Raw genomic sequence first — 72,089 nt, forward strand, 5'->3', positions numbered from 1 at the left:
AAAACGCATGAAGAAGCTCCATGTTGATGGATCTTTGGGCTCACTTGTTTTGAAAGGTTTGAGACATGCGAACCATGTCTATTGGTGTATATGCATGAAGAAACTCCAAGCAAATGGACCGTTTGGACTCACTTGATTTTGAATCACTTGAGACATGAAAATCATACCACATGGGCAAGATGACTGAAAGCCTCGTTTTCAGTAAATGGAACTAGAAAGCAACTTGTTGGAAGTAATACATTTTGATGTGTGCAATCCAATGAGTGCTGAGGCATGTAGTGGATATCGTTATGGTCTTACTTCATAGATGATTTGAGTAGATGTTGAGTATATTTACTTGATGAATCGCGAGTCTGAATTATTGAAAAGGTTCAAGTAATTTCAGGGTGAAGTTGAAAGATCGTCGTGACAAGAGGATAAAATATCTATGATATGATCATAGAGATGAATATCTGAATTACGAGTTTGGCATAGAATTAAGACATTGTAGAAGTTGTTTCACAACTAATACAGCCTGGAACACCATAGTGTGATGGTGTGTCCGAACATCATAACTGCACCCTATTGGATATGATGCATACCATGATGTCTCTTATCGAATTACCACGATAGTTTATGGGTTAGGCATTAAAGACAACCACATTCACTTTAAATCGGGCACCACGTAATTCCGGTGAGATGACACCATATGAACTATGGTTTAGAGAAACCTAAGCTGTCATTTCTTAGAAGTTTGGGGCTGCGACGCTTATGTGAAAAAGTTTTAGGCTGATAAGCTCGAACCCAAAGAGGATAAATGCATCTTCATAGGACACCCAAAACAGTTGGGTATACCTCATGTCTCAGATCCGAAAGCAATAAGGGATTGTTTCTAGAATCAGGTCCTTTCTCGAGGAAAAGTTTCTCTCGAAAGAATTGAATGGGAGGATGGTGGAGACTTGATGAGGTTATTGAACCGTCTCTTCAACTAGTGTGTGGCAGAGCATAGGGAGTTGTTCCTGTTGCACCTACACCAATTGAACTGGAAGCTTATGATAGTGATCATGAAACTTCAGATCAAGTCACTACCAAACCTCGTGGGATGACAAGGATGCGTACTACTTCAGAGTGGTACGTGATCCTGTCTTGGAAGTCATGTTGCTAGACAACAATGAACCTACGAGCCATGGAGAAGCGATGGTGGGCCCGGATTCCGATAAATGGCTCGAGGCCATAAAATCCGAGATAGGATCCATGTATGAAAAAAAAGTGTAGACTTTGGAAGAACTACTTGATGGTCGTAAGGCTGTTAGGTACATATGGATTTTAAAAGGAAGACGGACAATGATGGTAAATGTCACCATTAAGAAAGCTCGACTTGTCGTTAAGATGTTTTCCGACAAGTTCAAGGAGTTGACTACGATGAGACTTTCTCACTCGTAGCGATGCTAAGAGTCTGTTGGAATTATATTAGCGATTACTGCATTATTTATGAAATATTGCAGATAGGATGTCAAAACATTGTTTCCTCGACGATTTTCTTGAGGAAAGGTTGTATGTGATACAACCGGAAGGTTTTGTTAATCCTGAAAGATGCTAATAAGTATGCAAAGCTCCAGCAATCCTTCTAAGGACTGGAGTAAGCATCTCGGAGTTGGAATGTATGCTTTGATAAGATGATCAAAGTTTTGGGTGTATACAAAGTTTATGAGAAACTTGTATTTCCGAAGAAGTGAGTGGGAGCACTATAGAATTTCTGATGAGTATATGTTGTTGACATATTGTGGATCAGAAATGACGTAGAATTTCTGGAAAGCATATAGGGTTATTTGGAAAGTATTTTTCAATGGAAAGCCTGGATTAAGCTACTTGAACATTGATCTTCAAGATCTATAAGGATAGATCAAAATTCTTAATGGTACTTTCAAATGAGCACATACCTTGACATGATCTTGAAGGTGTTCAAGATGGACCAGTCAAAGAAGGAGTTCTTGCTTGAGTTGTAAGGTATGAAGTTAAGACTTAAAGCTCGACCACGGCAGAAGAAAGAGGAAGGATGAAGGTCGTCCCCTATGCTTTTGTCATAGGCTCTATACGGTATGCCATGCTATGTACCGCACCTGAAATGTGCCTTGCCATGAGTCAGTCAAGGGGTACAAGAGTGATCCAAGAATGGATCACAAGACAGCGGTCAAAGTTATCCTTAGTAACTAGTGGACTAAGGAATTTTCTCGATTATGGAGGTGGTAAAAGAGTTCGTCGTAAAGGGTTACGCCGATGCAAACTTTGACACTAATCCAGATTATTCTGAGTAGTAAATTGGATTCGTATAGTAGAACAGTTATTTGGAATAGCTCCAAATGTAGCGTAGTAGTTGCATCTACAAGATGACATAGAAATTTGCGAAGTACATACGGATCTGAAAGATTCAGACCCGTTGACTATAACATCTCTCACTAGCATAACATGATCAAACCCAGAACTCATCGAGTGTTAATCACATATCGATGTGAACTAGATTATTGACTCTAGTAAACTCTTTGGGTGTTAGTCACATGGGGATGTGACCTTGAGTGTTAATCACATATCGATGTGAACTGGATTATTGACTCTAGTGCAAGTGGGAGACTGTTGGAAATATGCCCTAGAGGCAATAATAAATTAGTTATTATTATATTTCCTTGTTCATGATAATCGTTTATTATCCATGCTAGAATTGTATTGATAGGAAACTCAGATACATGTGTGGATACATAGACAACACCATGTCCCTAGTAAGCCTCTAGTTTACTAGCTCGTTGATCAATAGATGGTTACGGTTTCCTGACCATGGACATTGGATGTCATTGATAACGGGATCACATCATTAGGAGAATGATGTGATGGACAAGACCCAATCCTAAGCATAGCACTAGATCGTGTAGTTCGTATGCTAAAGCTTTTCTAATGTCAAGTATCATTTCCTTAGACCATGAGATTGTGCAACTCCCGGATACCGTAGGAGTGCTTTGGGTGTGCCAAACGTCACAACGTAACTGGGTGGCTATAAAGGTACACTACGGGTATCTCCGAAAGTGTCTGTTGGGTTGGCACGAATCGAGACTGGGATTTGTCACTCCATGTAAACGGAGAGGTATCTCTGGGCCCACTCGGTAGGACATCATCATAATGTGCACAATGTGATCAAGGAGTTGATCACGGGATGATGTGTTACGGAACGAGTAAAGAGACTTGCCAGTAACGAGATTGAACAAGGTATCGAGATACCGACGATCGAATCTCGGGCAAGTATCGTACCGCTAGACAAAGGGAATTGTATACGGGATTGATTAAGTCCTTGACATCGTGGTTCATCCGATGAGATCATCGTGGAAAATGTGGGAGCCAACATGGGTATCCAGATCCCGCTGTTGGTTATTGACCGGAGAACGTCTCGGTCATGTCTGCATGTCTCCCGAACCCGTAGGGTCTACACACTTAAGGTTCGGTGACGCTAGGGTTATGAAGATATTAGTATGCGGTAACCCGAATGTTGTTCGGAGTCCCGGATGAGATCCCGGACGTCACGAGGAGTTCCGGAATGGTCCGGAGGTAAAGAATTATATATAGGAAGTGCTATGTTCGGCCATCGGGACAAGTTTCGGGGTCATCGGTATTGTACCGGGACCACCGGAAGGGTCCCGGGGGTCCAAGGGGTCCACCTGCCCGGAGGGCCACATGGGCTGTAGGGGTGTGCGTCCTTGGCCTATATGGGCCAAGGGCACCAGCCCCAAGAGGCCCATGCGCCAAGAGATAGGGAAAGGAAGAGTCCTAAAGGGGGAAGGCACCTCCTAGGTGCCTTGGGGAGGATGGACTCCTCCCTGGCCGCACCCTTCCTTGGAGGAAGGGCCAAGGCTGCGCCCCCCCCCCCTCTCCCTTGGCCCTATATATAGTGGGGGGAAGGGAGGGCAGCACCACTAAGCCCTGGCGCCTCCCTCTCCCTCCCATGACACATCTCCCTCCTCCCGCAGCGCTTGGCGAAGCCCTGTTGGAATCCCGCTACTTCCACCACCACGCCGTCGTGCTGCTGGATCTCCATCAACCTCTCCTTCCCCCTTGCTGGTCAGAAAAAAAAAAAAAAAAAAAGAAAAAAAATCACAACAGAAAAATAATAAAAACCTAGTCCTAGAAGACAATAAATCCTAAAAGAAAAGAAATCCTAAAATCTGGAAAGAATGGGAGACGTCGCTGCTCCGTACGTGTGTTGAACGCGAGGTGCCGTCCGTTCGGCGCTAGGATCATCGGTGATTTGGATCACGACGAGTACGACTCCATCAACCCCGTTCTCTTGAACGCTTCCGCGCGCGATCTACAAGGGTATGTAGATCCACTCCTCCCTCGTTGCTAGATGACTCCATAGATAGATCTTGTGACACGTAGGAAAATTTTGAATTTATGCTACGTTCCCCAACATGAACCCAATCACGGCCTAGTATGATGATGTAGTTACCTTGCACCTCAGCGACAAAGAATGCATTAGCCAAAGTTTTGCTTCCGACTGTAAGCTCCACATACATTACACCTTTGGCTTCAGTTTTCTCTTTGCCTTCAAATCCGTTGAGCACCATATTGGTCTTGATCAATTCTTCATTAGGCAAACCCAATTTCTTCAAGACCGAATAGGGCATAAGATTTACCACAGCACCACCATCAACAAGCATCCGAGTGAGCGGCGACCCATTGATATGACCTCTGAGATATAATGGTTTCAGATGCGTTACTAGTTCTTTTGGCTTCTCGGATATTGCGTTTTTAGGGCCAAAATCCATCTGAGCCACCTCCCCTTCCTCATCTACAGCACGAAACTCAACAGGTAAGTTATACACCATATTGATATCCATACCTACCGGCATAGACTCATAGTCCAACATATCAGCCTCCTCCTCGAGTGCATCCATCGATTCTGAAATTTGTCCGAGTGAAGAGGAAGAAATAGGTAACATAGACGATGCAATGATTGCGTCGTCCTCTTTTGGTAGTGTAGGTGCTACAGTGATAGGTGTAGAAGCCACTGCATCTTGTATTTGTTTGGGCCTCCACACTTGTTTTATAGGTACCATAGGCCGAGTGTCATTGAACAACTTATCCCTTTGCTTCTCGGCCTCTTGGCATGATTTATTTATTGATTGTCCTCCTTATGAGTGGCGGTCGGGGACGAGTGATGGTCTTTTCCTACCAATCTATCCCCCTAGGAGCATGCGCGTAGTACTTTGTTTCGATAACTAATAGATTTTTGCAATAAGTATGTGAGTTCTTGTTGGGTTTCGTAGTAATTTCAAAAAAATTCCTACGCACACGCAAGATCATGTGATGCATCGCAACGAGAGGGGAGAGTGTTGTCTACGTACCCACGCAGACCGACTGCGGAAGCGATGACACAACGTAGAGGAAGTAGTCGTACGTCTTCACGATCCAACCGATCAAGCACCGAAACTACGGCACCTCCGAGTTCGAGCACACGTTCAGCTCGATGACGATCCCCGGACTCTGATCCAGCAAAGCGTCGGGGAAGAGTTCCGTCAGCACGACGGCGTGGTGACGATCTTGATGCACTACAGCAGCAGGGCTTCGCCTAAACTCCGCTACAGTATTATCGAGGACTATGGTGGCAGGGGGCACCGCACACGGCTAAGGAATAGATCACGTGGATCAACTTGTGTGTTCTAGGGTGCCTCTGCCTCAGTATATAAAGGACTAGAGGGGGGGAGGCTGGCCGGCCAAGGTGTGGAGTGCCAGGAGAATCCTACTCCCTCTGGGAGTAGGATTCCCCCCCCCCCCAATCCTAGTTGGAATAGGATTCGCGGAGGGGGAAAAGAGAGAGAGGGGGCCGGCCACCTCTCCTAGTCCTAATAGGACTAGGGGAAGGAGGAGGCGCGCAGCCCATGTAGGGCTGCCTCTTCTCTTTTCCACTAAGGCCCAACATGGCCCATTTAGCTCCCGGGGGGTTCCGGTAACCTTCCCGGTACTCCGATAAAATCCCGATTTCACCCGGAACACTTCCGATATCCAAACATAGGCTTCCAATATATCAATCTTTATGTCTCGACCATTTCGAGACTCCTCGTCATGTCCGTGATCACATCCGGGACTCTGAACAACCTTCGGTACATCAAAATGCATAAACTCATAATATAACTGTCATCGTAACCTTAAGCGTGCGGACCCTACGGGTTCGAGAACAATGTAGACATGACCGAGACACATCTCCGGTCAATAACCAATAGCGGGACCTAGATGCCCATATTGGCTCCTACATATTCTACGAAGATCTTTATCGGTCAGACCGCATAACAACATACGTTGTTCCCTTTGTCATCGGTATGTTACTTGCCCGAGATTCGATCGTCGGTATTCCAATACCTAGTTCAATCTCGTTACCGGCAAGTCTCTTTACTCGTTCTGTAATGCATCATCCCGCAACTAACTCATTTAGTTGCAATGCTTGCAAGGCTTAAGTGATGTGCATTACCGAGAGGGCCCAGAGATACCTCTCCGACAATCGGAGTGACAAATCCTAATCTTGAAATACGCCAACCCAACATCTACCTTTGGAGACACCTGTAATGCTCCTTTATAATCACCCAGTTACGTTGTGACGTTTGGTAGCACCCAAAGTGTTCCTCCGGCAAACGGGAGTTGCATAATCTCATAGTCATAGGAACATGTATAAGTCATGAAGAAAGCAATAGCAACATACTAAACGATCGGGTGCTAAGCTAATGGAATGGGTCATGTCAATCAGATCATTCAACTAATGATGTGACCTCGTTAATCAAATAACAACTATTTGTTCATGGTTAGGAAACATAACCATCTTTGATTAACGAGCTAGTCAAGTAGAGGCATACTAGTGACACTCTGTTTGTCTATGTATTCACACATGTATTATGTTTCCGGTTAATACAATTCTAGCATGAATAATAAACATTTATCATGATATAAGGAAATAAATAATAACTTTATTATTGCCTCTAGGGCATATTTCCTTCAGTCTCCCACTTGCACTAGAGTCAATAATCTAGATTACACTGTAATGATTCTAACACCCATGGAGCCTTGGTGCTGATCATGTTTTGCTCGTGGAAGAGGCTTAGTCAATGGGTCTACAACATTCAGATCCGTATGTATCTTGCAAATCTCTATGTCTCCCACCTGGACTAGATCCCGGATGGAATTGAAGCGTCTCTTGATGTGCTTGGTTCTCTTGTGAAATCTGGATTCCTTTTCCAAGGCAATTGCACCAGTATTGTCACAAAAGATTTTCATTGGACCCGATGCACTAGGTATGACACCTAGATCGGATATGATCTCCTTCATCCAGACTCCTTCGTTCGCTGCTTCCGAAGCAGCTATGTACTCCGCTTCACATGTAGATCCCGCTATGACGCTTTGTTTAGAACTGCACCAACTGACAGCTCCACCGTTTAATGTAAACACGTATCCGGTTTGCGATTTAGAATCCTCCGGATCAGTGTCAAAGCTTGCATCAACGTAACCTTTTACGACGAGCTCTTTGTCACCTCCATATACGAGAAGCATATCCTTAGTCCTTTTCAGGTATTTTAGGATGTTCTTGACCGATGTCCAGTGATCCACTCCTGGATTACTTTGGTACCTCCCTGCTAGACTTATAGCAAGGCACACATCAGGTCTGGTACACAGCATTGCATACATGATAGATCCTATTGCTGATGCATAGGGAACATCTTTCATATTCTCTCTATCTTCTGCAGTGGTCGGGCATTGAGTCTTACTCAATTTCACACCTTGTAACACAGGCAAGAATCCTTTCTTTGCTTGATCCATTTTGAACTTCTTCAAAATTTTGTCAAGGTATGTTGTTTGTGAAAGTCCAATTAAGCGTCTTGATCTATCTCTATAGATCTTAATGCATAATATGTAAGCAGCTTCACCGAGGTCTTTCATTGAAAAACTCTTATTCAAGTATCCTTTTATGCTATCCAGAAATTCTATATCATTTCCAATCAACAATATGTCATCCACATATAATATCAGAAATGCTACAGAGCTCCCACTCACTTTCTTGTAAATACAGGCTTCTCCAAAAGTCTGTATAAAACCAAATGCTTTGATCACACTATCAAAACATTTATTTCAACTCCGAGAGGCTTGCACCAGTCCATAAATGGATCGCTGGAGCTTGCACACTTTGTTAGCTCCCTTTGGATCGACAAAACCTTCTGGTTGCATCATATACAACTCTTCTTCCAGAAATCCATTCAGGAATGCAGTTTTGACATCCATCTGCCAAATTTCATAATCATAAAATGCGGCAATTGCTAACATGATTCGGACAGACTTAAGCATCGCTACGGGTGAGAAGGTCTCATCGTAGTCAATCCCTTGAACTTGCCGAAAACCTTTTGTGACAAGTTGAGCTTTGTAGACAGTAATATTACCGTCAGCGTCAGTCTTCTTCTTGAAGATCCATTTATTCTCAATTGCTTGCCGATCATTGGGCAAGTCAACCAAAGTCCACACTTTGTTCTCATACATGGATCCCATCTCAGATTTCATGGCTTCAAGCCACTTTGCGGAATCTAGGCTCACCATCGCTTCTTCATAGTTCGTAGGTTCATCATGATCTAGTAGCATGACTTCCAGAACGGGATTACCGTACCACTCTGGTGCGGATCTTACTTTGGTTGATCTACGAGGTTCAGTAGTATCTTGTTCTGAAGTTTCATGATCATCATCATTAGCTTCCTCACTAACTGGTGTAGGTGTCATAGAAACAGTTTTCTGTGATGTACTACTTTCCAATAAGGGAGTAGGTACAGTTACCTCGTCAAGTTCTACTTTCCTCCCACTCACTTCTTTCGAGAGAAACTCCTTCTCCAGAAAGTTTCCGAATTTAGCAACAAAAGTCTTGCCTTCGGATCTGTGATAGAAGGTGTATCCAATAGTTTCCTTTGGATATCCTATGAAGACACATTTCTCCGATTTGGGTTCGAGCTTATCAGGTTGAAGCTTTTTCACATAAGCATCGCAGCCCCAAACTTTTAGAAATGACAACTTTGGTTTCTTGCCAAACCACAGTTCATAAGGCGTCGTCTCAACGGATTTTGATGGTGCCCTATTTAACGTGAGTGCGGCCGTCTCTAGAGCGTATCCCCAAAACGATAGCGGTAAATCAGTAAGAGACATCATAGATCGCACCATATCCAGTAAAGTACGATTACGACGTTCGGACACACCATTACGCTGAGGTGTTCCGGGTGGCGTGAGTTGCGAAACTATTCCACAATTTTTCAAATGTACACCAAACTCGTAACTCAAATATTCTCCTCCACGATCAGATCGTAGAAACTTTATTTTCTTGTTATGATGATTTTCAACTTCACTCTGAAATTCTTTGAACTTTTCAAATGTTTCAGACTTATGTTTCATTAAGTAGATATACCCATATCTGCTTAAATCATCTGTGAAGGTGAGAAAATAACGATATCCGCCACGAGCCTCAATATTCATTGGACCACATACATCTGTATGTATGATTTCCAACAAATCTGTTGCTCTCTCCATAGTACCGGAGAACGGCGTTTTGGTCATCTTGCCTATGAGGCACGGTTCGCAAGTACCAAGTGATTCATAATCAAGTGGTTCCAAAAGTCCATCAGAATGGAGTTTCTTCATGCGCTTTACACCGATATGACCTAAACGGCAGTGCCACAAATAAGTCGCACTATCATTATCAACTCTGCATCTTTTGGCTTCAACATTATGAATATGTGTGTTACTACTATCGAGATCCAACAAGAATAGTACCACTCTTCAAGGGTGCATGACCATAAAAGATATTACTCATATAAATAGAACAACCATTATTCTCTGATTTAAATGAATAACCGTCTCGCATCAAACAAGATCCAGATATAATGTTCATGCTTAACGCTGGCACCAAATAACAATTATTTAGGTCTAATACTAATCCCGAAGGTAGATGTAGAGGTAGCGTGCCGACTGCGATCACATCGACTTTGGAACCGTTTCCCACGCGCATCGTCACCTCGTCCTTAACCAATCTTCGCTTGATCCGTAGTCCCTGTTTCGAGTTGCAAATATTAGCAACAGAACCAGTATCAAATACCCAGGTGCTACTGCGAGCATTAGTAAGGTACACATCAATAACATGTATATCACATATACCTTTGTTCACCTTGCCATCCTTCTTATCCGCCAAATACTTGGGGCAGTTCCGCTTCCAGTGACCAGTCTGCTTGCAGTAGAAGCACTCAGTTTCAGGCTTAGGTCCAGGTTTGGGTTTCTTCTCTTGAGTAGCAACTTGCTTGCCGCTCTTTTTGAAGTTCCCCTTCTTCTTCCCTTTGCCCTTTTTCTTGAAACTAGTGGTCTTGTTGACCATCAACACTTGATGCTCCTTCTTGATTTCTACCTCCGCAGCTTTCAGCATCGCGAAGAGCTCGGGAATAGTCTTGTTCATCCCTTGCATATTATAGTTCATCACGAAGCTCTTGTAGCTTGGTGGCAGTGATTGAAGAATTCTGTCAATGACGCTATCATCTGGAAGATTAACTCCCAATTGAATCAAGTGATTATTATACCCAGACATTTTGAGTATATGCTCACTGACAGAACTGTTCTCCTCCATCTTGCAGCTATAGAACTTATTGGAGACTTCATATCTCTCAATCCGGGCATTTGCTTGAAATATTAACTTCAACTCCTGAAACATCTCATATGCTCCATGACGTTCAAAACGTCGTTGAAGTCCCGATTCTAAGCCGTAAAGCATGGCACACTGAACTATCGAGTAGTCATCAGCTTTGCTCTGCCAGACGTTCATAAGACATCCGGCGTTGCTCCTGCAGCAGGCCTGGCACCCAGCGGTGCTTCCAGGACGTAATTCTTCTGTGCAGCAATGAGGATAATCCTCAAGTTACGGACCCAGTCCGTGTAATTGCTACCATCATCTTTCAACTTTGCTTTCTCAAGGAACGCATTAAAATTCAACGGAACAACAGCACGAGCCATCTATCTACAATCAAACATAAACAAGCAAGATACTAATCAGGTACTAAGTTTCATGATAAATTTAAGTTCAGTTAATCAAGTTAATTAAAGAACTTCCACTTAGATAGACATCCCTCTAATCCTCTAAGTGATTACGTGATCCAAATCAACTAAACCATAACCGATCATCACGTGAGATGGAGTAGTTTTCAATGGTGAACATCGTTACGTTGATCATATCTACTATATGATTCACGCTCGACCTTTCGGTCTCCGTGTTCCGAGGCCATATCTGTATATGCTTGGCTCGTCAAGTATAACCTGAGTATTCCGCGTGTGCAACTGTTTTGCACCCGTTGTATTTGAACGTAGAACCTATCACACCCGATCATCACGTGGTGTCTCAACACGAAGAACTTTCGCAACGGTGCATACTCAGGAAGAACACTTCTTGATAATTTTGAGAGATCATCTTATAATGCTACCGTCAATCAAAGCAAGATAAGATGCATAAAAAGGATAAACATCACATGCAATCAATATAAGTGATATGATATGGCCATCATCACCTTGTGCTTGTGATCTCCATCTCCGAAGCACCGTCGTGATCACCATCGTCATCGGCGTGACACCTTGATCTCCATCGTAGCATCGTTGTCGTCTCGCCAAGCTTATGCTTCCACGACTATCACTACCACTTAGTAATAAAGTAAAGCATTACATCGCGATTTCATTGCATACAATAAAGCGACAACCATATGGCTCCTGCCAGTTGCCGATAACTCGGTTACAAAACATGATCATCTCATACAATAAAATTCAGCATCATGTCTTGACCATATCACATCACAACATGCCCTGCAAAAACAAGTTAGACGTCCTCTACTTTGTTGTTGCAAGTTTTACGTGGCTGCTACGGGCTTAAGCAAGAACCATTCTCACCTACGCATCAAAACCACAACGATAGTTTGTCAAATAGACTCCGTTTTAACCTTCGCAAGGACCGGGTGTAGCCATACTCGGTTCAACTAAAGTTGGAGAGACAGTCGCCCGCAAGCCACCTATGTGCAAAGCACGTCGGGGGAACCGGTCTCGCGTAAGCGTACGCGTAAGGTTGGTCCGGGTCGTCTCGTCCAACAATGCCGCCGAACCAAAGTATGACATGCTGGTAGGCAGTATGACTTATATCGCCCACAACTCACTTGTGTTCTACTCGTGCATATAACATCAACATAAATAACCTAGGCTCTAATGCCACTGTTGGGTTTCGTGGTAATTTCAAAAAATTTCCTACGCACACGCAAGATCATGTGATGCATAGCAACGAGAGGGGAGAGTGTTGTCTACGTACCCATGCAGACCGACTGTGGAAGCGATGACACAACGTAGAGGAAGTAGTCGTACGTCTTCACGATCCAACCGATCAAGCACCGAAACTACGGCACCTCCCAGTTCGAGCACACGTTCAGCTCGATGACGATCCCCGGACTCCGATCCAGCAAAGCGTCGGGGAAGAGTTCCGTCAGCACGATGGCGTGGTGACGATCTTGATGCACTACAGCAGCAGGGCTTCGCCTAAACTCCGCTACAGTATTATCGAGGACTATGGTGGCAGGGGGCACCGCACACGGCTAAGGAATAGATCACATGGATCAACTTGTGTGTTCTAGGGTGCCTCTGCCTCAGTATAACGGACTAGAGGGGGAGGCTGGCCGGCCAAGGTGTGGCGCGCCAGGAGAGTCCTACTCCCTCTGGGAGTAGGATTCCCCCCCCCCCAATCCTAGTTGGAATAGGATTCGCGGAGGGGGAAAAGAGAGAGGGGGGCCGGCCACCTCTCCTAGTCCTAATAGGACTAGGGGAAGGAGGAGGCACGCAGCCCATGTAGGGCTGCCTCTTCTCTTTTCCACTAAGGCCCAACATGGCCCATTTAGCTCCCGGGGGGGTCCGGTAACCTTCCCGGTACTCCGGTGAAATCCCGATTTCACCCGGAACACTTCCGATATCCAAACATAGGCTTCCAATTATCAATCTTTATGTCTCGACCATTTCGAGACTCCTCGTCATGTCCGTCATCACATCCGGGACTCCGAACAACCTTCGGTACATCAAAATGCATAAACTCATAATATAACTGTCATCGTAACCTTAAGCGTGCGGACCCTACGGGTTCGAGAACAATGTAGACATGACCGAGACACGTCTCCGGTCAATAACCAATAGCGGGACCTGGATGCCCATATTGGCTCCTACATATTCTACGAAGATCTTTATCGGTCAGACTGCATAACAACATACGTTGTTCCCTTTGTCATCGGTATGTTACTTGCCCGAGATTCGATCGTCGGTATTCCAATACCTAGTTCAATCTCGTTACCGGCAAGTCTCTTTACTCGTTCTGTAATGCATCATCCCGCAACTAACTCATTTAGTTGCAATGCTTGCAAGGCTTAAGTGATGTGCATTACCGAGAGGGCCCAGAGATACCTCTCCGACAATCGGAGTGACAAATCCTAATCTTGAAATACGCCAACCCAACATCTACCTTTGGAGACACCTGTAATGCTCCTTTATAATCACCCAGTTACGTTGTGACGTTTGGTAGCACCCAAAGTGTTCCTCCGGCAAACGGGAGTTGCATAATCTCATAGTCATAGGAACATGTATAAGTCATGAAGAAAGCAATAGCAACATACTAAACGATCGGGTGCTAAGCTAATGGAATGGGTCATGTCAATCAGATCATTCAACTAATGATGTGACCTCGTTAATCAAATAACAACTATTTGTTCATGGTTAGGAAACATAACCATCTTTGATTAACGAGCTAGTCAAGTAAAGGCATACTAGTGACACTCTGTTTGTCTATGTATTCACACATGTATTATGTTTCCGGTTAATACAATTCTAGCATGAATAATAAACATTTATCATGATATAAGGAAATAAATAATAACTTTATTATTGCCTCTAGGGCATATTTCCTTCAGTTCTGCCATCTCTTGACTCCTTAACCTCTATAGTTTCCTTTTTTGTGTCTTTGTTAGCCCTGGAGGACACCACTTTGGCTGAGTGTATTTAGGATCTCTCATTTTTACTTGGCTGGTGCTTGCTTCATGGTCATTAGCCGAGTGCTTTGGCGCGATAGCAAGTATCGGCTCAGTCGGATTGCTATGCACAATCGGCTACTGTATGGCGAATGTTTCGGTGCCCAAGATAAGTGAGTCGGTATCCATTTTCTCCTTGCCTTTTCCTGACTCAACCGCTGCAACACTTGGTGATTTAACACGCCATTCTTTTCGACTTTCCAAATGCATGAAATTTCCACTCGGGCGCACCTTTTTACTCTGATGGAATTCACTCGGATGGAATCCACTCTGATGGAATCTACTTGGCCACATTTTTTCACTCGGATAGCTTCCACCTGGGTGCATTCTTACACTCGGATAATTTCCATTCGGTCGCATGTTTTGACGAGCCGGCCGATAGTTACCGATGTTTAGTCGGCCATTATATGATTATTCAAGTCGGTCCCAAACAGTTTGCCTCTGCTCTTCTGCAAATAGCGCCTTTGGTCCACTCAGTTTCATATACTGACTGAACATATCATCTGATGGTGACCTTGGTCACTTCAAGTATGATGGCCGGTTAGAGCTGGAACCAGCCGACTGATTGGCATATTTGGACAGCAACATATCAAAAGTTGGTTTGATCCGCTTGCACTGTACTTTAACTTCATTCCTTTTCCACTTGCCAACTTATGGACTCTTGGGCTTGACAAATCTCACACGAGCATTTTCTTGCACTTGTAGTTGCCCCCCCCCGGAGTGTAGGATTCTTGATGGTGATTTTGATCACTTCCTTGCCATCGGGTTGCTTACCAAGCACAACCTGTCTCCCCAAGACCTTGTTGTCCTCCTTGTCTTTCCTAGACTCACCAACAATGACATTAGCTTTATTAGCAGATTCGGCTACCTCCGGATGAATGAGTAGCTTCTTCCCCTTCAAATCCATGGTATTCATTGGAAAAGGCTGTTTATCAACTTGCATCTCAAAAAAGTTCAATCGTCCGTCATTAATGGCCGATTGTATCTATCATCGAAAAACATTGCAATCGTTAGTAGCATGAGAAAAAGAATTATGATACTTGCAATAAGCACGCCGTTTTAGCTCTTCAAACGGTGGTAAAGTATGAGATATTCTAATAATCTTAGCCTGCAGCAAAGCATCAAATATTCTATCACACTTAGCAATGTTAAAAGTAAACTTCATCTCTTCATCATGATTCTTATGAATCGGTTTCAGATCATTGCAAGTAAAGGGTTTGGCCTTAGATGGCCAAACAAATTCAGTAGAAAAAACATCACCCTCATCGTCCGAGTGATCACTATCATATTCCACCATATTCATCTTTGGACGATCAGCTTTGTATCTATGCACTTCTTTGAGATCTTTGCTTCGGCTTTCCTGAGCCAAAGCCCTTTGTAAGACTTGATTGATATTTAAGAACTCATAACCTTCTAGCTTTTCTCTAATGGGAGTTCTCAAACCACTCAGCACTAGGTCCGCCAAGTCTCTCTCGGTTATCACCAAACTAAAACACCGGTTCTTTGTTTCTCTGAGTCTCTTGATGTAGTCGAAGACCGATTCATCATGCTTCTGTTTAACCGATGTTAGATGTGACAACTTGAGTTCATTGTCGCCGCTATAAAAGTGATCATGAAATTTCTGCTCTAGCTACGACCAAACTCGAATGGAACCATGTGGTAAAGAAGAAAACCATGAAAATGCGGTACCAGTTAATGATAAAGGAAATAAACGCACTTTCAACTCATTTAGTGAGCCTGCTTCACCTAATTGTGCCAAGTATTGACTAACATGCTCCCATGTGGTTTTTGTGCCCTCTCCATTGAACTTAACAAAATCTGGAATCTTATATCCCGGAGGGCACTGGATGGCATCAAAGTACTCGGGGTACGGCTTTTGGTAAATCCGATTCCGAGGTAACTCAACTCCAAAATTTTCTCGAAGCATCTTAGCCATCTCCTCTCTAAGATTAGCTAGACCATCATCCATAGTGGACGATGAAGCTTGTGGCAGTGACATAGGAGGAGTAGGGTTACTAGCTGTAGGTAGGAATTGTGGCATGTATGTCGATCCATAATTTGCTAGTGGTCGAGTGGTTGTAGCTGTAGGTAGGGTTTGGTTCGGTGTTGCCACCGAACCTGGCATGCTCATAATAGGATTAATGGGTGTAGCCACAATCTGATTTGTTTGTGTAGGATAATAAGCCATCGGCACGGGAGGCGCCGATGAAATAGGTAAAGCCAGATTAGGGTTTTGCACACTAGCAGCTACACCATCATTACCACTAGACGATTGAGATATATTCTTCTGAGCATTAGTATTTTCTATGAAAGTTTGATAGACTAGATTGTTACCATCAGCAATACGACTCTCAATCTCAGCCCACTGCTCAAGAGAAAAGGTAGTACTCACAGAAGGTTTAACCTGCTCGGCTTGAAGAGGAGGGAACTTGATTTCTTCAATCGGAGTGATGTTGCCTTGGCGATCCTTTTTGAATTTTGCAAGGAACTCCTGCAAATCCTTCTCTTCACGTGCCTCCTTGTACTCCTCATAGACTTGGCGATGATCGGCCGATATCTCATCAAGACTAGGCTTAATGATGTTATCGGCGTCTACCTCAGATGGCTTGGAAAGATCGGACATGGTGGATGATGATGATTGATCTTCGTTCCCCAGCGGAGTCGCCAAAAAGTGTGTTGATACACGAACATGTCACGTGTACCCTCGACGCCGGGGGTGATGCACCGCAGCTCACGTCAAAGGAGACCCGACCAACAGCGCGATACGCAAGACAGTCGGCGGGCGCTTTTGCAGACCCGAAAACCCCTAGGTCGATTCGCTCGCCCCTAGAGCCTTGGGATTCGCGGCTCTCAAACATCAGCGAAGAACGAGAGAGAAAATGGTGGAGAGATAAAACGTAAATTGGAAAAGTAGTATATAGATTTGTTCGATTGTGTGTTGTTCAATCGGCCATCACCCCCAACATATATAAGAGGCGGCTGGACTTCCCGTACAAGTAAAGGATTCATCTAGGCTTTCCTTACACGAAAAATTACATCAATTCACGTCCTAGAGTCCTAGTTCTATTCCAACTCGGATTCAGTCTGAATCTGGCCCAACTTCTGTCCTCCTCCTTGCGCGGGCCGTTGAGCTTGCATATGATCTCCGATCAAGACGGCCCAAATATCAGACTTGTGCGCCTCGATGATACGAACAACTCTCATGTTGATCACTTTTTCAAATAAGACCATCTTGAATACTTTTTGAGGTCATCTTTACCTTCCAGTCGGACTCGGTCCTGCAGTAGACTGGATTATCCAAATCTCGTAGTGAATTTGCAGGCCATATACTATCTCTGATGATGATGACTCCAAAACCAAAGTTTACCGTCTTGATGATACGCACAACTTCTGTATTGAACACTTCTTCATCCGAAGTCATTTTGATAAACTTTCGGGCACATGTTCAGTTTCACTCGGATTCGAGCTCATCCACTCGGATATTAGAGACTTTCACTCGGACCGTCCGACTGGACTTTTTCACTCGGAAGACAATCTTTCACTCGGATGACTATATTTCCACTCGGATGACTATATTTCCACTCGGAAGGCAATATCTTACTCGATCGGCAAGTTTTCGTTCCGATGGTAATCTTTTCACTCGAAATATTTTCACCGGGAGGACAATTTCACTCGGATGACTATATTTTTACTCGGATAATAATAAGTTCATCCAGTCAGCAAATTTTCACTCCACCGGTAAATTTTCACTCGACCGGTAAGTTTTCACTCGGATGGTAAACTTTTTCACTTGGATTTCCGACTGAAAACACAGCCTGATCCTGTCTTGCCTCCCCAGGTCGCATACTAACTCGGATCGAGACAATTTATATATGAAAATCGATCGGCTTGACGAGACGAAAAACTTTCATGTTGAAGACTTTTAGATCCGAGGTCAGCTTCAATGGATAATTGCTCACGCATTATACCAGACACCCATCAACATGTGTCTGATGTCCGGCGTAATATTTTGATTCCTAGCTGGTCCACACCATATTGACTATAACTTTTGCAACGAACTCGGATTGAGATGACTTATATATGAAAATCAATCGCCTCGATGAGACGAAGACCATTTCTTTAGAGTACTCCTTCATCTGAGGTCATATTGAGGGCGTAATCGGCCGAAAAGTACTCCGAACACTAAATTTTGTCACTCGGAGTACAGCTTCAGCCACTGAGATGAGATCGAATGGCGATAGCCTAAACATCAAAATTGTTCCACTCGACGATGTGAAACTTTCTCATGTTGAAAACCCTTTCACTCTGTATCTTGCCAAAATCAGATGTCAACACAGATCTCGTGTGTTTGACTAGTATTTGTTGACTGCCTCGCCATGTGCCGTCACTATGTTCGGACTAATTATCCTGATGATGTTGCAGCGCATGTGCTCCCCTGAAAAGTGCATGCGTTTAAGGACGCCTTGATGATAGTTTAGCTCCAACCATGTGCCGTTTGTTGATAGTATACGTGCTGGCTTAATAACGCTACAAGGCAACATAGAGCGCCACGTCCAACTCCAATCGATCGATTGCAGTATCTGAGTCGAGTGTGCAGGCGCTAGGGGTTACATATTCACTTAGTAATTTTTAAGCCGTCTGAGGTACGACGTTGATTAGGTGTGTAGCTTCTATCAGTTAGATGCTGTATAGTGTAGTGTGACGTCTAAGTGTTGGGCGCTACTCAAAAAGTTTAGTTAGGTGAAATTTTTTCGTCAGCAATTCACTTTATGAATTTTTTTCATCTACAGGTTAAATTTATCGTTTTTGCCAGCATGTCAAGCGGGAGTGTGTTGGCCGTAGCAGGCAGTGAGCAGGCCATGCTGGTCCCGCCTCCATGGAGCATCACGCAGAGGCCGCACACACGCAGGAACACACTAACACGCACACACCATATACACACACAATAGAAACAAAAAACCAGACTCTAAAAAAAAATTCCTAGATAACATGTGCGCGCACACACAACACAAAAGAAAAAAAACACAACATGCAGGCACTAGCAGTCGGTCTAAATCTTGGTGCTCGCATTTATTCCTGAATTTATTTCAGGATTTCCGGCGATGCGCATTCAGTGGAAGGAGATGTTCCCGTCGACGACGAGACGCCTACAATGACTTTGTAAATCTCAAGATGATATGTCGGCTCAGCCTTTTGAAAATACTCATAGGGGTAGGGTGTGCGCGTTCATAAGATGAGTGTATGCGCGTGTATATGAGCGCTTGTGTCTGTACTGATGTTCAAAAAAAAACCCTTATGACCACATAGCAAGGGTGATAAAAATTACAAAGACGAATTATGTCAAAATGTAGCATAGTAGTAGCTTTTTTTTTTGAGGCGATAGGATAGTAGCTTATGTATACTACTCCTTTCGTCTCAAAATAAGTGTCCCAAGTTAAGTGTCTCAATCAAAGTTAGTATAAAGTTGAGATATTTATTTTGAGATGGAGGGAGTATGAAAAAGGAATCCTCGATATAATGGATTAAAACGAGGGCGGCCTAGTTGGCTAGCGCGTGAGGTTTATTACCATGTGGCCGAGGTCGAATCCCACTCTTGCACCAATTATTTTCCTAGGTGGGACCCCATAGAGCAGGGAGACTATTTAACCAGTCAATTGAACAAAATACATAGCTCTACGGTGAGTCAGTGATTGTATAATCACCACAACTCTATTCAATGGCCGTATTAAGCGTATTCTAAAGTCCAGAGTGACCGTAGTGTGTTTTGACCTCAACTTTAATGACCATAAGTGTATTTGTCTCTAGATACTGTACTTTTGAATAGTTGGCTTTTGCCTTTCTCGATTGTTCGTACAAATATGTCTAATTTTGCACCTCCTGCTTCTTTTCATCACCTATAGATTAATTATTAGGACAGTTAGCTTTTACCATTTTAGGCTGTCCTAACAAGTCTACTTAATATTCCATCTCTTTGCTTGTGTTAGGGACACACATACAAGCTTGGTATTATCTGTGGAGTGACAACAGCTACATACCGCCGCTACCACCATTGCTTCTGCGCAACCTGCTGTCATGTCAACTTTTTGGCGGGCAGTGATATCTCAAATGATGTTACGGGGTCATTTTGCTCGTGAGAATTCTTCTTTGCCGAATTCTGGAATGGAGCTGATAAAAGAATTGAGCAACAATCAACAAATTTGCCTTTCTGCTGCCCAGTGAGGAATTTGTTACTTCGAGTAAGCACTCATCTCATCCACTAATCTTATTTTATCAGTTAAGATGGTTATGGTATAAATATATTCTTTTTGCAAGGAATGGTATAAATATATTCGCGACATAATATAATTTTGAACCGCTCACTAAACTTTTTTAGAAATTCTGATGATCGGTCTTAACTCTTAAAGCAAGTATCACATCTGTGGACAGATTGAGATTGGGTTACAATATTGTAGATTTGTTTGACATGTATTTGTCATGCTTATAGGCAGTTCCCTGTCCTATTCTTTACACAAATTATTCCCGTGTAGCCTTATGGATAGGCCAGTTGCTCCAAGAAATACAGTTTTACTGAATCTCATGGACAAATAAATAGCATATATGTGCACTGCTAATGACACTGACAAAAAGGTTTTAACTATGTAGAGCAAGTAGAGAGGAGCTGTGGAGCCTCGCCGGCAAGACGGCCCTTGTCACCGGTAGAAGGATGGTGCAGCAGCCGGTCTTCAGTGGAGGAGAGAGATCGCCCGCTCCGCACCATGCTGCTCTCGCCCTCTCCTCTTTCTTCTTTCGATACGAGAGGTTTTCTTCCACGCGGGGGAGACGTGGGTCAAAACCCGATGAAATCCCTGCAGTTTGGGGTGGGTTTAAACGAACGAAGCCTCAGGAGGGAGGCCACATTTTCTGCAAGACCAGAAACAAAGCTTCAGAAATATATACTGTAATATCTTGTTGGTCATGTTAAACAAGCGGACAAACATGCAAATCTGTAGTATGGCAGGGTACTGCTCCATGTAAAACAAACATATAAGCACCACATATTCAGTTCATAGACAAACACACCAGGAAATTCCGTGCAAGTACATTGGATACTGGCAGTCGATGAACAAAGAGAACAAGTAAAAAGTACGATGAAAAGAGGGTCTGAGGTTCAGCTTGTCTTCGCCATTCACCAGCAATGAATTATATACATAAGAACCTCAACATTTTTAATTTTGCATATTTACAAAACTCCTGCTAGAAATACTAAGCAACATACTAACATTTACTATTAGCTGGATTGTAAAAACATACCAAGAAGACAATACATAAATATTAAACAGGACAAGCAGCAGTTAAATGCAGTACAGAGGACAGCAAGAAAACTAATCAAGTTCAAAGCACTGTATGGAACATAATCTTAGGAGTCAAAAGAAAGAAAGAAGAACACATATTTTAGAATATGTTCCGCTGACATCAGTGGTCCAGGAACCATATACTGCAGAAGTACTCCACAAGGCTAAGATCTAAAAAAAAAAGACGAGCACCTTGTACTAGAAGCATTCCCGGCAGTAACGGTACCAGTGTTCTCCTTGAAACTTGGGCGGAGCTTCCTCAGTTTCGCTGGGTCAAACTAAGAGGCATAAAATGCTCATATTACATAGTAGTAGTATCACATAAAAAGGTTATACAGAACAAATGACATACTTTCCTTGTTTTAATTAACTACAAGACAAACTATCAGCAACTTTGCCAATAACAGAGTGTGTACTGCCTAATATTTCTTGAGCCTGGTACATTTTATATTTCACTACAGAATGCATGAAAACACTTGATACAGAATGGAGACAGACATAATTTGTTTTTTACAGAATAATTTGGTTGTTTCAAAAGGATTTACAGATACTGCTGACAAAAAAGCATGGGATAGCCCTATAGTTCATTGTTTCCAGCTTTTGTGTTTGAAAAAAATTACCCTGTCTAGGGCTCTAGGCTCTCGTCTTTTTCAACAAGTACCGGTGGTTTTCCTCTGCCAACAGGAACTTCAACCTGGTAGATAGGACAGAGGGCATTAAGAAAACAAATAAAGGAATGGTTGCTAATATGGCAAAGAGATAGAAAATGACCGGAATGATCTCCCATGCAAAAGCGCCACTATCACGAGCAGCAATTCAGTGTCTCTGTCCCATGTCCACCGCCCATTTCAAGAATTGACTGAATTGTTGCCTCTAGGGCGCCTCCCGCAACAAGGTTTGAAGCAGCCTGACCATAAGTTTCTGCTTCAGTGCTGTACAAATGATGGTAGTAAAGATCATGTCAAATGGGTTAAGAGGAAGTAATATAACTTCTTGAAATAGGAAATGCATTTTATGAGATTACAAATCAAAATAAGATGAAATAAAGAACATAAATCAACTCACGAGACAGCAACAGCAGGAGCTGGGGAGGCGGTGGCAGCTGGACCAGGAGCACTGACAGGTACACTACGTCAGTAAAGGTAAGGATAGGGTTACCTATCTGCCAACAACCACTAGCCATATAGCATAATAATAATAATACAAAATTACAAATCAATGATAGGAAGCTATTATTTACTAACAACCTTTTGAGACTCTCCTGCTGAAGTTAAAAAGGAACTATACCAAGATATTAAAATATCACATCTTCAGTGACTGATAAAAAAGAAAGAAATACAGACTTGTGCATCTCATGGCATGTCGTTTAAAATGGCAAAGCGGTATTTTATATACAAAAAATATCTTTAAAGAGACCAAAAAAATCTGAACACAACAGAATACACCTGAAAAAGATCAAATCAGTTTTTTTTAATAAGAGTAAAACTCACATAGGTGCTGGCGCAGCCACTGCTTGAGGTGCTGGTGTGGCTGGTGCTTGAGAGGCAGGAGTAGCAGGCACCGTCTGAGTAGGGGGTGCCTGCGTAATAAATGCAGGTCAAAAAGTAGAATCTCACCAATAGAAACACATAAGTGCAAGTCATATATATATATATATATATATATATATATATATATATTGTGAGGAAATGAGAAATTTGACTTAACCAGAAAAAAAAACACAAACAGATGACAAAAATACGTTGAGTCAGGAGCTCATAGTTGTGAACTTCGTAAAATCTGCCATTCTAATTCAACTAATATAGTTGGCTCAGAGCTTAACTATCTCTGCCAATTAAAGAAACAACGAACTTAACCAGTACCATCATAGTTTCAGTGAAAAAATATGGCAAAAGGTACTGTCCGCAAATAACTCCCAAAGAATCATGACAAAGTTTTGGATATATGGAACGGGTGAAAGATTTTTTTGCCCCAAAAGAACATAAAGAGACATTAGTGGTGAGTAACCCATATCAGTCTAATCAAGTTCCAACTCACCTGATTTGAGGGATCCTTGGATTTAGCTGGAGCTGCACTTGATGAGCCCTTATTCTGTGAAAGGTCGAGAATCAGAAGCAATAATAACAATCATCTATCTTATGATCAGTTAGTAGAAACAGTCCTGAAGCAACTCTAGGCTGTAGCCATACTAAAACGAAGTTTATACAAAAACTAGGATCAGCAATAGAAACACCTACACCTTTTAAGACAATTCCAATAGACACTGAAGTTCATTACGTTCTGACAGGTCAAGATCTTGATATCCGAAACAAATACTTCCGATGCACAAGGTATTGTTATGATTTTTTATCATTCTACGCATCGCTATGCTATTCCACAATTTTATGACATATAAACTAGTATCAAGCAGGATGCGTACCTGTCTAAGCATTAATCACAAGAAAGTTGTTTTCAACAACTTTGTTTTCCTCCAACGTAGTCTCATCGTTAAGAACTGACCCTTAGTATATGAGCATTTGTTGATCAACTGGGTACACATTCTGCCCTTGTGAACTCTCAATGAGCTTCTTTACATCAGAAACCCAAATCAATTACAAAGTTACAGCATTCTGATTGCAAAGAATCCAAAGAACCAGGAATTCACATGCTGGTAGAATCTAAAGGTTACGTAACCGCATACCATGTAACCACACTGCAAAGACCCCATAACTTTACACCTACGATTGTTTGGCAAAGACCAACCTATGATTCTACCATGCTGGTAGATTCTAAAGGCTACAGGTAACCACATTACAAAGTTCAAAACAGCAAAATCAGATGGCAACAAATGAATTTGATGAAATAGATCGATTGCAGTTTTTACTTTGTACCATAGTGTAGGAACTCAAATAGAAAGTTCCGGATAAAGGCTGATTATAACATTTTGAGCATAACAGTTGATTATAATATTTTACCAAGAGCCTGCACCCCAAAAGCTATAGCTGTGCTTCTCATTTGTCACTGCAGAGCAAAAAAACTCCACTGTAGGTAGACATTAGGATACTTGCTGGTTATTAAAATGGGAAAGGTAAATCCTCACATACGCGTGGTGATAGGAACTTTACAATGGTGACACTGCACAGCATGTACACACGAGCTTCAGAACAGTAACCAATGATAGCAGTAACGCGCAACCAGAATTAAAAACAGTAGCTACGTTCTGGAATCTATTCAAGAAAAGAGCAGCCCTCATCATCTACGAAGTACACATTGCACAGCATCTACACATGACTTGGTAAAAGAATTATGCCTCAAATATCATGGAGAAGACAATAGCATAACTTATTTCCATAACTAAAAACAAAGCCCTATCGAAAAATGAACAGAAAGCAATCACATAACCAGACCAAGTGTAGCATCTGTTAATCTTATAGACTTATAAGGACATGAACTTATGCCAGAATTAAACCACAATATTATGAAACCTACACTACTATAGGATCACAATGTTGATCACAGATCCTGCACTCATGATAACAACTATGGCCCGACCACAACCATTAGAGAGATGGTACGGAATTGATCAGGGCATAAACACATGGGAATGAATCAAGTATGACAAACTACTTGGTAAACACTTATCATCAACATAAACACTTGTTAAAAGATCAAGAATAGTGTATGTTTATCAGTCAAACTACGCTAAAGTAGAAACATATCATGATCACAGCAAGACACGATTCACAGCATGTACAAGCTCTAAAAATAAAATGAAACAAACAAGCACAGCTATACAGGATCAAATTTAACATGCTTAACTAAAGATAACCTCAATGGTAATAAATAACAAGTTTAGAGCATCTGTTCTTATCCAATCATGACAAAATAAAAACACATATAGAGGAAATATACACTCTGAAAGCAAATCCTAGCATGATGACCAAGAACCATACCTTTTGATCTACTATAGCTCATATAGTAGCAGAACCATGCTCAAATAGTTACTGTATCAGGCCTCAAGTCATGGGATGGCCACCAATGGTTTCACATAAACAATTAAAGCGAACCCCACCGCCCTCACGGCCACCACCAGCTTCTTCATCTCTCTAATGGTTGTGGTCAGTGTTAACCTGAAAGAGAACTCTGCGTTTAAAATGAAGACTTCAACACGCCAGCACAAAGGGGTCCTGCCAGCCTTGGAGGTCTCCAAGCCGCAGCCAGCTCTCTCCTCGTGCAAAACCTCATGGCCGCGTCGTCACCCGAGCAGGTGAGCACAGAGGCTCCTCTGCCAGCGCGCGTTTGTGGAGAAGGCAGGCTTGGTCTTGACCTCAAGCATCTTCGTCGCGGCCACTCGACAAGCACAAAAGTGCCCCTACCCGCCAGCCGCGCGGGCGCCAATCAACGTCTCGGGCTGCTGCTTCTGCAGGACACAGAGATGGAACATGTTACAAATATGTAGACATCGATTCAAGAAGCAAACCAAGTAAAGTTTTGAACTGGGCATTTTGGGGGCATCCAACATCAAAACTAGTAAAACCGCGTCACTGGAAACAACAAGCAAAGCACATACTGCATTAAGTTGACATGGATCACCAAGACTGTAAGCACGCATGTATGCTAGGTTGGCATCAGTCACTGTACCGAGTTATTTGCTAACATGTGGTTAATAAAGAAAAGCAAAGTCAAGAATAGTCCCCATGTAGTTTGCAAAAACCAGATATAAATGCATCCTAGCTTGGCAACAACACACAGAGCACTACACTGACAGGCTAATTCACTACAAGTACACATGTTAATTACATGAAAAGGAAAGGAATTAAACATGCTGCTTGGCAAGTTATAATTAGATTAGATGATAGACTCGGTGAAAATCTAACATTTATAACTCAGTGAAGCAAATAATTTGCGCAGCGGCCTAGCACACCCAGCTTGCATCTTTAAATAAGATTATATATATATATATATTAAAGAGTAAAATGTACTCAAGGCATCATCGTCACCTGAGCAGAACCAAACAATCCTATAGATTAAAGAATGAATTATATGTAGGTTTGTCAAACTTAACAGGTTGCTAATTGCGGAAACAAGATTCCTAGTATACAGATGTTATGATTCTTTTGTTGGTTATAATGCGACAGTATACTGATTGCTGCTGGCTTTCTTTACCTCGTGCATTTGTTCAGCCAACTATTTTTTGCTGGACAAGGAAGGCAGTGTTCATATTTCCATCCACAAGCAGCAGTGGTAACTGATGTGGTTCAGAAGTTGAGGTAGGCCTCACGCCAAAGGCGTGGACTTGCTGGTGATGTTCAATCAGTGCGCACACCACCCTTTGTGCTCCTGCGAGAGGGAGGAAACCCCATCAGGGAAAGGGGAGATGAGCGAATCAAATCGAACAGAGAGGAGCAGAGGGGTGAGAGAGGGGAAGGAGACCTTGAGGTCCATGGCGTGAGGGTCGGAGAGCAAGGAGCAGCGGAGCCGCACCCAGCTTTGTGTTAACCTAGAAGACAGATGTGTTTGAAACTGCAGAGTTGAACAAATCCACTAAAGAAACATCAGAGCGACGATGTGGAATGCTGTCGTCGAAGTACAGGAAGAACCGGAAGTCGCCGTTGTTGGTGTTGACGCTGGTGGTCTTTGCCTGCCCGCATAGACGGCCGGGGAGCAGCCAGCACAAAGGGTTGGATTGGAGGTCTCCCATTGTGCTCCTTATTTTGGCATAAGTTCTGTCTAATGGGTACTGACAGGTGTGAGCCACTGAAACATGGGGGTGGCTTCTCACCTTTAAAACAACACTATCATTATATAGACCCCCATCCAGAAGCAGAGCATGTTGAAATACATCAAATGAATAAAATAACTACTTAATAGTGGCTTATGGATTGGCAACTGGGGAAAATATATGGTAACACATCCCCTCTGGTTTCACGCTTCCCATTCAATATTACCTCGATCATGCACAAACATGCACCAAGCATGACCCATTTGATATTATCTCGATTTCTAATGCTGATTCTTTTCAAAGAAAGACAGAACAAAATGATAGTCATCTAACTGAGAAGCTGTCCCAACTATTCTGCTATGTTCCTGGTACAAACCAGTCCAAATTATTTCCTAATGGAGAATCACTGAAATTGAATGATGGCAGATCAAACAGCTCTACCATCCATCAATCTGACTATTTTCGTGGCATTTAACGGGAGATGCCAGCGGCGCAAATGGCGAGCAGTGGCAGTCAGGCTGTGGCGGCGGCGTGGCGGCTGGGAAGAGAAACCCTACGCCTCTCATCGATTGGGACCCTTACGCGGAACCGAGCAACCAACACAGCACGCCACGCAGGGGCCAAATTGCGAAATACCACGAATGCCCTCGGCGGCAATGAAAATCACAGGCGGTGCCACGCGCCGCAGAAGAAGGCAACCGGGCACCTTCGCAACCACAGTGACTGACAGCCGTGGCCCACAAGTTGTGGGGCCCAGTAGTCAGTGAGAAGGGAGCAAAATCCCAAGGTGGATGCGGGACTAGGATGTCCCGAGCTGGTTTCGTTTCCTATATTTTTGTTTTTGTTTATTTTGAAATCAGCTGGGGGGCTGGGTTTATGGTTTATGCAAGAGAGACCGGTGCCTACTCGGGGCTCATTTGTGTTTGGCCTCGCGGCTCTCGCCTCCCAGGCGGCAGGCGCTCCATATTTCCCACCCTTCTGACCCCGCCGCCGCGGCCATGGAGATCACGCTTCCGCTTCTGCGGTTGTTCTGGTCTGGAGACCAGCCGCATGACCCGTCGCATCACCAGCACCCGGTACCGTCTCTCGATAACCCCGTCCTTGTTCTCGACCGCGATTTGGCCTTTCTCCCTGAATTTCGTGACGAGGTTAGAGCGCATTGGGGGTGGGGTGCGAGGATCGCTTGGGCTATGCATGAGGGGCGGGTTGGGGTTGGGGTTGGGTTTTGACGGTTGGGGTTGGGGTAGGGGTTGGGGTTGGGGTTGGACGGGGACTAAATTTCCACTAGTTTTTCTCGGTTTGGGGGATTAACCTACAATGTGTATGCACTGCCTAGGATTGGGGAATTCGTGAGAAATTGTTGTGTGAATTTGTTTGGATCCCGTTATGCACACGACCTATATAAAATTATCAAGGTAACCTGATTAATTAGGGATTAGGTAGCTGGTATTTATGCAGGATAAGGTTGTAGCTCACCTTTGAGGTGATCAGTACCAATTGCTTTGTATTTTCCAATTTGTAGTATTATTATGATTGCTTCATCTGTTGGTGTTCCATTGCTAGCCAACATACCATACCTTGTATGTATGTATTATGTCCATATTAATTTCTCAATCGAATCAGGTCCTGGAGAACGCTGTACTTTCAGCAGCAGCTGGAGGATCTGTGATCCTTCTATTTTTGCCTCTCGTTGTCTGGTTTTGTACCAAATCTATGGAGAGAACTCTCAGGGTGGTGAGTACATCTTCCATGTGGGCTGCAGTTCTCAACAGTATGGTCTGGGTCTTCTTTACCACGGTCGTGATGGATAAGGAGGACTGCATGGAGCTTGTGCTCGCATATCCGATCGTCCTAGTTTCCAACTTCATATACCTGATGATCGTCTATGGATTTATCAACAGCTTTAAAATGGTATATACCTATGCAACTTTGTTTGAGTTTACACACATTTTGCACCTAATTTTCCTGACATGTTTTTTATTGATGAAGGCAATAGCACTGAGTAGCCTTGTCACTTTATCACTGGGTTATGTTTTCTATGCGATACGATTTCATCCTGATATTCCTGAGAGCTGGGAGATGCTTGGCTTGCTTGCGCTATGTTCCCTGGGATGGTCACATGCATGTTTAATCTGTGACATTCGTGTACGTATATTTGTATATTTCTGATCTAGTTACATTGCAGCAACTACACAGCAGGAGTAACTTAACGACAGTTCTCTTCGTTTCCTTTTTTCAGCTCATAGCAGGACTGCTCCATTATGTGATTTATTGTATAAATGTTGTCCTCAGCACCGCCTTAAATGGAGCGACCTTTTATGTCATTGCCAAAAACCACCCAGATCAGCAATTTGTTGTAGTAAGTAGCTCCCTGTTTAATTCATGCCGTTCTCACTTATCTCGTGTTTTTTATCATTCTGACTTCTTTTTTCCGAATTCTTGACCATGAATAAATTTGGGTCGCTGGTACATAAACATTGTGTTCTGTTGTTATTAGTTGTCCTGTATCTAATGCAAATATCATCTAACTGAATCTGTCATCTACCTATTAAGGCATGAACAATCTGTCATCTACCCATCTAAGACATAAACATTGTGTTCTGTTCTTATTAGTTGTCCTGTATGTAATGCTAATATCATCTGTACATAAACGTAGAAGTAATTTAACTATTATCATTTTGCTCCATAAAAATAAAGGTGTAAACCTTTCTTTCATAACGTAGTGTGTACTGCTACTGCTATCGAACTGCAGAAAGTATTTCTCTATTTTTCGGTTGAGATACAGTTTTTTGTTTGCACTTTCCTCACACATTTAGACAATTGGAAGAGTAATTGCCTTGCCTTTTGCATTTTGTGTGTAATTTTGAGATACGCTATTTTTATTTTAGCCTTAACTTGATTATTACTATTCTTCTGCATTTTGCTCAAAGTTCTAAGAGTAGTAGCCCGAAGTTGATGCGTAATGCAAATCAAGATGCACCCTTGCTGCTGATGAATTATCATCAACTTTCTAGTCTTAAATTGTTCAATCTTCACCATTCTGTTATATTGCTTTAGTAATATGGCAGATTTGCATTTAAGACTAGATGAGATAAAATTTGAAAGAATCTTATTTCGTGCAGTATTCGTCACTGATGGGGTTTGTGCTCGGCTTCGTGGAAGTCATGATTCTGATAAAAAAAACTTGTTGATGACAACTTCTTTCGAGCTCCCAACGGTAATAATCTCTTTGCCAACTTCACATTTCTCAAATTGTTTGAGAGTTGATACTAGTGGTGATGTGATCTATTGTCATTATTTAGATCATGCTCCTGGGAATGGCAACAATGGTGGCGACAATGCCAATGGCAATAATCTGCAAGGAGCTGGTGGCGACAATGCCAATGTCAACAATCCGCAAGGTGCTGGTGGCAACAATGCCAATGTCAACAACCCAGAAGGGGCTGAGGATGATGATGATGATGCCAATGGAAACAATCCTCAAGGTGCTGGTGGCAACAATGCCAATGTCAACAATCTACAAGGAGCTGGTGGCGACAATGCCAATGTCAACAATCCGCAAGGTGCTGGTGGCAACAATGCCAATGTCAACAACCCACAAGGAGCTGATGATGATGATGATGCCAATGGCAACAATCCTCAAGGTGCTGGTGGCAACAATGCCAATGTCAACAATCCACACGGAGCTGAAGATGATGATGATGATGATAGTGATGATGATGAGGATGATGATGATAACGATAAGGATGATGGTGATGACAATGATGATGATGATGATGATGATGATGGTGATGATGATGATGATGATGCCAATCCACAAGGAGTTCATGGCAACAATCTGCAGGAAGGAAGATGATGATCTACACGGAGATGATGTTGCTGATGACACTGTGAACAGGGGAGAAGCTGATGGTGAGGGACAGCCACCACCTGGAGAGAGTAAGGGCTTTCCTGTTCCTTTGGATTAAAGGTTTTTTTTTCTGCTCTATAGTTTTATGACCTGAAGTTGTTCTTGAAGTTTGGATTGGTATTCCCGAAGGGGTGAAAGTTGAGAATGATACAGATGATGACTTCGAAGATTCTGGAAATTTTGTGAGTGTTGAAAGCTTCATTTAACATATTGAACTCTTCTAATTGGTCCATGAGTTTAAAACGCTGATTTCTTTTGCTCCTTTAAGGATGCTACTGACACAGATACCTTTTACGACGCTGTTGGAGATGACCTGATGAAAGATAACATGTACGATCTGGGTATTATATTGCTGTCATATTTTATATTGCTTTCATATTTGGCAGATGATTCTGACCTTATCTTTGCCACATCCTCAGGCCAAAACTTGTTACTCCTGAACACAAAGTTCCTCAAACTGTATCCTTCACCCCAAGATCTGTAAGTGTACCACCAGTCATTTTATATACCACTATGCATGATTAACATGCTGATCCCTTTCTTTTCCTTTTATTAAGAAGAAGCCCTCAGAGCGAAGCTCATCTCACAGGTCCAATGGAGAAGTAAAGAAGTCAAATGATCGAACTAAAAAAGGGTACATGTCTTTTTGTCTCATTTTGTTTTTTAAATGGGCTCTTTATTCCATAGGGTACATTTTTGTCATCCGTTGACGGCAATTTGACTGAACTGAAAGGGTCACACTTTAGACTAACATGTCATTCCATAGGGTTCTCTTCATTAGGATTACTGTGTGCACCCATGTGGACTTCTCATTGCTTGTTCGTTTGTAGAACATATGCTGTACACATTATATTGCCATATTACTGACAAATCTAAACGTGACCTTTTCTTTGCTGTAGAATCAACCTAGCTGACAAAAAACCAATGAGGAATGCGCCAGCAATTGTAGCTCCTGGTGGTAGCTGGTGCCTGCCTCGTACACAGCGCAAGCGTCAGGTCGAAGATGGTGTTCAAACCCACTAAATATCTGAGCCCCCCACCCTGCCACCCTGTCCACATGCACAGTTGCGGATGACAGACGACACTTGGTCTGACGGATGTGAGTCACTTGCTTCTACTCATGCATGGCTAGATGCGTAGCATCATCCAACAATCGTGCAGACAATGTCGTCCATGTAGCACAGCTCTAAAACTAATGTGAATTAACAGTAATTTTGGGATAGTGTCTGTAGTTAGCAATTTTTGAAGTGATTGGATCTACACTTTGCAGTCTGCTTATGTAGTTGCTGCTGCAAATTGTTTCTTGTATACGATTGACTGTAAACAAATGTGGCATGTGATGACTGATATTGACCATTGATATACTCTGGGTGGTGATTTTATCTGAAGCACATGACTGCATTCTTTTGGTGTATTAGAGTACTGACAAGGTTAGGTGAGGTCTCTTGGCTTTTTGTTGTACCGGTGGATATAGCACCGAATGACTGGCAAGATCGACCACTTGATATAAGATGTTCACCCCTATCTGTTGGATTGTTGATATAAGATGTTCACCCCTATCTGTGGTGATTGGCTGTGAAGATTCAGCAGACTGAATTGTAGCAGCAGCTGCCTGGCGAGTAGCGAATGCTCGACAAAGGCAAGATACCATCTCTTAAAAGTGGGGAGTATCATGGGAAACAAGTTCCAAACTTCCAATAGGGGTGACTTGGTGCGGCCCGTCGGTGAGCGTCTCATTACATAGTGATTAAGATAGCGGCGGAATACAGCGACATAGTTTGGTTAGGAAGTGCCCACCGGCTATTGCCTAGCATGTTTATTGATGATGATGAACATATAAGACCGACAATAAAAATAGTGTACGGCTTCGGCTCATCGGTGCATCCAGCTCATCACAGGTCTATCCTTTGCATTTAAGTGCACCAGGTCGACTACTTGGTGTCAGATTGATACACTAGACAATGTTTGGCATGTCGACGTGTCCCCGAGGACGAGTTCATGTGGTGATCATCTCAATGGCATGTCAAACTGGCGCTCTGCGCGCCCGTCGCGTCGCCCAGGCCAGCTCGAGCCACTGAGGCATGTCCCCTCGTGCCGCCATCGCAAACACCCGGCCGACTCCCTCCTCAGGCCACCTCGCACCGTCGTCCGCTTCGCCGCCAGACGACGACAACAACGGCCGCCGCACTGACAGCGCAGTGCGCGACTGTGGTCAGTTCTGTCTTCTTCCCCACTTGACATCTAGCCTGATTTCTTATCTCCCATGACCGCCTCCGCCGTGTCAACGCCGCTCCACGCCAGCCAGCGCATCGTCCTTGCTCGACCAGCGCATCCATGGCGGCACCGATGCACAACACCTCCTCCCGGCCATAAAAGTTGTCGCCCGCGCTCGGTTTGCATGACCACTCGCCTCCTCCACCATCCAATCGATCCTTATTCCACAGAAGGGTGGCTAGGAGGGCGTCCTTCCCCGACATTGGCGAGGTGCTCCGCCGCTCGGGCACCATCGCCGCCAGCCACCTCCGGTGAAGTCCCCGGAGAACCTCTGCATACCTCAGATCCTCACTTCCTTATGGAGCCGATTTCATGCTCAATTACTTGATTCCGTGCAGGTATCCACGAATCCATCCAGCGTTGCCACTCGCCGTCTCTAGAGACGACGCTCCCATCGGCGTCCGTCCACCTATCGCCAAGTTACAGGTACCCGTCGACTCGCCGTCGTAGTATCCCTCCATCCATCAGCTCACCGAGCACCTCCGCTTCTTCCTCGCCGCCGTCCATCACCGGAGAGCTCACCAGTACTGTTTTCCCCCTCCCCCTCTGTTAAAACCTGACCGTTCTAGCCCAATTTGTCAGCGAGTCAGCCACTACCGAAGGGGTACGTAAGTGAAACCGTATTTCTGCTTTACGCCTTCGACGTGGCCGATCCAGGAAATTCCAGTTAAATCAATTTATATCCATTTTAACCCAAACTTTGATCAGCTCTAATTTTTAAACCAGAAGCATAATTGAGTCCATTATTTTTGAAGTATTTTTATTTTGAGCTCCTTTACCCAGTGGTAGTTTCTTGAATTTTTGTGAACTACTTAGAATTTCTGGGTAGACAATTTGCTTTATGTGATATTTACCATGGCTTATTAGAAGTATTTTCGGAAGGAAATAACTCAGATGGTGAAGATCATGAGTACTTTGTAACTCCATTTAAGCAAGGCAAGCCACCACCTCCATTTTTCTGATGGCATTGCAAAGCCATGATTAATATTTGATATATTGGTTTATTTTTGACATTATTTGCAAATGCTTTATTCATGACTATTTTTATATAATGTTTGGATATGTTAATGCCACGTTAAATATTGTGCTTGTAATCGTATATATACTATACTATATATAAAGTGGATAAGCTAGGAGCCCTCCCGTGCATTTGCCGTTGTGAATGATGGCTCTCTTGGGCCTCACACGTGTACCCGGTTTTTTACTTTGGTTCACTGCAGGTTCTTCACTGGTTTTTGTGTTTTCGGCCGGTTTTGATTTTTTTTTCACCGCTTGTTAAGCGGACGATAGATATTTCATTCCATTCTTTTTATGATTCTGTTTTAATTTATTTTAATTTTTTTATTTTGCAAGTTTATTTTTCTTCTTCAACAAATATTCAGAAATTTATAAAATGTTCACACTTTTTAGAATTCGTTTAATTTTTGAAAAATGTTCGTGTTTCCAAATTTGGTTCAGAAATTCCAAAAAAAATCAAAAGTTGTTACCTTCATTTAAAAAAGTTTGAAAATCAAAGAAGTTCATGATTTCAAATTTTCAAAATGTTCCTATTTTCAATTTTAGGTTTTCCCCTCCTTTTCTCATCCCACTATCTGATATTCCCCTCCTCCTCCTCCTGCACCACCACCACTACCTCCCAGCTTTGTCTTCCACCTCCTATGTGCAGCCTTCCCCGACTCCTCGATCTAGCCTTCTCTTTCCCTCCCGACTCTCACGCACTACCGCCATTGGAGTGTTTTTAACTGTATACATGAAACTTTTAAACCGATCATCGGAATGTAGTATATAATAAACCGTTGGAAAGCTTATGAATAGGAGAAACCTTTTCATCTAGAGAATCATTACAAATTCGTTACCGTTTGAGAGCAGTTTAAAAAATGGCAAAAACAACATCATTTTTTGCCTTTATTTAAAATATGTAATTGAAGGTCGGACGTCTCACAATATAAATTTTGAACCGTGCAGGGAGGAGGACGTTAACTTATTGAAACAAATCTTTTAGGCTTTTAGTTTTTTATTCTTTTATTCTCATCTGAAATGCATCCCGTGTTGCACTTGAACTGCTCGCTGTTTTTACTTTGAACTTCTGTCACGTATTTTTGTTCATAATTCCTCACGCGTTTCGTCGGAGTTGCACAAATGATATACCACTAGAAAAGTGTTGAGAAGACGCAACTTTTTTCTTATACGGTTAAACTTTTCTTTTCGAACAACATACATTAATTTGTTTTAGCCGTTTATTTTAGAATAAGAATATTATCTACCCTTGGAAGGTTTTTGAGCATTTTGTTTCAAATTTGTAATGGATTGAGAGAATTATTTTTAAACACAAAGAACAACATTTTTTGACAGTTTTTTAAGCGGAGAAAATCCCTTTTTATAAATTTGTGTTCAAATGCTTCATTTTTTAGTTTGGCCTTCTTGGGTTTGTAACAAACATTGGACTTCTTCGTCTTTTGAATTTGAACCTCTAGTTTTTTCTAGAAATGGGGAAATCCAATTTATTTTTATAATTTTTGAAATGATCAATTTTGAAAATTTAAACTTCTATGTTTTTTTAGAAATTGGGAAAAACCTTTTTTAATAATTATTCGACCGTTTTGGGTTTTTATTTGAACTTCTTGTGTTTTTTATTTAGTACCAGGAAAAATACAAGTTTTTCTAGTAAATATCGAACCGATTTTGTTATTTCAATTTTAATTTCTAGGTTTTTTTAGAAACGTTGAAAATCCTTTTTATATGAATTTTTCATTGCTTTGCTTTTTATTTTGTACATCTTGTTTTTTTATTTAGTAGCGGTTACAAATCCAAGTTTTTATTAATCATTGAACCGATCCGTTATTTTAATTTTAACCTCTCGTTTTTTTAGAAATGGGGATAATTCATTTCTTTTATCAATTTTGAACTAATCGGTTTTTTTAATTTGAACTTCTTGTTTTTTTGATTTAGTATGAAAATAATCTGATTTTTCATAAATTTCGAATTGCTCTTTTTATTGAAAAACTTTCATGTCAGGAATGCCCCTAATTTTTTTATGGCGAACCACCCCATGTTTGGGTTTTGAACATTTTCGTTTGTGTTCTCTAAACTTCCTAATCTTTTAGTACTAAATAAATAGAACTATGTTTTGAAAAACAACAAAAAAAAATAGTTTGTGCAAGTTTCGGATTTTCTCGACGCACAAATCAAGAAAATCCGAAACTTGCACAAACTATTTTTTTGTTGTTTTTCAAAACATAGTTCTATTTATTCAGTGAGCAAGTTTCTAAATTTTGAAAAGTGAGCGTCTGTCTTGTTTAATTCACCAAGAGATGGACAAATATAAAAGTTGTAAGTTTTTTGAGATAGGCAAACAACCTTTTTGTGAACATGTATAAGGACACAACAATTAATTCATAACACTCTTTTATTTTGCCTTAGCATCAAATGTTTTGATTAACACACGCACGCACACACGCGCGCGCGCGCACACACACACAACACGAATTCTCAAGAAAAGAAAAAACCCAGAGTGCACACATGTGAGCTCGCAACGCACAAGCACCCACACAGTGAGCATACATACACAGGAGACATCACACTTCACACGCACATACGAAATACACTTGTCTTATTACAGTAGTAATTATACTTCATAACGCTCTTTCATGATTTTGACTTTCATCGAACTCTCCTTTTGAACTTCTGATTCTGAATATCTTCATATAATCTCGGGGCCAACAGGTTTGACTGTATGAACATTTAGTTATCTGCACTGTGAACTCTGAAGTATGCTACTCTAGTTCTACAGCAACCTCTGCCATTCGGTTATCTGAACTCTAGCTAAAGCTGTTCAACTTCGTGCCAAATTACAGACGAGCAAGCAAGCACTTCGTGTAGCAGTAGCAGGGGGCGAAGCTTCATGACATGGGCTAAGTGGGGATGACGACGGCAGGTGTTGCGGCCTGCAGCAGCCACAAAAAACGGAGCAGTTACACAAACTCCTGGATAGTAAAGTCTTCTGCATTTTTGCGCAAACTTTTTCCTGGTACACATATGTGACCTTCTACCATCTTTTTATTTGAACTTATTTTCAAGAGAAATTTGCTGCCGTTAATTTTCTTCACATATAAAGTAAAACAAAAAAAACTCATTTTAGCAAAAACAGATGGTGGACAGGAAATTTGTTCCCGCGTTATCCACATAGGTACACAAGTAACTGAATTTTCATTTGAGGTAAATTATGCAAATACGAGCACACAAAAAACCACAAAAGCAACATACACTAGACCATTTTCTGTTTAGTAGCTATACTGACGCATTCTTTTTTCCAGTTTTAGATTGTTCAAATCTGCCTACAAGAACAATACATGGACTGAACTGGAGGGATTTGAGTTTCAGAAATGAAAGTTAGTTGCAGCACGCTCCAACTCCATGAACAAAAGAAGAACCAGGGGACAGCTGGTCATGCGTTGGAGGTGCGCATGAGCAGTTGTCATGGAAGCAACAGGAGCTAGGGGAGCGGGTCTGTCATGTGTTAGAGGTGCTGACCGCCGTCGACGGAGACGAACGCGTGCGAGTTGTTGTCAGCCCGTGTTGGTACAGTTAACTGCTGCTAGTCCAATCACTGATCCGTTCGCAGTTCACATCGCGCCCAACCTGCAATAGAACACGAAGAGAATCAGAATTGCACGAACTTAGAGAAAAGAGGAGCACAGGGAGTAGTGGCTCTCGCCGGCGGCGTCGGGACGTGCACATCAGTGGAGTGGATCGAACGAGCGGCACCTTAGGACGAGGGAGGTGGCGTGCAGCTGCAAGGTTTGCTGGGAGATGGGGGATCCCCATCGCGTGCAGGGGCGGAGCGAGGATGAAAACTGAGAGGGGCAAAGATGCATATGACTCTTTTTGCAGAGGTATGTGTGAGAACTAATCGCTAAATCATTTATTGAAACTAGCGACACAACTACGCAAACATACATATAGCGCCTAACAAAAATAATGGCTAAATCATTTATAAAAATTAGCGACACAACTACACAAGCATGCATATAGCGCCTAATAAAAAAACATCATATATTTCTATATAATACAATTTCATCACAGATAATTACAATAAGTTTTAAACTAACTACTGAAGACCCAGTAAATTGAGAAATATCAGGGGGTGTTCGGTTCAGGGACTTTTTAGTCCCAGAGACTAAAAAAAATTCTTAAAATGTCCCTAAAAACCAAACGGGAGGGACTTTTTCTACAGGAACTAAAAAAAAACTCTATTGAAGAGTCTTTTTTAATTAGTCCCTGGGACTAGAAAAAGTCCTAGGACTTCTGAAACAAACACCCCCTCAATATGCCCCTTTTTAGTTTTGAACACAAATTATAGCATGCAATTTGTAAAGAGAAAACATGTTAAAATCTAATGAGAAATGAGGAGCGCTTATTTAGTTTCATTTTTAGTCTTAAACTTCAAAAAACTGGACGTCCTACCTGGGATTCGATCCTGAGTCCGCAGGAAGAATGTCTAAGTGCACAACCATCTGAGATAACTAACCTTGCGTGCCAACTTACCTTATTTTCTCTTTTTGAACGAGATAAATAACGCTAAGAAAAAAATGCAGCACCTTAACTCTTTGCTTTTCTTTCGTTTTTATTTTCCTTTTTTCGTAAAATAGAAATTAAAAATTGTATATAAACTTTTTTTAATCAGAAAAAATACAAACACAATTTGAATTTTGAAAATTTTGAATTTGAGAAATAGAAACAATAAACAAAAAACAAAAAGTCAAAGAAGATGAAAAAGGAAAAAAGAAACAGAAAAAATAAAATAGGACAGGAAATAAAAAGAAAAAATAAAACAAGATAGGAAATATAAGATCATGGAAAAAATGGGGTCATTTGATGGATGCCAAAAATACAAGCTCTCAAACGAACCCTTCTCACCTACCCGAACACCCTCTGTTGAATGTGATCTATTTCTGACATGCATGAAATGTCCTCAACTTTTTTTAGTAGTGGGCATGCCCATGGTAGGCATCTATGCAAGGTTTGAATGAATTTTCAACACAATATGCAAGGTGTGTCACGTCCGGCCATTTATCGGCAAGTTTTCATTGAGAAAACTCCAAAAAATGTAACAATTGTCAAAAACTCAAACAAATTGGCAAGGTGCCTTGATTTGATCATAGAAGTCGGTGGAAAAAAATTGAGACTATTTTAATTATGTCAAGAAACAACGTACCCTTAGGTGGAGCCTTCTGACCATCTCGAACACGCTCCATTGAACATGGTCTAGTTTTAGACATTCTTGAAATAGCCCCAACTTTTTCAAGCAGGTGGCATGACCATGGTAGTTATCCTTACCAGGTTTGAAATTTTTCTGACACCGTATGCAAGTTCTGACACGCCTGTCCATTTATCGGTCTTTTTTTACCAAGAAAACTCTAAAAAGTACAAAATTTATCGAAAACCAAAACAACTTGGCATGTTCCCTTGAATTGCTCATACAGGGTCATGAATAATTTGGGGTCATTTCAAGGATGTCGAAAAACAACATACTCTCACACGAAGCCTTCTCGCCTACCTGAACACCCTCCGTCATGGTATATGTTTGGACATCCTTCAAATCACCCCAACTTTTGCAAACAGGTCGGCATGTTCATGGTAGACATCCATATCAGGTCTGAATGATTTCCGACATATTATGCAAGTTGCTACACGTTCGGCCATTTATCGCTCTTTTTTGGCCGAGAAAACTCCATAAAATGCAGAAAGATTTGAAAACCAAAACAGCTTGGCATTGTGCCTTGAATTGGAACGTACGAGGCCCTGGGAACCGGCCCGGTCGAGCGGCCTCTTACGAATAAAGTATTTAATTTCTGAACATATTTTCAGATTCATGAACTTGTTTTCAAATCAATGAACTTTTCGATTTTGTGAACTTTTTCTGTCAAATTCGTGAACTTTTTTTAAAATCGATGAACATTTTTCAATTTCGCGAATGTTTTTCCTCCTTGGAGATTGGGGATGTCCATTAAAATCGAGGTCCCTGTGTCAAAATCTAAGATGGCCCTATCTTGTTACAGAAAACGTCCTACTAGATCAATTTGTCGTCTATGCCAGGCAGGTTGCATGCATAAAAAGTATTTTAGGTGTTCTTTTTAGTTGCGTTCATATATATAGCGTTTTGGCATTTTAGAATATCTCCACAAGCAGAAAGCCTACAGTTGATAATCGAGTCTTGAAAAGTGTGAATAAAACACATAATTTTTTCTTGGGTGGTCCAGATTGATGGGCCGATGGACTAGTTTTGCGCACCGGCGTAGTATGTTCTTATAAATCTTGTGCTACTTTTATAACCAAAGGGCAGCGTAGTGGACTGGTAAGTTGTGAAGTTTGGGAGACGTGGTCAGGAGCTTGATTCCTCGTGCGACCCGACCTAGCTCTTTTTTTAAGATTTTTACATCTTCAAAAATACCATCATGTCCTTTATTATGAAGGGGTATAGGATATTGAAAATTAGTTCAAATCAACAAATTCGTGAGTGTTGCCAGTTGTAGATTTTGCAAAAAGGAAAAGAAAAAAATCTCTTCATTTCATCAATTGTGTTTTTTGTCGACCGGCATCGACATAGTTGTTTTTTCCTTACTTTCTCTTCGTTTTTCTCTTTTAGTTTTTGTCCTAGTTTCCCTTTTGATAAACCACACCATCATGTATTTTCTTTCTTTAGCCGATCTATATGAAATCGCAGAAGCACCTTGGTTGCATCGTCAAAAAAGTAAAACTCACTGCTTTCTAACATGAAAGTTGGAAAAGAACACCAATTTAAGAACTATAACAGAAGATTGTAAAGATGAAGGGACCTAGGTCTAGGGCTTACCTTGATCAATCAAGGGCGGAAGGATTCAAAGAACGGCACGCCGACCAGCCGGCAATGTGTACAACGCGGATCAACGATTGATTACCAGAGCTCCAAGGCGATCTGGCCAGGGCGTCCGTCGCATCTCGTCTGGGCGACTGGGCGGAAGAGAGGCGGCGGGTCGCGTCCGGACTCCGTTGCGATTCACGAAAGGAAAACTAGTACACTGTCATGCCCTTTATTATGAAGGGGTATAGGATATTGAAAATTAGTTCAAATCAATAAATTCTTGAGTGTTGCCAGTTGTAGATTTTGCAAAAAGGAAAAGAAAAAAATCTCTTCATTTCATCAATTGTGTTTTTTGTCGACCGGCATCGACATAGTTGTTTTTTCCTTATTTTCTCTTCGTTTTTCTCTTTTAGTTTTTGTCCTAGTTTCCCTTTTGATAAACCACACCACCATGTATTTTCTTTCTTTAGCCGATCTATATGAAATCGCAGAAGCACCTTGGTTGCATCGTCAAAAAAGTAAAACTCACTGCTTTCTAACATGAAAGTTGGAAAAGAACACCAATTTAAGAACTATAACAGAAGATTGTAAAGATGAAGGGACCTAGGTCTAGGGCTTACCTTGATCAATCAAGGGCGGAAGGATTCAAAGAACGGCACGCCGACCAGCCGGCAATGTGTACAACACGGATCGACGATTGATTACCAGAGCTCCAAGGCGATCTGGCCAGGGCGCCCGTCGCATCTCGTCTGGGCGACTGGCCGGAAGAGAGGCGGCGGGTCGCGTCCGGACTCCATTGCGATTCACGAAAGGAAAAGCTAGTACACTGTCATGCCCTTTATTATGAAGGGGTATAGGATATTAAAAATTAGTTCAAATCAACAAATTCGTGAGTGTTGTCGGTTGTAGATTTTGCAAAAAGGAAAAGAAAAAAATCTCTTTATTTCATCAATTGTGTTTTTTGTCGACCGGCATCGACATAGTTGTTTTTTCCTTACTTTCTCTTCGTTTTTCTCTTTTAGTTTTTGTCCTAGTTTCCCTTTTGATAAACCACACCACCATGTATTTTCTTTCTTTAGCCGATCTATATGAAATCGCAGAAGCACCTTGGTTGCATCGTCAAAAAAGTAAAACTCACTGCTTTCTAACATGAAAGTTGGAAAAGAACACCAATTTAAGAACTATAACAGAAGATTGTAAAGATGAAGGGAACCTAGCTCTTTTTTCAAGATTTTTACATCTTCAAAAATACCATCATGCCCTTTATTATGAAGGGGTATAGGATATTGAAAATTAGTTCAAATCAACAAATTCGTGAGTGTTGCCAGTTGTAGATTTTGCAAAAAGGAAAAGAAAAAAAATCTCTTCATTTCATCAATTTCATCAATTGTGTTTTTTGTCGACCGGCATCGACATAGTTGTTTTTTCCTTACTTTCTCTTCGTTTTTCTCTTTTAGTTTTTGTCCTAGTTTCCCTTTTGATAAACCACACCACCATGTATTTTCTTTCTTTAGCCGATCTATATGAAATCGCAGAAGCACCTTGGTTGCATCGTCAAAAAAGTAAAACTCACTGCTTTCTAACATGAAAGTTGGAAAAGAACACCAATTTAAGAACTATAACAGAAGATTGTAAAGATGAAGGGAACCTAGCTCTTTTCAAGATTTTTACATCTTCAAAAATACCATCATGCCCTTTATTATGAAGGGGTATAGGATATTGAAAATTAGTTCAAATCAACAAATTCGTGAGTGTTGCAGTTGTAGATTTTGCAAAAAAGAAAAAAAAATCTCTTCATTCCATCAATGGTGTTTTTTGTCGACCGGCATCGACATAGTTGTTTTTCCTTACTTTCTCTTCGTTTTTCTCTTTTAGTTTTTGTCCCAGTTTCCCTTTTGATAAACCACACCACCATGTATTTTTTTCTTTAGCCGATCTATATGAAATCACAGAAGCACCTTGGTTGCATCGTCAAAAAGTAAAACTCACTGCTTTCTAACATGAAAGTTGGAAAAGAACACCAATTTAAGAACTAGAACAGAAGATTGTAAAGTGCTCATACCCCAAACTTTGGCTTATGGTACCCAAGAGGATCGAACTTTAAGCTTGTAGGGTACTCGGATTCCGATTGGGCGGGAGACAAAGTGGATAGGAAGTCCACTTCCGGAGGGTGCCAATTCCTTGGTTGCTCTTTGGTAAGTTGGTCTTCCAAAAAGCAAAGTTGTGTGTCTCTCTCGTCCACCGAAGCGGAGTATGTGGCGGCCGGTAGTTGTTGTGCACAAATCTTATGGATGAGGCAAACTTTAAAGGATTACGGTGTCACTTGTGACAAAGTGCCTCTTTGGTGTGACAATGAAAGTGCCATCAAGCTCTCTCAACCCGGTGCAACACTTCAAGACGAAGCATATTGAGATCCGGTATCACTTCATCCGGGATCACATTAGGCGAGGAGAGATCGAGCTCAACTACGTCAACACTCATGATAACCTTGCAGATATCTTCACGAAGCCCTTGGATGAAGCAACATTTCGCGAGTTAAGGCATGAGCTAAATATCATCGATTCGAGCAATGTTGTTTGAACCCTTGCACACCCCACCATACTCATCGTGTTGTCCTATTTAGATGTAGGCATGGACATAGGGGGAGTGATGTTCTCTCAATGAACTCTCCCTCCCCCCATTATGCATAAATCAATCAAGTCTTTCACATTAGCCATGTTTGATGGTACTTGTGCTTCAAAGACGAGTTTTGGTCATGGACCCAAGGATAATTCTTCGCGGTGCCATACCAATTGACTCAAACATAGGTGGCTACGGCCACCGCCCTCTCTTTTGGAGAGGTGGTGTCTCGTGGTTGGTTCGTTTGTCGTGTGCCTTTCTGGTTTTGTGTGTTGCGTGGTCTTGTGGTGTCGTGTTGGCTCGGAGTGGTTTGTGCAAAGATCCAATTTTTCGTGCGCTCGAAACGTGCATCCTCTTGAGCCCACGGTACTACCGCGTCTGGGCGCGGTACTACCGCTTTGGGAGGCACGGTACTACCGCGCCACAGCACGGTACTACCGCTCTGGTGCGGTACTTTGGAAGTACCGCGCCGTGCGGTACTACCGTGTCTGGGCACGGTACTACCGCGCCGTCAAGGGCGCGTGGGGGTTATGACTCGGGCAGGGGAGTTCCAACTCCCCATACCCATTCATTGTCTCTCTCTCCACGTCTCTCCCTCTCAAGAACGGCGCCGGAGGCCCTCGCCGGATCTCCATCTCCGGCCACTCTCCTCAGATTCCGACCGGTGGGATCGTTCCCCACCACTTCCTCTTGCCATGGACCAAGGTTTTTCCCCAAATCCCTCTTTTTCTTGGTTGTTCTCTTGCTTCTAGGTTTTTGGGGAGAAACTTGTCGTTCTTGAGATTTTAGGCCAAATCTATGCAAGAGTAGGATGTAGGAGAGTCGTGATGCGTAGGAAACATACTTGATATGCTGTCTTGTGGTAGCTTTGTCCAACCGTAGTACCGCCGTGGTTTCGCGGGCTTTTTCAGATTTGAACCAGTTCAGATCTGACGCGGTGCGGTACTACCGTGCCCGATGTGCGGTACTACCGCCCATCAGGTGCGGTACTACCGTACCGTGCGGTACTACCGCTATGCAGACGCGGTATTACCATGCCGGCCGTGGCGCTAAGGTCGTACTACCGCTCCTACACCCGGTACTACCGTGATCTTGCATGGTACTACCGCGTCTAAGATCCGTACTACTATCTTAGCTCCGCATCACTTGGCAGTACTACCGTAGGGATCAAATCTCTCTCTAGGAATTTATCATGTGTGCTTTCTGCTTGTTTCACTTGCGTTGTTGTGGTCTTTGCATTAACCTCTCTTGGCTGTTGTGGGTGTTTTTGCATTCTGTGTCTCAGGTGGTGGCTCTCGCCATTCCAATCCCAGTCGTGACACTGGCTCCAAGCGTCTGCGCAACCCCCAAGATGAAGCCCCAGAGGGCTCCAATGCCCCCAAGCGCAATGTCAAGACCACTGCCAGCAAGCAAAAGGAACCAGCTAAGGGCATGGACGAGATTTCAACCTCTGAGTATGTCGAGCGCCGGAAGATCAATCCCTATGTGAATCCTCGGGCTATCCTCAGAGGCACCGAGTTGTTCTGGACCAAGCAACAGGCTCTCATCTATCTGGATGTGATCAAGAACAAGCAGAATACCTTCGTGGATGTCAAGTGGATAGACATGCATCACCTGTGGAAGGACAAGTTTCGTGACTATTTTGGAGAGGCTCTGGACTTGGTGGAGCAGTTTGCTATTGAGTCGGTGATCTCCTTTCACCTTGACTATGACCCTGAGCTCATCTGTCAGTTCTTTGCCTCAGTGTACTTTCATCCCGGGGAGGAGCGGAGGATGATCTGGATGACTAATGGCCGTCAGCTGTCTGCTACATGGAAAGAGTTCATGGATCTGCTGCACATTCCTGATGACGGGCTTCACACCCCCGTTGGCGTTCGCCCCCATGCCAACTTTGAGTCTGCCAACAAGAACCAGCTTCAGCCCTTCCTTGTTGAGAAGGTACTCCCCAATGGCAAGTCATCTTGGGTGTTGAAATCCTTTCTGGATATCATGCATCGCATCTTCCGCAACACTCTGTTCCCACGCATTGGCGACAAGGAGAAGGTACATGCATATCTAGTGGACATGTTGCTCTTGTGTGCAGAGGCACGTTCTTCTCAGACTCAGCCACTTGATGTCTCACACATCATGTGGTGTGAGCTTCGGTTTGCGGTGTTCACTCGCAAGGTACCTATCTATGGACCATACCTGTTTCTGCTGCTCTCCACCACTTGGGAGAAGACGTATCCAGGTGATGAGTTCCTTGCTCCAGACTGGATTCTCCATGAGTCCACCAGCCTCCGCGTCAAGCCCAACTGGGCCAACACCACTACCCGTGCTGAGGCATCTTCTGCTAGGAGGGCTGCTGGTGAGGGGGAGGCTGCTGCTGCTGAGACTGTTGCTGAGGACCGTGCTGCTAGGTCCACCACTTCTTCCTCTGAGCCGTCATGGGCCAAGAAGCTGAAGGACAAGATGAAGACTCTCTTCTGCATGTAGGCGAAGGGACAATACAAGGCTCACGTGACTGACAAGGAGAGTCGCCGCCGTGACAAGAAGGTGATGAGGCTCTTTGGAGAGGATGTGTCTGGCGAGTCTGAGGACGTCATCACACCTGAGGCTGCCTGGATGACAAAGCAGGGCTACAAGTGGACCAGTTCAGAGGATGACATCGAGGAGACTATACCCGCCGCTGAGTCTGACGAGGAGCACGAGGAGCAGTGGGACGACTTCTTTGCCTGAGCCACCCCGTGTGTGTAGGTGTCCTCTCTGCCTTTTTGGCATCTCGATGCCAAAGGGGGAGAGAGTGTAGGGATTTGCGTTGTGTCGTGCTTGGTGTGTTTGTTTGCTTTGTCGTTTGTACCTCGTTTGCCTTGTTTTCTTTTGTTTGGTTTGTGCCTTCGAGACCTATCCTCTATATGGTGTAAGACATATGCACTCTATCTATCTTAGTTATCTTATGTTTGTACTATCTTGTCTAGTGATAGATATGCCTTGTCTCTATAATATAGGGGGAGCTCTGTTCCTATTCGTGCTCATCTAGGTGGCACACATTTAGGGGGAGCCCGTCTATATTATAGAGAGGAGGGGTTTGCATTTACTTAATAGTATTTTCCTTGTGCAAATCCCGTTTTGTCATCAGTCCACCAAAAAGGGGGAGATTGTAAGGACATATTTACCCTAAGTGTTTTGGTGATTGATGACAACGCATTTGCGGACTAATCGTGTGCCATGAGTATTCCAGACACTTCTTTGCTAGGCACAAGACGATTGGGTGCCCCTCGAAGACTGACGAAGACGGCGTCTTTTCTACGTTTCTTTTTGGTGGATTTGAGTCGTAGGAAAGCCGTACTATTAAGAGGGGGTCCGCGTTGGAAAGGTTTGGGTGGAATCATCACGTACACGTCTCCTTTTATCCCCTCCCTCTTCCTTGGAGCTTCCTCCGTTTTCCTGCCTCCTTTGACTGGCTGCTGTTGTGGTTGCGGTAGTACTGCTCCTGGATCAACGGTAGTACCGTAGGCATCCACGGTAGTACCGTGCGGTGGCGCGGTAGTACCCTGGAGCCGCACTACCGCTGCCCACTAGGCTAGTGCCGCCCCTTTGTGGTAGTAGGAGAGGATGTAATTTTTTACATCCGCACCTGCCGCGGTAGTACCGCTTTCGCCGTGCGGTAGTACCGCGCTATGCGGTCAGGCAGTAGTACCGCCCCTCGGTAGTACTACTGTGTCGGGTTTTTGCTACTTCCGTTTATTTGCGGAAGTAGGCACGGAAGTTCCCCTTCCCCCTGGCTGGGACTTTTGCCTTGTGGTAGTACCACATGGGGGGCGCGGTAGTACCGCGCGTGCGGAAGTACCGCCCCCAGCTTTGCGTCTGTTTCTGTGCTGAGGTCGCGGCAGTACCGTGGGTCGGTACGGTAGTACCGCACTGCCGTGCGGTAGTACCGCTTGGTTGCAAGCAGTAGTACCGCGCGGCCTTGCGGTAGTACCGCTGGCCAAGCGCGGTAGTACCGCTGGCCGCGGGCTGGTTGGTGGGTAACGGTTGGATCTTTTCCACACACTATATAAGGGGTCTCCTTCTTCCCGTTGACTTACCTCTTCCACCACTAAAGCTCCATTATTGCTCCAAGCTCCATTTTCGCCCGATCTCACTCCCTAGCCAACCAAACTTGTTGATTTGCTCGGAAGTGGTTGAGAAGGCCCCGATCTACACTTCCACCAAGAGATATTTGATTCCCCCTACTAATCCCTTGCGGATCTTGTTACTCTTGGGTGTTTGAGCATCCTAGACGGTTGAGGTCACCGCGAAGCCATAGTCCATTGTGGTGAAGCTTCGTGGTGTCGTTGGGAGCCTCCAATTGAGTTGTGGAGATTGCCCCAACCTCGTTTGTAAAGGTTCGGTCGCCGCCTCCAAGGGCACCAATAGTGGAATCACGGCATCTCACATTGTGTGAGGGCGTGAGGAGATTACGGTGGCCCTAGTGGCTTCTTGGGGAGCATTGTGCCTCCACACTGCTCCAACGAAGACGTACTTCCTCTCAAAGGGAAGGAACTTCGGCAACACATCCTCGTCTCCACCGTCTCCACTCTTGGTTATCTCGTGCCTTTACTTGTGTAGCTTATTTGTTTCATATATCTTGCTTGCTTGTGTTCCTATTCGTGTTGCATCATATAGGTTGCTCATCTAGTTGCATATCTAGACAACCTACTTTGATGCAAAGTTTAAATTGCTAAAGAAAAGCTAAAAATTGTTAGTTGCCTATTCACCCCCCTCTAGTCAACCATATCGATCCTTTCAACAAACATAGCATTGGTCAATGATGCAATTCATGAAAAAAGAATTAATAAGGGAAGAGAAGATTCACATGCAAATACACTATCTTGGACATCTTTTGTGGTTGTGAGCCCCCATTAAGTATTTTATGCCAAATTGTTGACGTTGGACAAGGAAGATGAGGTAATGAATTATGTTTGCTTATATTCACATAGAAGTTATATTGCCATAGATCCTCCAACACTACAAAAAAACACACATCCGTGACATTTTGGGCCGAACGAATTTTTTTCTATCATGCTTATGACACTTCTATGACGATAATTGTGACAAAAGTGAAGGAAATATGCCCTAGAGGCAATAATAAAGTTATTATTTATTTCCTTATATCATGATAAATGTTTATTATTCATGCTAGAATTGTATTAACCGGAAACATGATACGTGTGTGAATACATAGACAAACAGAGTGTCACTAGTATGCCTCTACTTGACTAGCTCGTTGATCAAAGATGGTTATGTTTCCTAACCATAGACATGAGTTGTCATTTGATAAACGGGATCACATCATTAGGAGAATCATGTGATTGACTTGACCCATTCCGTTAGCTTAGCACTTGATCATTTAGTATGTTGCTATTGCTTTCTTCATGACTTATACATGTTCCTATGCCTATGAGATTATGAAACTCCCGAATACCGGAGGAACACTTTGTGTGCTACCAAACGTCACAACGTAACTGGGTGATTATAAAGGTGCTCTACAGGTGTCTCCAAAGGTACTTGTTGAGTTGGCATGCATCAAGATTAGGATTTGTCACTCCGATTGTTGGAGAGCTATCTCTGGGCCCACTCGGTAATGCACATCAGTATAAGCCTTGCAAGCATTGTAACTAATGAGTTAGTTGTGGGATGATGTATTACGGAACGAGTAAAGAGACTTGCCGGTAACGAGATTGAACTAGGTATTGAGATACCGACGATCGAATCTCGGGCAAGTAACATACCGATGACAAAGGGAACAACGTATGTTGTTATGCGGTTTGACCGATAAAGATCTTCGTAGAATAGGTGGGAGCCAATATTAGCATCCAGGTTCCGCTATTGGTTATTGACCGGAGACGTGTCTCAGTCATGTCTACATAGTTCTCGAACCCGTAGGGTCGCACGCTTAAAGTTCGGTGACGATCGGTATTATGAGTTTTTGTGTTTTGATGTACCAAAGGTAGTTCAGAGTCCCGGATATGATCACAGACATGACGAGGAGTCTCGAAATGCTCGAGACGTAAAGATCGATATATTGGACAACTATATTCGGACACTGGAAGTGTTCCGTGTGGTTTCGGAGAAAACCGGAGTGCCGGAGGGTTACTGGAACCCCCCGGGAGAAATAGTGGGCCTTATGGGCCTTAGTGGAGAGAGAGAGGGCTGGCCTAGGGCAGGCCGCGTGTCCCTCCCCCTCTGGTCTGAATTGGACTAGGAGAGGGGGGCGGCGCCCCCCTTTCGTTCTCCCTCTCCCTTTCCTTTCCCCCTCCTAGTAGGAGTAGGAAAGAGGGGAGTCCTACTCCTACTAGGAGGAGGACTCCTCCTCCTGGAGCGCCCCATAGGACCGGCCGGCTCCCCCTTGCTCCTTTATATACGGGGGAAGGGGGGAACCTCTAGACACACAAGTTGATCTGTTGATCTCTCCCAGCCGTGTGCGTAAACCTGGCAATAGTTCTACAACTGAACCAAACCTAAACCATAACCAACGAATGTGGAGTTTGAACTAGAACTAAACCACACCTCAAATCATGACGCAGAACCAAAACCAAACCAAACCGTATGCTCTGTCCACCTTAACTAAAACCGAACCACTCTTCAAACTTTGGGTTCAAACTAGTTCTTAGTTTTGGGTTGAACCCAAATCAAACTACTGTTGTGTCCACCCGCCTCAGATAGTAGCAGCTGGTCGGAAAGGTGGACGGTGCAGGTCCTGGGCATGTGATGGTGAGACTGCACGTACAAGCTCTCCTTGTATGTTTGACTCATTTCAGCAGGCCAACCTTTTCGTTCCTATACTCGTATACATACGTACATGACGTCATGCATGGCACGCAACCGAGAAAATGGATTGATGGATCGAATTGAGTACTAGCCAGCTAGCTGCCCAACACGGATTGCACTTGCAGTTGCACGCGCTACCTTTGCTTGGACGCTTGTTGCTTTGCTGGCTCTCGCCTGGACGACAAAACCAATCCAAGAACCGGTTCTGAACCATGATTAGTAACTGTCAGCAACCAAACTATTTAGACCCACACCCACTCGTACCCAACTCGTTCCTACGCAAACCAAAACCAAACTAAACTGATAACAGCCTGAGCCCATCACAGCCTGAACCAATCAAGCCCAGAGAAGAAAACCAAACTATTGGCCCCAGTTAATCAAAAACCATTGCCAGATTTACGTGTGCGGTGCCCCCCTCCACCATAATCCACCTCGATCATATTGTAGCGGTGCTTAGGCGAAGCCCTCCGTCGGTAGCATCATCATCCCCGTCATCACACCATCGTGCTGACGAAACTCTCCGGCAAAGCTTTGCTGGATCGGAGCTCGCGGGACGTCATCGAGTTGAACGTGTGCTGAACTCGGAGGTACCATGCGTTCGGTACTTGGATCGATCGGATCGTGAAGACGTACGACTACATCAACTGCGTTGTGCTAACGCTTCCGCTTTCGGTCTACGAGGGTACGTGGACACACTCTCCCCTATCGTTGCTATGCATCACCATGATCCTGTGTGTGCGTAGGATTTTTTTTGAAATTACTACGTTCCCCAACAAAAAGCACGTATCATCATAGATGTGGTGGGCTCCTACTTCTATTACAAAAATCATGATAGAAAATGGGCTTGTCATCGTGCGCGGGCCGGGGACGCACCTGCATGACATTCTTTGGGCCGTCCATGATGGAAAAAATCGTGGTAGAAGCGAGGGTGAGGAAAATATCAGGGAGTTCCCGGTTACAGTGGGTGGTCAGGGTCGAGCGATGCACGAAGGTTTGCGCGTTTCTCTCATACACGTACACGCGTGTGTGCGAGGCGTTGGGCTCTAACTGAACCCGAGTGAGGCGTTCGCTTACTGAACCCGAGCGATCGATCCCTGGCTGTTAACTGAACCCGAGCGATTCCTTCGCTACTGCTGCTAACTGAAGCCGATCGAACCTACCTCTTGATGAAGAGTGACCATTGTTGGGGGTTGGATGAACAGTTCCCGGTGGGGGTTGGATGAACATGACCTCGTGGTGGTAGTAGGCCGTTGCCGCTAGATGAACAGGACCCTGATCGAGGAGGCCGCCACACCCGGGCCGGACAGGGGTGGATGAACAGGACCCCGTAGAGGGCTGGTTGAACAGTAGCTGGTGGAGGCTGAATGAACATGACCCCATGGAGGGCTGGTTGAACAGGACCCCGTGGAGGGCTGGTTGAACAGTAGCCGGTGGAGGCTGGATGAACAGGACCCCGTGGATGAACAATAGCTGGTGGAGACTGGAGGAAGTCAACGGTGGATGAACAATAGCAAGTGGAGGCTGGAGGAAGTCGATGGTGGATGAACAGTAGCCCATGGAGTCTGGAGCGAGAGGAAGTAGATGGTGGATGAACAGTAGCCCGTGGAGTCCCGTTTTGCGGTACGCCACACCCCTCCCGATGAACAGGACCCTGTTTTGACCATAGGCGCTCCAACACAAGTCTATTTCCTCCGTTTTGCGGTACACCACACCTCTCCTGATCAACAAGACCCCATTTCGACTGTAGGAGCTCGAACACAAGTCCGTTTCCTCCGTTTTGCAGTATGCCAGACCCCGTTTCGGCTGTTCCGTCCAAGTCGGTTGGCTCCCATTGAACAGGACGCATTCTAACCCAGTCTGTTGCCTCCCGATGAACAGGATGCTGTTTCTCTGTTCTAACCCAGCCGGTTTGCTGCCCGATGAACATCATGCCGCTGCTGCCGTCTGTTGCCTCCCCATGTACACGAGCCCTGGCCATATGTATGCGCGAGTAGGCGTTCGAGACCACGCCTGTATGTACATACGTGGCCGTATTTTTTTTGTATGTGGATGTACGTTCATGCTATGTCAGGGGCTCTACTACTACAAGTGCCGCTGCTTGCTCGGCCATGATTCATCATTGCAGAGAGACCGATCGACCAGTATGTATGTACACATCCGCAACCAGACAAACTACGTTACATATGCTTCAACCGAGTGGGTCCCAGCTGTCAGGGAGGATAAGGACGCACTTCCTTCTGTGCGAAGATATAGATGGTGGGTCCGAGCTGTCAGGAGGAGGATTCATTTTTTTGCGCGCGTAATAAGGAGGCACTTCCTTGCGTGCGAAGATGTAGCTGGTGGGTCCATCTTTCAGCCTCACCGCGTACACTACTCTTCCGATGGCTGTCATTCATTGACCACGTTAACCACGCCGCGTGGACAACACCTAGGCGATGGACGACGGTGAGGCCTAGGAAGGGAACAACGCTGAGCCAGGGAAGATGAGGCAGGTGGATGCCCACGTGGAGGGGAGTACGATGATTCACTGGTTCGGCTATGGTGTAAGGCTGCCGTTACTGAAGAATAACAGGGGGTGTGGGTGAGTAGAGGGAAGGCTTGGCCAGTGGTAGTATGGTCGGGCGGTGAGGCCTACACGGCAGCACAGCATGCCACGGGAGGCTAGAGCAGGCGGTACGGCGGGTGCATGTTTGGGCGGCTAGAGCAAGAAGACTAGAGGTTGAAGACGCAGCTCGGCCGTTGGATTAACATCCAAGGTCACTGCAGCTAGAATCATTTATTGACTAAGTTGACAAAGCCCTGTATACACGTTAACTTAGTAGGCCCACAAGTCAACCTCCAAATCTGGTGGGTCCCAGCTAGCAGGGGAAATATTTTTTTGCGCGTAATAAGGTGGCACTTCCTTGCGTGCGAAGATGTTTTCTGTTTTTTTAATTTCTTCTTTTTCGAGTTAGAATAAAAAGAAAACAATTTAGCATCCTCAGTACAATCTACACTTTCAGGAAATGGATCATAATAAAGCTGGTGGGTCCCAGCTGTCAGGGAGAGGAAACTTTTTATTTCCGCGTAATAAAGGAAGCACTTCCTTGCGTGTGAAGATGTAGCTGGTGGGTCAAACCAGTCGGGGGGAGAAATCATTTGTGTTCGCATAATAAGAGGGCAATTGCTGCATGCAGCCATGGGCCATGTGGGTCCCTACTGTTAGCCACTCCACGTACATGCCTCTTCTGGTGGCTGCCTTTTGTTGACAAAGTTGACCACACCGCCGCCGAGAGAACCAACGTGGTGAACGATGGCTAGTCCTAGGAAGGGAACGACCCGGAGCCGGCGAAGACACAACAGTGGATGCCCACGCGGATGGGAGTACGAGGGTTCACTGGTTCGGCTGCGGTGTGAGGCTTCCGTCGCCGGAGAAGAACATGAGGTGTTGGTGAGTAGAGGAATGTCCTGGACGACGTTTGGGAGTAGGATGGGCCGGTGAAGCCTGCACGGCAGCACAACCGGCACACAGGAGGCGGTAGCAGGTGGTACCGTCGGCGGTGGTTTGGGCGGTTGAAGCAAGAATATCCGAGATTGAAGAAGCACTACAGCCGTTGGATGGACATCCAATGGCCACTGCTGCTAGAACCATGTCTTGACTATAAATTGACAAAGCCTTCCGCACGCGTCAACTTAGTAGGCACACAAGCTTTCCGTACACGTCACTGACTATAATTCTCAAAGAAAAAAGTAAGCCCACAAGTGAGCATCACATCTGTGGCAGAGAACATATAGACTGATGCGGAGCATCCTTCCATCATCCCCATGGACTCTACAACGACACATCAAGCCCCACATGGAACTATGACAAGAGCTAGAGCACGTGCTTTGGGAACAGAGCTGAACTCATTCCTACTCAACTTGCATACGGATACGAATGGAACAATGTTGCTACCTCACCAAAATACGCTATGTCTCATTAGGTATGAAGAGGAACCACCCCAAGGCCACGCGGACCAAGACGGAGTGCAAGGACAGCAAAACTAGAAGTCCCAGGTGACCCCGTGCGCACGGGCCCCCGAGACCCCGTGCCCACGGGCTACCCAGGGAGTTGACGCTGGAGCACCCCGTGCGCACGGGCCTGTACTGTGCCCACGGGACCCCCGTGTGCACGGGCCCAACTTACCCCATGCGCACGGGCCTCCCAGGATGGACGGCTGAGATTCCCAAACCGAGTCCTCTTCATCTCCTTCGACCCGAAGCCTATATAAACTGTACCTAGGGCTATGTTTAGGGTTAGCAAAGTATTAGATGAGATATTTGTGAGCTTTGCTCCTTCTACCTTCCCTTTGTGGAATCAAGGCCCCTTTGGGAAAAATCCTAGTGGATTTCAAGCTCTCCTCTAGGAGAATACTATCTTCAAGACCTCATCTCCTAGGAGTGGGAAGAACTTTGCCCTTGTATCTTTTCCTTTGATTGTGTTTGTGACTTGTGGATCTTATGTTGCTATTCTAGTGGATGTGTGATTGGGGAATTGTTTGAGTGATTTCCTCTTTGTGTTCTTGAGTGTTTTGCCCTTTTCCCCCTCCAAGTGTGAAAAGATCCCTCCCTAGGATTTCATCCTACATCATTTGGTATCATAAGCAAGGTTGATTCACATCTTGGAGTCCCATCACCCGATTTGCTAGCTTGATTTTGTTGTTTTTCGTCCAAATTCGAAAATCCCCACAAAAATAGCCCCAATTTTTTTCGTGCAATTTGTTGGATCTTGTGAGATTTGGTTGTTTTGATCCACGAATTTGGAGTTTGGCAAGTGGATCTACCCATCTACCATCTTCCCCACCCCCAAGTCCTCGAAATCGGCCTCACTTTGAAGAATCCCCATGGATCCGGAGCTTGACACCCGCTCCCAGCACACCCCGTGCACACGGGCCCTCGAGACCCCGTGCACACGGGACCCCGTGCGCACGGACCATCCAATAACTTCGGCCATCTTTTGTCTTTCACCATTTTGCTTCCAAACCAACACTCGTGTTCTTTCGCACTATTTCTCGTGGTTGTTTGAGTTTCGGACCGCGGTTTCTCTTGTGTCCTAAGGTGTTTCGGCTACTTAGGCGCATTTGGACATCATCATCATCACCGCCAAGCGATCATCAACTCGGACACCACACCGGCTTCAACAACTTCACTCTTACCGTAAGATCAGACGGTAACCTCGACGACATCTCAGCCTTGCTTTTGCATTGATAACCCAGCCATTTCGCGTAGCTTACCCATCGAGACTAGCAAGTTGAGAATTGCCGGGCCACGCTATTGTGCACCGTAGTGATCGTGTTACCATCTTAGTGCCATAAGTCTCTCCCATGCATATTTTACTTACTTGTCTCATATCATACTTGTCTCAAGCTTCAAAAAAAACAAGAAAATCATTTAAGCAAAAGAGGAGAAGCAAAGAGCTTGTAAGCAATAGCATCGAGTCTTTTACATATCATCTTCGACACCTCATAATTAGCATAGTTGGGATTGAAGACGGTACATTTCTCTTATAGGTTGGTGCACATGTGTATCTAGCCCATTTGAGCAATCGAGCTAGTGTCTCTCTAGCATTCGCACAACAAGAGCATTTTCCGTGGTTGCACATTTTGAGCTCACCCCTTGGTTGTGCGGATCCCATCTATCTCCATAGAGCAAGATGGCGACATGAAAAACTTCGTCACCAAGTCGCAACTCTTTGGCGCACATAGAGCTTTGCATCAAGACCAACTTGCTTTGGGCGACCGCATCGACAATCTCACCACCGACCTACGACAATCCGAGCAACGTACAAGGGACTACTTCGACACATCATTGAGTTCCCTCAAAGACGACATCCGCACCATGATGGTCAATCGCTCTTCTACAACATCATCCTCTTCAAGACGGAGCCGCTCAAGTCGACACTCCGACGACACCATCTCCGGTTCAAGTACACCGACGTCGAACACTCTTCGTCGTGCCGCGCGCCAAGATCGTCAAGCAAACCGCAATCCTCCACATGACGACGACTCTCAAGAGCAAGCTCGCGCACAAGAACGTCGACACCGTCAAAATCAAGAAACATTCGCGCAAGCATAAGAACGTCAACGTCAACGACAACACGAGCAAGAGGAGCGAGCGCGCAAACACCAAGAGGAACAAGACGCCGACGCGCTTCGTCAACAACAACAACGACGCGAGGCCCAAGCTCAGGTGGCTTGAGACGCACTTCGAGACTCCTCTCGTGAAGTTGCCCAACGCGGAAGGCAAGCACGTGAACAAGATGAATCTCTCCGTCATGAGGTACAAGAAGAAATCGCGCATCGCGAAGAACAACAAGAAAGACGGAACATCGGGCATATTCCTCGTCCTCGGCAAGAACGACATCAAGAGAATCAAGTGCCTCAAGATCTTCCTCCACGGCAAGAGCGACATCAAAACCACTACTTCGATGAAAAACTCCGCTACGGCAAGCTAAAGTTCACCATGCCCAAGTTCAATGGGAGAAATGACCCCGAAGAGTACCTCTCATGGGCATTGAAGGTTGAAAAAATCTTCCGTTTGCACAACTACGACGAAGAAAATAAGATCGCAATGGCCTCCCTCGAGTTCCAAGATTATGTTCTTATTTGGTGGGAACAAGTGATGGAGCGAAGACATACAAGAGGCGAACCACCAATCACAACTTGGACGGCGATGAAGGAGGTCATGAGAGCTCGTTTCGTGCCTACACACTATACCCGTGATCTCTTCAAGAAGTTGCAACTTCTCAAACAAGGCATGAAGACGGTGGAAGAATACTACCAAGAAATGGAGATTGCCATGATTCGAGCCAATGTCAAGGAAGACGACGAGCAAACAATGGCATGCTTCTTGAACGGCCTCAACCATCCAATCAAGCGGATTGCTGACTTCCAACCATACTCAAACCTCCTCGAGCTAGTGCATCAAGCGACCAAGGCCGAGCGACAAGTCCAAGATGACTTCAAATATGCCAAGTACTCGTCCAAGACCTATGGCTCCTCTTATCAAGCTCCCGCAACTTCGGCAACTCCTACCTCAACTAGAGCATCACCAAGTACCGGCGACAAGTCAAGTTACAAGAAGACTTCGACAAACTCAAGTGCCATGAAGCTCAACTTCAAGACGAAAGCTTCATCATCATACTCCAACCGATGAGACCATCAAGACAAGTTCCATCAAATGTTTCACATGCGGAGGCCGAGGCCACAAGTCCTTTGAGTGCACAAACAAGTGCACCATGATCCTCAATGACGACGGCACCTACGACTCCATGAGTGAAGGAGAAATGGAAGCCCTTGAGCAAGTGGCCATGCACCGACAAGTGAACAACGAAGACGACGATGAACAAGTCTTTTGTGATGAAGATTCAAGTCCCGCTCTTGTTGTCTCCAAGGTCTTGACTCTTCAACATCAACAAGACGAAGACCAAAGATGCCATATCTTCCACACAAAGGCCGGCATCAACGGACGGTCCGTCAAGGTCATCATCGATGGAGGTAGTTGCCACAACTTAGCAAGTGAAGAACTATGCTCCAAGCTCCAATTGGTCAAGATGAAGCATCCTCACCCCTACAAGGTTCAATGGCTAAGTGACACCGGCACCATACAAGTCGAGCATCGAGTACAAGTCTCTTTCAAGATTGGCGCCTATGAAGACACTTTGGAATGTGATGTCCTTCCGATGACCGTTTGCCACCTCCTTGTTGGGCGGCCATGGCAATTTGACCGCGGTGTCATTCACAATGGGCGTACAAATCACTATAGCTTCAAGATGAAAGGGAAAGAGTTTGTGCTACATCCTATGTCTCCAAGACAAGTGCTCGCCGACAAGCAAAACACCCATCGTGGAGAGAATAGTGAGAGAGCGAACCACCAAAAAGAGAGTGAGCGCCACAAGCCCAAATTGAGTGCCTCCACGATGAGCGACAAGAAAACCTTAGTCCTATTTGACACCAAACGTGAGATGAGAGAAGTGTGTGAGAACCCATCAAGTGTCCTACACTATGTCCTATTGTGCAAGGACGAGGCACCAAAAACTAACACCTCTCACAATCTACCTTTGGTGTTATCTTCTCTATTGCAGGAATTCGAAGATGTTTTCCCCGACGAGCTACCTCCGGGTCTACCTCCACTACGAGGCATCGAGCACCGCATCAACCTCATTCCCGGAGCGTCACTTCCAAACAAAGCTCCCTACCGCGTCAACCCCGAAGAAACCAAAGAAATACAAAGGCAAGTGCAGCATCTCATAGACCATGGTCATGTGCGTGAAAGTTTGAGTCCTTGTGCCATACCGGTCATCCTCGTGCCTAAACGTGATGGTAGTTTTCGCATGTGTTTCGATTGTAGACCTATCAATGCTATCACCGTTCGCTATAGGTACCCCATTCCACGCCTTGATGATATGCTTGATGAACTTAGCGGTGCCACTATCTTTTCCAAAATTGATCTTAAAAGTGGTTACTATCAAATTCGCATACAAGAGGGTGATGAATGGAAAACCGCTTTCAAAACCAAATTTGGCTTGTATGAATGGTTGGTCATGCCTATGGGTTTATCGGAAGCACCCGACACTTTCATGCGTCTTATGCATTATGTGTTCCGACCTTATGTTGGTGAATTTGTTGTTGTCTACTTTGATGATATCCTTGTGTTTAGCAAATCTCTCAAAGAACATGTCACCCACCTTCGAACCGTGCTACAAACTCTTAGAAAAGAGCAACTTTATTCTAATATGGAAAAATGCCTATTCGGTGTTGATAAGCTTGTTTTCTTGGGTTCCGTAGTATCTTCTAGGGGTGTTAATGTTGATGACTCTAAGATCAATGCTATTAAAACTTGGCCCAACCAACCAATTTGCATCAAGTGCGTAGTTTTCTTGGTTTAGCCGGTTTCTACCGTAGATTTGTGAAGGATTTTAGCACCATTGCTTCACCTTTGCATTCTTTGAGTAAGAAAAATGCACCGTTTGTTTGGGGACCATCCCAAGACATTGCTTTCAATGAGCTTAAAAATTTGCTTACTCATGCTCCCGTGCTTGCATTACCCAACTTTGACAAACCTTTTGAAATTCATTGTGATGCTAGTGGGAACGGCATAGGAGGTGTGCTATGCAAGAGAAGTGCCCCATAGCATACTTTAGTGAGAAACTCTCTGGAGCGCAACTCAATTATCCCATCTATGACAAAGAACTATATGCTTTATTGCGTGTCTTGCGTGAATGGGAACATTACCTCCGTCCTCATGAATTCATTATCGACACCGATCATGAAACACTTAAGCATCTTAAGGGCCAAACTAAGTTGAATAAGCGTCATGCTAAGTGGAGTGAGTTTATTGAGTCATTTCCTTATGTCATCAAGTACATTAAAGGTAAGGAAAATGTTGTGGCAGATACACTTTCCCGTATATGCATGCTTGTCACCCAACTTGAATTGAATGTCATAGGTTTTGAGCACATAAAAGAATTGTATGAGCATGATCCTACCTTTACCATTCCTTATGCTAAATGTTTGACGCATACATCTTGGGAACGGTATTACATCAAAGAAGGATATCTTATGAGAGCTAACAAACTTTGCATCCCCGAGTCCTCTCTTCGCTTGTTGCTTTTGCAGGAATCTCATGAAGGATGACTAATGGGACATTTTGGATGCGACAAGACACTCGCTACGCTCTCCAAGAACTATTTTTGGCCAAAGATGGTTCGAGACGTCAACCGCTTCACAAACCGATGTTCTACATGTCGCAAAGCTAAGTCCAAAGCTTAATCTCACGACCTCTATATGCCACTTCCAATTCCATATCAACCATGGGAAGATATTAGCATGGACTTTGTGCTTGGTTTGCCTAGAACTCGAAATGGCAAGGATTCCGTGTTTGTTGTTGTGGACCGTTTCTCCAAAATGGCTCATTTCATCCCTTGCAACAAGATAGATGATGCTTCACATGTTGCTAATTTGTTTTGTAGGGAAATATTACGTCTACATGGAGTACCAAAGACGATTGTCTCCGACCGCGACGTCAAGTTCTTGAGTTACTTTTGGAAGACCTTATGCGCCAAGCTCGGAATCAAGCTACTCTTCTCCACGGCATACCATCCTCAAACCGACGGCCAAACGGAGGTGACGAACCGTACACTCTCCACTCTACTACGTGTCTTGATCAAGAAGAACATCAAGGAGTGGGAGGAGTGTCTCCCAATCACCGAGTTCGCCTACAACCGTGCAAGACATTCAACTACCAGCAAGTCCCCTTTCGAGGTCGTCTATGGATTCAACCCATTGTCCCCATTGGACATCTTTCCTCTACCACTACAAGAGCGCATCAACATGGACGCGAGCGACCGAGTGAACCACCTCAAGAAGATGCATGACGATACAAGGCACACCATAGAGCGCCAAGTACAACGACTCGCGACCAAGATCAACACACACAAGTCTCCAATGGTGTTCAAACGGGGAGACCTTGTTTGGGTCCATCTCCGCTAGGACCGTTTTCCCAAGGAGCGCAAGTCCAAGCTACTTCCAAGAGCCGATGGCCCATTCAAGGTACTCGCACGCTACAACAAGAACGCCTACAAGGTCGACATCCCACGAGACAAGTACAATGTGAGCGACACATTCAACGTCAAAGACTTGGCCAAGTACCATGGTGATGAAGATCACGATCTGTGGACGGATCTCTCCCAAGGGGGGGGGGAGATTATGTGGAGCATCCTTCCATGATCCCCATGGACTCTACACCGACACATCAAGCCCCACATGGACCTATGACAAGACTAGAGCATGTGCTTTGGAAACCGAGGTGAACTCCTTCCTACTCAACTTGCATACGGATACAAATGGAACAATGTTGCTATCTCACCAAAATATGCTATGTCTCATTAGGTACGAAGAGGAACCACCCCAAGGCCACGCAGACCAAGACGGAGTGCAAGGACAGCAAAAATGGAAGTCCCAGGTGACCCCGTGCGCACGGGCCCCTGAGACCCCATGCCCACGGGCTACCCAGGGAGTTGACGCTGGAGCACCCCGTGCGCACGGGCCCAACTTACCCCGTGCGCACGGGCCTCCCAGGATGGACGGCTGAGATTCCCAAACCGAGTCCTCTTCATCTCCTTCGACCCCAAGCCTATATAAACCGTACCTAGGGCTATGTTTAGGGTTAGCAAAGTATTAGATGAGATATTTTTGAGCTTTGCTCCTTCTACCTTCCCTTTGTGGAATCAAGGCCCCTTTGGGAAGAATCCTAGTGGATTTCAAGCTCTCCTCTAGGAGAAGACTATCTTCAAGACCTCATCTCCTAGGAGTGGGAAGAACTTTGCCCTTGTATCTTTTCCTTTGATTGTCTTTGTGACTTGTGGATCTTATGTTGCTATTCTAGTGGACGTGTGATTGGGGAATTGTTTGAGTGATTTCCTCTTTGTGTTCTTGAGTGTTTTGCCCTTTTCCCCCTCCAAGTGTGAAAAGATCCCTCCCTAGGATTTCATCCTACATCATAGACCATTTGTGATTTGTAATAGTGTGCATCCCATTTTTGAATTCTAATGGAATTTATTACAACACATTTACAATTTGTTAAAATTACAACCCATTTTCTAGTCAGGACAACGATTAATAATTTCAACCAACCGCTCAAAACAGAATTCAACAAAAAATCCCACATTTTGATGTGATCCGAAATATTTTTATCCCAAAATTTCGAGTCAGATTAAATATAATTTCAAAATAAATTTGTATTAGGTAAAAATCTAACAAAATATTGCGCGCGCAACAAGTAATGAAATTAAAACTTTCAAAATCAAAAAATAATATTTTTGAAACTAATTACCTGTTTGGTGCGTTTTTGTATATTTACAGCCCAGTTTTTATAATTACATCCCATTTATTATTTCTTAAAGCTCATTTTCTTGTTAGGCCTAATGCATCCCTCCTAGGAGAGATTTGCAGCGCAGCGAGGCGGAGAATAACAAGTTGACCTGGGTTGGGTATTCCGCAAAAAAAGTATAGCTGGGTTAGCCATTTTCACCTTGAAAAATTAATATCTAGGCCAGATATTTGGTCGACATAAAAATAATAGCCTGGGCTAGACGGGCCACAGCTCGCCCAGTTGATACCCTGCTCCTCTGAACAACAACAAAAACATCCTGATACGTCCATTTAGCATCATGTTTTGCTACTATTATTTATAATGTTTTTATGCATAATAATGCTTTTTGGAGTAATTCTAATGCCTTTTCTCTCATAATATGCAAGATTCACACAAAGAGGGAGAATACCGGCAGCTGGAATTTTGGACCTGAAAAAGGTACGTCAGGCCACCTATTCTGCACAACTCCAAATGAGCTGAAACTCCATGGGGATTTTTTATGGAATAAATAAGAATTATTGGAGCAAATAACTACCAGAGGGGGCCCACCAGGTGGGCACAACCAACCTGGGCGCGCCCTGGTGGGTTGTGCCTGAAGGAAATATGCCCTAGAGGCAATAATAAAGTTGTTATTTTATATTTCCTTATTCATGATAAAGGTTTATTATTCATGCTAGAATTGTATTGATCGGAAACCTTGATACATGTGTGAATACATAAACAAACACCGTGTCCCTAGTGAGCCTCTACTAGACTAGCTCGTTGATCAAAGATGGTTAAGGTTTCCTAACCATGGACACGAGTTGTCATTTGATAACGAGATCACACCATTAGGAGAATGATGTGATGGACAAGACCCATCCGTTAGTTTAGCATAATGATCATTCAGTTTTATTGCTATTGCTTTCTTCATGTCAAATACATATTCCTTCGACTATGAGATTATGCAACTCCCGGACACCGGAGGAATGCCTTGTGTGCTATCAAACGTCACAACGTAACTGGGTGATTATAAAGATGCTCTACAGGTATCTCCGAAGGTATTTGTTGAGTTGGCATATATCAAGATTAGGATTTGTCACTCTGAGTATCGGAGAGGTATCTCTGGGCCCTCTCGGTAATACACATCATAAGCTTGCAAGCAAACAACTAAGGAGTTAGTCACGAGGTGATGTATTACAGAATGATTAAAGAGACTTGCCGGTAACGAGATTGAACTAGGTATGAAGAATACCGACGATCGAATCTCGAGCAAGTAACATACCGATGGACAAAGGGAATTACGTATGTTGTCATAACGGTTCGACCGATAAAGGTCTTCGTAGAATATGTAGGAGCCAATATGGGCATCCAGGTTCCGCTATTGGTTATTGACCGAAGAGGTGTCTCGGTCATGTCTACATAGTTCTCGAACCCGTAGGGTCCGCACGCTTAACGCTCGATGATGATTTAGTATTATATGGTTTATGTGATTTGGTGACCGAATGTTGTTCGGAGTCCCGGATGAGATCACATACATGATGAGGAGTCTCAAAATGGTCAAGAGGTAAAGATTGATATATAGGACGATAGTATTCGGACACCAGAAGTGTTCCGGAGGGTACTGGGTACATATCGGGTCACCGGAAGGGGTTTTGGGCACCCCCGACAAAAGATATGGGCCTTATGGGCCAAGAGGGGAAACACACCAGCCACAAGGGGCTGGTGCGCCCCCCATATGGGCCGAACCAAGAGGAGTAGGAAAGAGGGGAAGAGAAAGGAAAGGGGGGGGATTCAGCCTCCCCCTTCCCTTTCTCCCCTCCGATATATATATGGCAGGGGGGGGGGCGGCTTGGGAGGAGCACAAGTAGGATTTGGTCCTACTTGGGGCGCCTCCTGGCCTCTCCCTCCCCCTCCCACCTATATATATGTGGGGGGCGCCCCTAGCACACACCAGACAATAGCCTAGCCGTGTGCGGCGCCCCCCTCCACCGTTTACTCCCCCGGTCATATTTTCGTAGTGCTTAGGCGAAGCCCTGCGGAGATCACTTCACCATCACCGTCACCACGCCATCGTGCTGATGGAACTCATATACTACCTCGACGTCTTGCTAGATCAAGAAGGCAAGGGATGTCACCGAGCTGAACGTGTGCATAACTTGGAGGTGCCGCACGTTCGGTACTCGATCGGTGGATCGCGAAGAAAGTTAAGGTACATCAACCGCGTTGTGAAACGCTTCCGCTTACGGTCCACGAGGGTACATAGACACACTCTCCCCCTCGTTTCTATGCATCTCCATGGATAGATCATTGCACGTGTGTAGATTTTTTCCATGCAACGATTCCAAACAATGGTATCAGAGCCAGGTCTATGCGTAGATGATATGCATGAGTAGAACACAAAGAGTTGTCGGCGGTGATAGTCATACTGCTTACCACCAACTTCTTATTTTGATTCAGCAGTATTGTGGGATGAAGCGGCCCGGACCAACCTTACATGTGCAACTAGTTTTGCATAAAGGTGGCTGACGGGTGTCTGTTTCTCCTACTTTAGTTGAATCAAATTTGACTACGGCTGGCCCTTGAAGAAGGTTAAAACAACAAACTTGATGAAACACCGTTGTGGTTTTGTGCGCAGGTAAGAACGATTCTTGCTAGAAGCCCGTAGCAGCCACGTAAAACTTGCAACAACAAAATAGAGGACGTCTAACTTGTTTTTGTAGGGTATGTTGTGATGTGATATGGTCAAGACATGATGTGATAAACGTTATTGTATGAGATGATCATGTTTTGTAAGTTATCGACAACCGACAGGAGCCTTATGGTTGTCTCTTTATTGTATGAAATGCAAACGCCATGTAATTGCTTTACTTTATCACTATGCGTTAGCGATAGTTGTAGAAGCAATAGTTGGCAAGACGACCACGACGCTATGATGGAGATCAAGGTGTCGAGCCAGTGACAATGAAGATCATGACGATGCTTTGGAGATGGAGATCAAAAGCACGAGATGATGATGGCCATATCATGTCACATATGTTGATTGCATGTGATGTTTATCTTTTATGCATCTTATTTTGCTTAGTATGGCGGTAGCATTATAAGATGATCCCTTCACTAAATTTCAAGGTAAAAGTGTTCTCCCTGAGTATGCACCGTTGCTACTGTTCGTCGTGTTGAGACACCACGTGATGATCGGGTGTGATAGACTCTACGTTCACATACAACGGGTGCAAGACAGTTTTGCACATGCGGAATACTTGGGTTAAACTTGACGATCCTAGCATGTACAAACATGGCCTCAGAACATTGGAGACCGAAAGGTCGAACGTGAATCATATAGTAGATATGATCAACATAGAGATGTTCACCATTGATGACTACCCCATCTCACGTGATGATCGGACATGGGTTAGCTGATTTGGATCACGTATCACTTAGATGACTTGAAGGATGTCTATTTAAGTGGGAGTTCTTAAGTAATTTGGTTAATTGAACTTAATTTATCATGAACTTAGTCCTGATAGTATTTGCAAATTATGTCATAGATCAATAGTTCGCAATGTAGCTCCCCGTTTATTTTTGATATGTTCCTAGAAAAAAAAATAAGTTGAAAGATGATAGTAGCAATAATGTGGACTGGGTCCATGATCTGAGGATTATCCTCATTGCTGCACAGAAGAATTATGTCCTTGATGCACCGCTAGGTGACAGACCTATTGCAGGAGCAGATGTAGACGTTATGAACGTTTGGCAAGCTTGATATGATGACTACTTAATAGTTTAGTGCGCCATGCTTTACGGCTTAGAACCGGGACTTCGAAACATTTTGAACGCCACGGAGCACATGAGATGTTCCAAGGGCTAAAATTGGTATTTCAGACTCATGCCCGTGTCGGGAGGTATGAAACATCTGATAAGTACTTTGCCTACAAGATGGAGGAGAATAGCTCAACCAGTGAGCATGTGCTCAGAATGTCTGGGTACTTGATACATGCATTTTGCATCATGCTTTTATATCGATATTTATTGCACTATGGGTTGTTATTACACATTATGTCACAATACTTATGCCTATTCTCTCTTATTTTACAAGGTTTGCATGAAGAGGGGGAATGCGGGCAGCTGGAATTCTGGGATGGAAAAGGAGCAAATATTAGAGACCTATTCTGCACAGCTCCAAAAGTCCCGAAACTTCACGGAGGCAGTTTTTGGAATTAATAAAAAATATGGGTGAAAGAATCAACCAGAGGGGGGCCACTCACCATCCATGAGGGTGGGTGGCATGCCCTACCCCCTGGGCGCGCCCCTTGCCTCGTGGGCCCCCTGGCAGGCCTCCGGTGCCCATCTTCTGCTATATGAAGTCTTTTACCCTAGAAAAAATCAGAAGGAAGCTTTCAGGACGAAACACCGCCGCCACAAGGCGGAACCTTGGCGGAACCAATCTAGGGCTCCAGCGGAGCTATTCTGCAGGGGAAACATCCCTCCAGGAGGGGGAAATCATCACCATCGTTGTCGGTGTCAAAACCGGCGGATCTCGGGTAGAGGGTCCCGAATTGTGCGTCTAAGGCGGATGGTAACAGGAGGCAGGGGACACGATGTTTACCCAGGTTCAGGCCCTCTCGATGGAGGTAATACCCTACTTCCTGCTTGATTGATCTTGATGATATGAGTATTACAAGAGTTGATCTACCACGAGATCGTAGAGGCTAAACCCTAGAAGCTAGCCTATGGTATGATTATTCTTCTTGTCCTACGGACTAAACCCTTCGGTTTATATAGACACCGGAGGGGGCTAGGGTTACACAGAGTCGGTTACAAGGGAGGAGATCTACATATCCGTATTGCCAAGCTTGCCTTCCACGCCAAGGAGAGTCCCATCCGGACACGGGACGAAGTCTTCAATATTGTATCTTCATAGTCCAACAATCCGGCCAAAGGATATAGTCCAGCTGTTCGGAAACCCCCTAATCCAGGACTCCCTCAGTAGCCACAGAACCAGGTTTCAATGACGATGAGTCCCGCGCGCATATTTGTCTTCGGCATTGCGAGACGGGTTCTCCCTCTGAATACTCCATAGAAGATCTTGAACACGAGGATAGTGTCTGGCTCTGCAAAATAAATTTCACATACCATCGTAGAGAGAATACTATTTCCACACATCTAATCTGCCGACACGTTTGACAGCATGACATCATACCACGGCCCGGTCATTATTCGAACCGTTTTTCCCAACCAGCTACCGCATGTATTGTTGAAAGTGCAACTATCCCTAGGTGGTTTTGGTAATTCATAACAACATATAGCTCATTGAGCTAATGCTATTCCAAGATGATTATTTCAGGAAAGCTCAATGATTGGCATGGCATGGATGTGAAAGTGGAACCCTCAAAATGCTAAGGACAAAGGATTGACTCAAGCTCAAAAGCTCAAGACTCTTCATTTTATATTTTAGTGATCCAAGATCACATTGAGTCTTTAGGAAAAGCCAATACTATCAAGGAGGGATGAGGTGTTGCTTAATGAGCCTCTTGCTTCATGTGCTTAGTGATATGCTCCAAAACCCTCAACTACTTTCCCATATCCACATATGACCTAAACCCTAAGCCAAACTCGGTCCTACTGATTCTTTCTATCCGGCGCCACCGAGTTTCACTTGTCATAAGCCACTGCCAAACCCTAGCAATTCGGTTCTACGGATAGGGATCTCGGTCTCACCGAGATGGGATTGCAAAATCTCTGTTTCCCTTTCGTAACTTTTCGGTCTCACCGAAAGAGCGGATCGGTCCCACCGAGATTGCAATGTAAATTCAGTGTTTCCTTTTTGTAACTTTTCGGTCTCACCGAAAGAGCAAATCGGTCCCACCGAGTTTGCCTGACCAACTCTCTGGTTAGCTAATTACCAAATTCGGTCTCACCGAGTTTGTGTATTCGGTCTCACCGAGATTACGTTATGCCCAAACCCTAACCATATCGGTCCTATCGAGTTGCATGTCAGTCCCACCGAAAATCTCTAACGGTCACTAGGTTTACCTTTTCGGTCCGACCGAGTTTGTTGATTCGGTCCCACCGAGATTGGAAAACTGCGTGTAACGGTTGGATTTTGTGTGGGGGCTATATATACCCCTCCACCTCCCCTTCATTCGTAGAGAGAGCCATCAGAACACATACACAATTCCAACTCATATGTTCTGAGAGAGAACCACCTACTCATGTGTTGAGACCAAGATATTCCATTCCTACCATATGAATCTTGATCTCTAGCCTTCCCCAAGTTGCTTTCCACTCAAATCTTCTTTCCACAAAATCCAAATCCTATGAGAGAGAGTTGAGTGTTGGGGAGACTATCATTTGAAGCACAAGAGCAAGGAGTTCATTACCTACACACCATTTGTTACTTCTTGGAGAGTGGTGTCTCCTAGATTGGCTAGGTGTCACTTGGGAGCCTCCGACAAGATTGTGGAGTTGAACCAAGGAGTTTGTAAGGGCAAGGAGATCGCCTACTTCGTGAAGATCTACCGCTAGTGAGGCAAGTCCTTTGTGGGCGATGGCCATGGTGGGATAGACTAGGTTGCTTCTTCGTGGACCCTTTGTGGGTGGTTGCTTCTTCATGGACCCTTTGTGGGTGGAGCCCTCCGTGGAGTCGCGCAACCGTTACCCTTCGTGGACTCGCGCAACCGTTACCCTTTGTGGGTTGAAGTCTCCATCAACGTGGATGTAGGATAGCACCACCTATCCGAACCACGGGAAAAACATCCGTGTCTCCAATTGCGTTTGAATTCTCCAAACCCTTCCCTTTACATTCTTGCAAGTTGCATGCTTTACTTTCCGCTGCCAATATACTCTTTGCATGCTTGCTTGAATTGTGTGATGATTGCTTGACTTGTCCTACAATAGCTAAAATCTGCCAAGAACTAAAATTGGGAAAAGGTTAAGTTTTTATTTGGTCAAGTAGTCTAATCACCCCCCTCTAGACATAATTTCGATCCTACAAGTGGTATCAGAGCTTTGGTCTCCATTTGCTTTGATCTCCATAGCTTTTGGTGGTCATAGCCTTGGTTTCACAACCTAGGAGAGTATGGCGTCTAGTGAGGGAAATTATCACCGTAGAGGTCCTTACTCTGATGGTACTAATTTTGCTAGTTGGAAGCATAAAATGAAAATGCATATTCTTGGACATAACCCCACCGTTTAGGCTATTGTGTGTGTTGGTTTGCAAGGTGACTTCTTTGATGGGAAAGAACCAAACCGTGAAGCTACCGCGGATGAGTTGAAGATGTTGCAATACAATGCTCAAGCTTGTGATATTCTCTTCAACGGATTGTGCCCCGAAGAATTCAACAAAATCAGCCGTCTTGAGAATGCAAAGGAAATTTGGGACACTTTGATTGATATGCACGAAGGTACCGACTCCGTCAAGGAATCCAAGTTGGATGTGCTTCAAAGTCAACTTGACAAGTTCAAAATGAAGGATGGTGAAGGTGTCGCTGAAATGTACTCTAGGCTTGCTCTTATCACAAATGAGATTGCCGGCTTAGGAAGTGAAGAGATGACGATAGATTCATCATCAAGAAGATTCTAAGAGCCTTGGATGGAAAATATGATACCGTGTGCACATTGATCCAAATGATGCCCAATTACAAAGATCTCAAGCCAACGGAGGTGATTGGAAGAATTGTTGCTCATGAGATGTCACTTAAGGATAAAGAGGAACTTCACAACAAATCAAGTGGTGCCTATAAAGCCTCATGTGAAGCCCCTACATCATCAAGTGAGAAACAAGACTTCAATGAAGAATTGAGCTTAATGGTGAAGAACTTCCAACAAGTTCTACAAGAGTAGAAGGAAAGATAGAAGCTTCAAGTCAAGGTCCTACAATGACAAAAGATCTTCTAGTCGAGAGCGAAACTGCTACAGTTGTGGAAGACCCGGACACTATTCAAATGAGTGTACGGCTCCCTACAAGAGAAGAGAAGATTCTCCAAAAAGAAGAAGCAAAGAATCACCACCAAGAGAGAGAAGGAGTAGAGATGATCGTTATGAACGAAGATACTCACGGAGAAGCAAGGATTCGGAAAGGAAGGAAAAATCATCAAGGAGCTACACAAAACAAAGACATCAAGCTCATGTTGGTGAATGGGTATCCGGCTCCGACTCCGACAGCCACTCCGAGAGAAGTTATCATTCCGACTCCGAAGATACTCAAGATGAAGGTGTTGCCGGTCTAGCACTTGTGTCAACCAACTCCTACGACATATTTGACTCACCAAATGAAGGAATTGGAAGATGCTTCATGGCCAAAGGTCCTAAGGTAACACACCCCGAGTATGTTGATTTCAATAGTGATGAAGATGACTTGTTAGGTGATGATTTGCTTGTTGACAACTCTAGTGATGAATACTATGATGAAACGCCAATTAATCATGCTAATCAAGATAAAACGAATGACAATGATAAGGAGAAGATTGAGGCTCTAACTAAAGAACTAAACACTCTTAAGTTAGCTCGTGAAACTATCTTCGAAGATCATCGAGAACTTTTAAGAGCTCATGAGAAATTACACTTTGAAAAGCTCAATCTTGAGCAAGAGCATGAGTTCTTAAAAGCAATCAATGATGATCTCCGCAAGAAAAGTTCTTCTTACATTGCCAAGCGTTTACTCTTATCCACTTACATGCCTCAAGTCAAGTCTAGTAACAAGAACAAGAAAGATTCTTCCTCTAGCAGTAACAATGATCATGCTAAATCCAATATTGTTGCTTCTAGTAGTTCTCTTGATTCCACTAATGATTCTCTTAGCCAAGTTACACTTGAGCAAGAAAATAGCTTATTGAAGGGAATTATAGAGAAAGGAGTGTACAAAAGCCTTGCCGGGAGTAAGCAATTCGAGGAAATTATGCGCAAGCAAGGAATGCACCGGAAGAATCAAGGTGTTGGTTTTGAACGAAAGTTCAATGCCAATGGAGTTGAGTGGGAAGAAGATCAATACCCCAAGACAAAGTTTGTTCCTCAACAAGAGAAGTATGATACTTCTTTCAAGGGGACACAAGCTCAAGATGATCTTCCACCAGAAGACTACAAGCAAAAAGGCAAGGGCAAGCTTCAAGAGGAAATTGATGCATTTGAAGAAGCTCCTAAGACCTTAGTCAAGTGGATTCCCAAGACTACTTCAAGTTCCACTTCATCAAGTACGACTACAACTCCAAGGATTCCCATCAAGATGATGTGGATCCAAAAGAAGAAGAACTAGAGAGTTCTTGAGGGTGACTCCGCCAACATACTTCACTCTTATCATTTTGGCAAGAACAAGTGCAATCAACTTCCACATCTTGCACTAGTTCAAGGAGTCACAAACCCTCTTGTTGGTAAGACAAGGGACAAGGTAACCTAAAAGTTTTCATGGACATCATCTTGTGCGCGCATCACTCTATGTCTATGGATATCCTTGTTTGTTCCTTGTGGGACTAACCCATGTAGGTATTGAAAGTGCAATTCACTCAAATGGATAGCTCCAAGTGATCTACATCAACATTGAGCATCCACATATTCAACATCTACATGAAGTCATCATCGACAAAACCCGAGGTTAGTTCATCCCTCTAAGGGGGGATATCACATCTAGGGGGAGCTTTACTCTAAG

General features: G+C 44.1%; 1 long non-coding RNA gene and 1 pseudogene across 1 annotated transcript; both read right to left on the bottom strand.

Annotated features, from left to right (window-relative positions):
• Window positions 1-20,650: 20,650 nt before the first annotated feature.
• On the bottom strand, window positions 20,651-27,125 carry LOC125546659 (annotated as a pseudogene).
• A 10,392-nt stretch (window positions 27,126-37,517) lies between these two features.
• Window positions 37,518-38,215, bottom strand: LOC125542856. The gene is made up of 2 exons (XR_007298146.1): window positions 38,095-38,215; window positions 37,518-37,968 (listed from the first exon to the last, which is right to left on the bottom strand). It is a non-coding gene; the product is annotated as an uncharacterized LOC125542856 (long non-coding RNA).
• Window positions 38,216-72,089: the final 33,874 nt, after the last annotated feature.

This window comes from Triticum urartu, chromosome 3 (assembly GCF_003073215.2).
Source record: "Triticum urartu cultivar G1812 chromosome 3, Tu2.1, whole genome shotgun sequence".
Classification (NCBI taxonomy): Eukaryota; Viridiplantae; Streptophyta; class Magnoliopsida; order Poales; family Poaceae; genus Triticum; species Triticum urartu.